The sequence below is a fragment of the Canis aureus genome, chromosome 36, assembly GCF_053574225.1.
Source record: "Canis aureus isolate CA01 chromosome 36, VMU_Caureus_v.1.0, whole genome shotgun sequence".
Taxonomy (NCBI): Eukaryota; Metazoa; Chordata; class Mammalia; order Carnivora; family Canidae; genus Canis; species Canis aureus.
This window is the reverse complement of record NC_135646.1, coordinates 33,013,156-33,085,244: the sequence shown is the minus strand read 5'-3', so window position 1 is coordinate 33,085,244 and position 72,089 is coordinate 33,013,156.

Genomic DNA, 72,089 nt, shown 5'->3' with positions numbered 1-72,089 from the left:
GCGCCATGGCCAATCTCCAACCCTGCACAGACCACACGCTGACACCAAGGTGTCGGACCACAGAGGCTGCAGAGATTCAGCTCTGCCTGGAAAGTATGGTCTAGTTTCCTTTGTACTTTGTGCTTTATTGTCATTTATTTTCTTTGATTCTATTTTACAAATTGCCTTATTTTATTTTTATGTATGTACCTTATATATTTCTTATTTTTAGTTTCATGGTACTTTAATTTTGTTTCTTATTTTGGGATTTAAAATCTTTTAACAACCAGGCCAAAATAATCTGGTGGATTTTTTGGGAGGGCAGTTTTTATTGTTTTTCTTTTTCTTCCTTCTTTCTATTCTTGGAAAAAATAAAGAGATGGAGAAATTCGCCTCCATAAAATAACATGAGGTAGTACTCACAGCCAGGAAGTCCATCAATACAAATATATGATGTCTAACTACAGTTTAAAACAATGATTATAGGGATCCCTGGGTGGCGCAGCGGTTTGGCGCCTGCCTTTGGCCCAGGGCGCGATCCTGGAGACCCGGGATCGAATCCCACATCGGGCTTCTGGTGCATGGAGCCTGTTTCTCCCTCTGCCTATGTCTCTGCCTCTCTCTCTTTCTCTGTGACTATCATAAATAAATAAAAATTAAAAAAAATAAAATAAAACAATGATTATAAAGATAGCATCTGGGCTGGAAAAAGAGCACAGAAGAAAACTTGAGAATCCCTTACTGTAGGAATAAAAGAACTAAAATCTAGTCAGGCCATCGTTAAAAATGCTATAACTGAGATGCAGTCCCAAGTGGAAGCCTTAAAAACAAGGAAGTTTATGGACCACAAACGCAGACTTGGAAACTCAGCCACTTATTAAAACAATAGCATTCATATCATGGGAGACTCAGAAGATGAAGAGAGTGAAAAGGTGGGCCTTGCTCAGCCATTAGAAATGACAAATAACCACCATATCCTTCAACGTGGATGGAACTGGAAGGTATTATGCTGAGTGAAGTAAGTTAATCAGAGAAGAACAAATATTGTATGTTGTCATTCACTTGGGGGATATTGACAATAGTGAAAGGGAATATAAGGGAAGGGAGATGAAATGTGGGGGAATATCAGAAAGGGAGACAGAACATAAAGACTCCTAAATCTGGGAAACGAACTAGGAGTGATGGAAGGAGAGGAGGGCGTGGGTGGGGGTGAATGTGTGATGGGCACTGAAGGGGGCACTTGACGGGATGAGCACTGGGTGTTATTCTGTATGTTGGCAAATTGAACACCAATAAAAAGTAAATTTATTATTAAGAAAGAAAGAAGAAAGAAAGAAAGAAAGAAAGAAAGAAGAAAGAAAGAAAGAAAGAAAGAAAGAAAGAAAGAAAGAAAGAAAGAAAGAAGGAAAGAAGAAAGAAAGAATGGCACCTGGGTGGATCAGTCTGTTAAGCTTCTGCCTTAGGGTCGGATCATGATCCAGGTCCAAGGAAGGCTCCCTGTTCAGCAGGGAACCTGCTTCTCTCTCTCCCTCTGCCCCTCTAGCACATGTTTTTCACTCCTCTCTCTCTCAAATAAATGAATAGCATCTTTGAAAAAGAAACAAACAAACCCAGAGGGAAAAGAAATCTCCCATGTAGAAGATTTTCAAACAATTTGTGCAGACATTCCACCGTCAAGTTCATGAGCATGCTTCCCACTCTTATGTGTGGAATACACATAGTAACTTCCTTCTACAAAATATAATATGAAAAACTTAAAATAATAATGATAATATAATAATAATAATATTAGTAGTAATAATAATAATAAAGAATCACTTTACTACAGAGATATCTGACAAACACTACCTCAGCAAGATGATCAGATCGATACCAAGACTGATAAATCATGTTGATAGTATCTAACCTTTATATGATATAATAAAAATAGCAGTATATCTCTGTATATAATCCACAAAAACAGTTCAATCATGAGATAAACAACAGACATGTCCCAACTGAGGGAAATTTTACAAAGTACTCTACTTCTCAAAGTGTTCCAGTTCAACAACAACAAGGAAAGGCTGAAAGACTGTCACAATCCAGAGGAGCTTAAGAAAACATGAGGACAAATGGAGTGTGATATGAGGAATGGAGACTTAGCAAAAACTAAGGAAATCTGAATAAAGTATGGTCTTTGGTTATTGGAAAAATTTTAATATTGATTCATTAGCTAATACTTGTACCGTACTGATATAAGATATCAATAATTGGAGAAATTGAGTGCAAGTGCATGAGAATTCTCTGTACTATCTTCTCAATTTCCTTATAAAACTTTGTTTTCTTTCTAAGAAATAAGATTTAATTTGAAAATTGACTTAAATGAATCAGGCTCCCGTGTGAAGACATTTTAAAAATCGTTGAATTAACTTTTGCCTTATTCTTAAAGAGTTCCTTCGATGGGAACAAAGTAATAATTTTATATCAGAAGGAAAGAAAAACACTTATGAACATGTATAATGCCTCCTCAACCTGAAGCAGGAAAGGATAATAAATAGCAAAAATCAGATAAAAATACTTCTATTATAATAGACACCATATTGCAAGTGCATTTAAAATTAACAATGTATAACATTTATTTCCTTGACATTTGTCTTCCAAAGAGTTCACAGTGTTTCAGTGTCAGTTGAAACAGGGGAAGAATCTCAGGGAAGGATCCTTCACATAATAATAGGATCATTGGTATTAATATCTCTCAATCATTTCCAAATCAATAAAGATGCATTTCCTGATGAGTGACTGAGCTGTGAAGAAAGAGATGAGAAACCCTTATCCCTCTGAATTACTTGTGTCAGAATATTTTAACCATAGTACTACAGATAGTAAATTATCCTTATTAACAGGAAATATGTCTCAGATTGGAATCTGAGCAATCAGATGGGCAGAGAAAAAATGCTTAACTTGCTCAACTTCTAAAGACAAAGGAGAACTTTTCTATGTACAAAGTCAGTTGTCAAGATAGCCTTAGGGAAAAAGAGTCTGCTGCATGGAATCCTGCTGCACAGCCGGGACGCCCGTGCCCCAAGTCGTCCTGATCCCAAATACCTGGGCCTGTCCCCCAACACATGCTGCCACGCTGAGGTCATTTGCAATTTCTCTCTTAGGAGCTCCAGAGAGAGCGGCATGAGCTAGATAGGACGGGACAGGATGTGTGGAGGCCGAGAACATTACGGCCATTCTACTTTAAGTTCAGTATTAGCACAGGTCCAGCAATCTCAGGCCCCTGTGAAGAAGAGCTGAAATTTGCATTATTTCAGTTACTGGAAAAAAACAAAAGTTTACAGCTAATGTCTTAGAAAGCCCCACAATAGAATAAAAACTGAGCCTAAGCCAAGGGCTGGAAGCCCCAATTAGAATGAGAAGAGAGCACAATGCCCTTGAAGGACCCATGTCAAAATGTAAGCAGAACTTGAGGGATAGCTCCAGCCCTTCTGGAGGTCCCCGAGACAAGCCCTTAAAACTAAGCTAAAACCTTCCTTGGGGTCCAAGTCCCTGCTCCACTGTGTGGGATATACCTGGAACCACGCTCGAGTTTTGAAATCAACCCTCGTGTCTTTGCATCGGTGTCGGCGCCTTAGTGGTTTCTCGGATTCGCAATCTTTGGCAAAACACCCCCATGACCCCTCCCCACTTGGACTGACCTCTGTCCCCTCCCACCCAGGCTGACCCTCAGTCACCTCCCCACTGACAACAGCTGGGCACAGGCCCTCACACAGTTCCATGGGCATGGTGGGCACTCCAGCTGTCCCCAGCCTCCCAGAGGAAGGAAGGAGTGTTTGGCAGGACATGCTCCCATGGTGACCCCAGGGCTCCCTGCCCAGGAGAGCACCTGGTGACAGGTCGGGGTCTGTGTCCCTGACGCCAGCTCCTCCTCCCCGGTTTTCCCACTGGAAATGAAAGAGGAGGCCCTGGTCTCCTCCAGGGACATCACGCAGGTGGACCTGGACGTCAACAGGATGTGCAGCAGTCACATCATATTTTGGGACTACTACGGGGTAGGGTGAGGTTGAGGGGCCAGGTGGGATCAGGACCCAGGGGAGGACGGGGGATTCTGGGTAGGGAAAACGGGGCTTCTGAGGCAGGGGGCAAAACAGCAGCCAACAACACATCGCTCCATAGTAGGGTGTTGGGGATGACCTCTATGCCCATACCTCTGGGACCTCGGGGATGAGGAGGCAACTAGGATGGGGCCTCCAGGGCTTGCCATGGGAGCTGAACCCCAAAGGGGAGAGGGACTGCCCCATGAGAAGCAGGGGATGGGGTGGGGGACATGAGGGGCATGAACCGGACCTGGGGGCCAGGCGGCATGGCCGTGGAGCAGGGATTTGGACCCTGAGACTAAGAAGCGTAGCAGCTTTAAAGGGGCCAGTGGCCCATGGGATACACAGAAAGTTGCACAGCCGTGTCGGTCCACACGCAGGTGGCCGATTGAATTACACCTTACCCTATAGGATCCACTTGACCTGGCCTATTACTTTGGTCAGAATTGTCGTGCAGTTTTGGCAGGCACAAAGCAGGGTTACATTGTTGAGCTGATTTCCGATTAGGGTGTGCTCAGCGGCTTGACAGGGTTGGGGCAGCGCCTTAAGACATAAGCAGGTTATGTGGGGGTCATAGGGGAGGTGGCAGGTGTATCACAAAATTGAATCAGTCCTGCTCTGCTTGTCCTTGGGTAGGGGCTTTTTGTTAAATTTCCTGGGTCCCACACTTGCAGCTCATCCACCTGGGCCACCCTCACCAGGTGGACTCAGTGTGCACACCTTGTGGTTCTGGATCTCACACCAGCCTTTAGAGGGCACCCTCCTCGCCCGAGTGAGTAGGGGCTGGGTGAGCATGGGGCTCGGCATGAATGCCAGCCAGCATAGGGGACCGAGGACCCCAGCCCAATCACCACCCCTACTCCCACACACAGGCTGCCCCATGGCTCCCCGTAATGGGCACCCGGCGCCTCTGAAGATCCCCCCAGTGCGGCTCCGAGGTCCAGCTCCCTGCTGGAGAGGCATCGGGGAGAAGAGAAACAGCTGGCGCTCAGCGGGAACCACTGTCAGACATGGGAATGTGGCCGAGCCAGTCCTTCCAGCTCAGCTGACCTTCCAGCGGAAAGTCACTGCATGAGCCAGCCCCGGGTCAACCAGGAGAGTCCAGCAAGCTGCCCAGCGCCAGCACCAGAAATGATGTTGTGCCAACCATGTCGGTGTTTGAGTGACCCAGCCAGAGGATCCGATAGCTGCACGTGATAGCTGCATGTGATAGACACACACACACACACCCTGAAACCAACAAAAGTCGGAATCCCCCAATGTTATCAAACAGCAGTCGAATGGCTAGATACACGACGCTGTGGTCCCCAATAGGATACATGGAAGACGCTATAAATCACGACTGCAGAGGTGCTGGAGGCACAGAGATGTGCCTGTTGGGTTCCAACAAGGGGAGCAAAGGGGAAGCATACTTCAATGAGGGGGGGGCCCTCTTAAGAAAGGACACCAGGTCCCTGTGAAGGCTACGGATTGTGAAATCTTTCCTCCTCTCTTTCAGCTTCTGGATTTCCTCTTCCTTTGTTCTTCCTAATTCTAGTTTACCTCCACCCTGCATCCAAACCAATGACCAAAGAGGCTTCTTTATGATATCCGGTCCTAAAAGGAGGCTGAGCTCTGACTACCAGGTTCAGAAATGATCATTTTCTAGGTGTATGCTGATCCCCCGAACTCGTGCCTTCATGACTCTTCTCTCCCTGCAGAACGAGGGGAACCACAGGTCTTACAACGAAAGATGCCCTCTTCCACTCGGGCAGGACTGTCCCTTGTGGAGGACGTCATCTGGGCCATGTAGTGCAAGTGGGGTGATCAAGAATAGGTCGCAGGTGAGACATAAGCAAGCACTTACCTTTGATCATGCTTTATTTTTTCATCCATTTATTATTTGTTAACTATTTTTTTAAATTTATTTATATATGATAGTCACAGAGAGAGAGAGCGAGAGAGAGAAGCAGAGACACAGGCATAGGGAGAAGCAGGCTCCACGCACTGGGAGCCTGATGTGGGATTCGATCCCGGGTCTCCAGGATCGCGCCGTGGGCCAAAGGCAGGTGCTAAACCACTGCACCACCCAGGGATCCCCTAACTATTTTAATTTTATGTCCTGTCTATACCCAACACGGTGTTCAAACTCATAACCCTGAGTTCAAGATACCCCAACCAGGACAGCCAGGCACCCCAGTCCCATGTTTTAAAACTCTTTGCTTCATTGCCTATCTCTGCATCGAACTGGAACATTGAGTCCATGACGGGGAGCTTTAGTAACCTCCGAATCCTAGAACGTTCTCACTATATCCCAATCCTAGATTGACATTTACCATTGAATAGCACTTTAAATAGTCAGTAAAATTACTACAGAAAAGGAAATTATCAAATTTTCACGTATGTGGTCCCTGTTCCCTGGGCTCCCAGGGAAGCTATGGTTTCTTTAACATTGATCAAGGTCCAAATGACTCCACCACACCTCAAAGCGTGGGCTGTTTCTGCCCTGACACATGCAACATCCGTGCTTCAATTAACATGTATCAATCAATCAAATGGAGCCTAACTGGCTCGGTGTGCTTCGTAAGACCATAGGACTCTTGTTCTTGGGGTAGCATATTCAAGCCCAATGTTGGCTGTAGAGATTACAGAAAAATAAAATCTTAAAAAAAATCAATCAGTTTATCTTGGCGAGACATAGCCCCTGATCCCACAAGGGCAGGGAGCCAGCTGATGGTTCTACGCACAATATTATGCAGCAGAACACAAAATGTGAACTTTCAGAAGTCTCCTACAATGGGGGACACACCAGCCGTAAGGTGTTCAGGTGGAGAAGTCAGGGGCAGTCCCTGGAGCGACGGGGTGGGCTCAGGATCCCATGGGTCCCAAGGACGGTGACACCAACTGTTCCCAGGCACAGGAGCGGGAATGCGGCTGAGAGTAGCAGGACTTGGGCCAGCTGTCTGCCCTGTGTGGCCATAAGCTGCAAACCCCTGTGCAGTCATGGGGCCACATTCCTGGGACAGACCAGCAAAGGCCAGGAGTGGGAAGACACCCTCCCGGGCACGAAGAGCACAGGTCTTCACCAGGGCAGCCCCTAAAATTTGGAGTTTTAAACTTCAGTACCTTGTCTGTCTGGAGGCTGACAAAATTGAGGCGGTTCCACTTTAAGTTCACTGTTAGCACAAGTACTGCCATCCCAGGCCCCTGTGAATAAGAGCTAAAATTTGCATTATGTCAGTTACAGGAAAAAAAGAAAAAAACAGCTTACAGCTTAAAGTCGAATAAAGCCCCATATTAGAATGAGAACAGAACTCAATGCCCTTGAAGGCCCCATATCAAAATGTAAACAGAACCTGAGGAATTGCTCCAGCCCTTCTGGAGGTCCCTGAGACCAGCCCTTAAAACTAAGCTAAAACCCACTTCGGGGTCCAAGTGCATGCTCCGCTGTGTCGGGTGTACTTGGGCGCAAGCTCGAGTTTGGAAATCAACCATTGTGTGTTTGCATCGGTGTAGGCTCCTCAGTGGTTTCTCAGATTTGCTATCTTGGGCACAAAACCTCCATGAACCCTCCCCACCTGGGCTGACCCCACATCTCCTCCATCCCAGGCTGACCCTCAGTCACCTCCCCAACCATAACAGCTTGGGACAGGCCCTCACACAGGTCCCATGGGCTCAGTGGGCACTCCCGCCATCCTCAGCCTCCCAGGGAAAGGCAGGAGGTTTCAGCAGACCCACTCCCATTGTGGCCTCAGGGCTCCCTGCCCAGCATGGCAGCTCGTGACAGGTTGGGATCTGTGTCCCTGACGTGGGCTCCTGCTCCCCGGTTTTCCTACAGGAAATGAAGGAGGAGGCCCTGGTCTCCTCCAGGGACATCACGCAGGGAGACCTGGACATCAACAGGACGTTCGGCAGCCACACTATGTTTTGGGCCTGCTAGGGGGTCGGGTGAGGCTGCTGGGCCAGGGTGCTTAGGGGCCCCAGGGGATGCTTGGGGGCTTCAGGGTAGGGAAAACGGGGCTTCTGAAGCCGGGGGGAGCAACAGCAGCCAACAACACACTGCTCCATGATAGGGTGATGGGGATGACCCACATGCCCCCAACCCCGGGGCCTCAGAGATGAGGAGGCCAATTGGATGGGGCCTCCAGTGGTTGCCATGGGAGCTGAACCCCAAAGGGGAGAGGGATGGCGCTCTGAGAAGCAGGGGATGGGGTGGGGGAAGTGGGGGGCAGGAACCAGACCTGGGGGTCAGGAGGCATGGCCACGGCTGGAGCAGGCACACATCAATCCCATGAGGGTCGGACGGGACAGAATGACACCAACTCTTGGTGCTTTATATATTTCTAAATTCTATGCATTTCATTTGAGACAATTTGCAATTTGAAAACACACATAGTATGATGACCCCCAGATAATGACCCCGGTCCAGCCAGGGCCCTGCACTGACCACACGGTGCCACAGGGGCAGGTGTCACAGCAAACCCCAGACTGGGGTCGCCTTTAACGGTAGACATCTCCTTGTGCATCTTAGAGGAAGGGGATGCCCTGTGTCCGCAGGCCCCCCACACCATCCTGCTCATTCCCTAACCCCACATCATCCCCCTACATCATAATCCCCAATGGCATTCCACATAACACCATCCCCCTCACAGCCACACAGCCCCACACAATCGTAACCCACACTACACCCCAACACCATCCCCCCTAACCATCCCCCACACTCCACCACCATCATACCCGTAGTCCCACACCATCTACCCCACACCATTGGTCCCCAGCAAACCCATTGCAGCTGCTCCCTGTGGGACATGCTAAGCCTCCCTGGGGTTCTCTGGATACCCTGTTCCCATCAGAAGACCGGGTGTTCAATAGAGCACACATGGGTTGCAGGGAGGAGGGAAGGCACGGAGTCTCCAACAGAGTGGGTGTAGGTGAGTGGTGCAAAGAACCCACTGTATCCTGCCTCCGCCCACTCTCCCTCCTGGAGGGTGACACAACCTGCACAGGACAACAGCCCCTAACCCAGTGGGACCTGGGCTGCCCTGGCACCAGGATCTGTGAGGGCTGAGTTGATTGGGGCCCACCAATGGCAACACAAGGACGAATGGATTCCAGCCCCCCCATGGCCCTGGGCAGCCCTGGATTCTGGCCCCACGCTGAGCGAGCCCTCTCACAGCTTGATGTGTCCTCCTGGGCCCTGGGCGTGACCCACAGATCCAGGTCGCAGACCTAGGGCAGCCCTGAGGATCCCGGTTCACCCCAGGGTGGGGAGAGCAGGGGTAGGCCGGTGGGCCCCACTCGCACCCACACCAGGAGGCAGGTTTCTCCAGATACTGGGGCCCCAGGGGGCCCGAGGCCGTGGTCCAGCTGTCCTGAGGGAACCCAGCGCAGGAGCCCATGAGCTGCAGGTCCAGTTCAGCTCTGCTGTCCGCAGAACCGTCTCTCAGGCTGAAACCTCAGGACACACGCCCCCATCCGGAGTCCACACATGCTCCAGGTGGGGGACTCCAGCACTCGACACCCAACCCATGTGATTCTTTTCCTCCCGTAAAGGACAGAAAGGTCTCCCTCCCCAGGTGAAGGCACGCACCCACGCCTCTGAGCCCGTTTACTGTAGAAAGTCAATAAAGTGTTGTGGAGTGAAAATGCACAGCCAGCCCTTTTCTTTGTCTCCCAGAACTCTGTGCACGGGGCATGGAGAGACCCACAGAGAGGAGGAGGGGGCATCACCCGGGCCCCAAATAGCCCCTGCAGGGGCACCACAAGGCACTCATTGCTGATGTCCCCATGTGCCTTCCAGGGGCGGACAGACGCCAGGATCAGGACCCCACAGACTATACTGGGACTCATCCTGTGCCCCGTGGGCCAGAATGGGCTAGGACAGAGTGACAGCCAGGGAAAATCAGGTCACCAGGGTCTGTGCAAAGTGACCTGTGAGGTCTGTGCTCCCTCTGTCCAGGAGGCCGGGGCTGGCCTGGTTCCGGGACATGTACTACCCTCCCCGCATCCCCATGCCAGTGTGCCTGGGCCACAGAGGGCCTGTGGGGCGCACAGTGTGGCCCTGGAAGGGATGTCAGGACAGTAGGCCCTTGTGTTGTGCCCAAGACTACGAATCTGAGAAACCACTTAGGAGCCAACACCTATGCAAACTCCCTAGGGTTTCTCTACAAGCTGGAGCTTGGGTCCAAGTGCACCTGACACAGCGGAGCAGGGACTTGGACCCCGAGACTAAGAGGCATAGCAGCTTTATAGTGTCGGTGGACTGTGTGATATGCAGAAATTTGCACAGTCATGTTGGTCCACATGCAGGTGGCTGATTGAATTACACCTTACCCTATAGGATCCGCTTGACCTGGCCTATTACTTTGGTCAGAATCGGCGCGCAGTTTTGGGGGACACAAAGCAGGGTTACATTTTTATGAGCCGATTTCCGATTAGGGTGTGCCCAGCAGCTTGACTTGGGTGGGGCAGCACCTTAAGGTATAAGCTGGTCATTTGGGGGTCATAGGGGTGGTGACGGGTATAGCACAAAATGGAATCAGTCCTGCTCTGCTTGTCCAAGGGTAGGGGATTTTTGTTAAATTTCCTGGGTCCCAAATTGCAGCTCACGCACCTGGGCAATGCTCACCAGGTGTACTCAGCGTGCACACCTTGTGGTGCTGGATCTATCACACCAGCCTGTGGAGGACACCCTCCTCGCCTTAGTGAGTAGGGGCTGGGTGAGCATGGGGCTCGGCCTGAAAGCCAGGCAGCACAGGGTCTGAGGAACCCCAGCCCCATCCCCACCCCGACTTCCACAAACAGGCAGCCTCAGGGCTCCCCGCCATGGGCACCGGGCTACTCAGGAGCTCCCGCCAGGGCAGCCCCGAGGTCTGACTCCCTGCTGGAGAGGCATCGGGGAGAAGAGAAGCAGCTGGCGCTCGGCAATACCCACTGCCGGACATGAGAATGTGGCTGAGACAGACCTTCCACCTCAGCTGACCCTCCAGCTGAAATTCACTACAGGAGCGAGCCCCGGGTCAGCCAGGAGAGCCCAGCTAGCCACTCAGCATCAGCACCAGAGATGATGTTGTACCAACCATTTCGGCGTTTGGGTTACCCAGCCAGAGGATCTGATAGCTGCACGTGATAGCTTCATTTGATAGACACACACACACCCCACAACCAACAAAAGTCAGAATCCCACCATTGTTGTCAAACAGCAGAAGAATGGTTACATACACGACGCCATGGTCCCCAATAGGATACCTGGAAGACGCTATAAACCATGACAGCAGAGGTGCTGGGGGCACGGAGATGTGCCTGCTGTGTTCCAAAAAGGAGCGCAGAGGGGCAGGAAGCATCCTACGGAGGGGGGGGCCCTCCTAGGAAAGGACACCAGGTCCCTGTGAAGGCTACGGATGGTAAAATCTTTCCATCCCTCTTTCAGCTTCTGCTTTTCCTCCTAAATGCCATTTTCCTCAGTCATAATAGGAAAAATTTATTTTATGTCTTTAAATTTCTTTTTATTGTAGTCCAATTTGTATGAATTCTTTCTTCAGCAAGGGTGTTATTCAGGATAGAGAGAAAGATTGTCCCAGAGAGGCAAAGTATAAAGGAGTTCATGACCGCTAAACCAGTCCAGTAAGGAATTTTAAGAGGTACTATTCTAGTGGGGGGAAAAAGAGACCAAAAGCAACAAAGACTAGAAAGGACCAGAGAACGTCAGCAGAAACACCAATTCTACTGGTAACACAAAGGCACAAAGTTCATATCTTTGAATAAGCACTCTGAATGCTGATACTAAATGCTCCAATCAAAAGATATAGGGTATCAGAGTGGCTTAAAAAACAGGATCCAGGATGCCTAGGTGGCTCAGGTGTTGAGCCTCTGCCTTTGACTCAGGGTGTGATCCTAGAGTCTGGGATCGAGTCCCATATTGGGCTCCTGGTGGGGAGCCTGCTTCTCTCTTGGCCTAATTTTCTGCCTCTCTCTCTCTCTCTCTCTCTCATGCTCTCAAAAATAAAATTTTTATTAAAATAACAAGGTCCATCGGTATGCTGCCTAGTAGATGCTCACCTTAGAACTATAGACAACAGCAGATTGAAAGTCAGGGGATGGAAAATCATCTATCACGCTAATGGATATGAAAAGAAAGCTGGAGGACCAATACTTATATAAGACAAACTAGATTTGAAACCAAACCCTGGGGGTCACATGGTGGCTCAGTGGTTGAGCATCTGCCTTCAGCTCAAGGTGTGTTTTTGCGATCCGAGGATCGAGTCCCACATAGGCATCCCATTGGGGAGCCTCTCTCCCTCTGCCTATGTTTCTGCCTCTGCTTCTCTGTGTATATCTCATGAATAAATAAATAAAATATTTAATCTCAAAAAAGAAAGAATAAATACTGTAAGAAGTGATGAAGAAGGGCATTATTTCATAGTTAAAAAGACTCTCCATCAGGATCAAACAACTAAATATTTATGCTGCCAACATAGGAGTACCTAAATATGGAACGCAATTACCAATAAACGTACAGGAACTCACTGATAATAATACAATGACAGGGGATTTTAAAACCTACCCACTGATGGCAATGGACTGATCATCTATACAGAAAATCAACAGGGGAACAATAGCCTTGACACACTGGACCACAGGGACTCAACAGATATTTTCTGAACATTTCTTCCGAAAGCAAAATACACATTACTTTCAAGTGCACATGGGACATTCTCCAGAACAGATCATATCATGGCCCACAAATCAGCCCTCAAGAGGTACAACAGGTACAAGAAGGTTGATATCACACCCTGTACATTTTCGACTACAACGCTATAAAACTTGAAGTCGACAGTAAGAAAAAATTTGGACAGACCAAAAATACGTGGAGATTATGAATATCCTTCGAGAGAATGAATGGAGCAACCAGGAAATTAAAGAGGAAATTTAAAACAAATGAAAATGAAAACATGTTTCTCCAAACCTCTGGGATGTAGCAAAGGCAGTCCAAAGAGGGAAGTAGATAGCAATACAGGCCTATCTCAGGAAACAAGAAGTCTCTAATACACAACCTAACCTTACACCTAAAGGAGCTGGAAAAGGAATAGAAAACAAAGCCTAAAGCCTACGGAAGAAGAGAAAAAATAAAGATGAGAGCAGAAATAAACAATACAGAAACAGTAGAATGGAATAACGAAATTAAGAGCTGGTTCTTCAAAATAATTAATAAAATGGATCAAGCCCTAGCCAGCCAAATGAACGAGAAATGAGAAAAGACCTAAATAAATAAAATCACAAAAGAGAGAAGAGAGATCACAATCAACACCAGAAAAATAAGACAATCATAAGGGAATACTATGAAAGATTATATGTTAACAAACTGGGAGACCTGGAAGAAATGGACAAATCCCTAGAAATGTGCAAACAAGCAAAACTGAAATAGGAAGAAATAGAAAATGTGAATAGACCCATAACTAGCAGAGGAATTGAATCAGCAAGGCACCTGGGTGCCTCAGTGGTCGAGCATGTGCTTTGGCTCAGGTCATGATCCCGGGGTCCTGGGGAATCAAGTCACACATCAGGCTCCCTGCATGGAGCCTCATTTTCCCTGTGCCTATACCTATTCATCTCTGTGTCTCTCATGAATACATAAATGAAATCTTTAAAAACGAAAATTATAAAAAGATGAGAAAGGACCCAAATAAAATCACAAATGAGAAAAGAGAAATAACAACATTAGAGAAATACAAACAATTATGAGATTATGATGAAAAATTACATGCCAGCAACCTAGAACCTGGAAGAAATAGATCAATCCCAAGAAATATATAATATAGCAAAAAGGAAAAATGAAGAAATAAGAAATTTGAACAGACAGTTAACCAGCAAAGAAATTGAATCAGCAATCAGGGTTCTCCCAACAGGAGACGCTTAGATCAATAGAACAGAATGGAAAGCCAAAACAAGATACAAACATGTATTTATAAAAAAAAAAAAAAAAAAAAAAAAAAAAAAAAAAAAAAGGGGACCCCTGGGTGGCGCAGCGGTTTGGCGCCTGTCTTTGGCCCAGGGCGCGATCCTGGAGACCCGGGATCGAATCCCACATCGGGCTCCCGGTGCATGGAGCCTGCTTCTCCCTCTGCCTGTGTCTCTGCCTCTCTCTCTCTCTCTGTGACTATCATAAATAAATAAAAATTAAAAAAAAAAAAAAAAAAAAAAAAAAAAAAAAAAAAAAACATGTATTTATGATCCATAATGGACAACAAGGCAGGAAGGAATATCCAATGGCACAAAGACAGTCTCTTCAAGAAACCCTAACCCTGACCCCAGGAGAAGAACAAATGATGTTGGGAAAACCAGGCAGCCAGTTGCAGAAGAATGAAACTGGACCACTTAATTACACCATATATATAAAAAATGAATTCAAAATGGATGAAAGACCTAAATGTGAGATCTGAAACCATACAAAGAAGAAAAGATAGGCAGCAAAGTCTTTGACATTGGCCATTGGATCTTCTTTGTAGATATGCCTCTGAGGTGAGGGAAACAAAAGCAAACATCCTATTGGGACTTCATCAAATCGAAAAGCTTCCGCAAAGTGAAGGAAACAACCAAAGCTAAAAGACAACATACAGGAGCAGGGGCAAGATGGCGGAAGAGTAGGGTCCCCAAGTCACCTGTCCTCACCAAATTACCTAGATAACCTTCACATCATCCTGAAAATCTAGGAATTCGGCCTGAGATTTAAACAGGGAAGAGAAATAAAGAAACAAAAGGCATCCAAGTGGGAGGGGCCCCACGAGGAGCTGGGCAAAGGCCAGGGCGAGTGCCCCCCTGTCAGGAGACCTCTGTCCCAGAGAAGCAGGATCTGAACCAATCTTCCTTGGTGGAATGGCGCTTGCAGCGATTCAGAGCAGGACCCCAGGAGTGCGGGGATACCCACGGGCTCCCTGGGACACGAACAGACACCTGCACTCCCAGGAGAGTGCACCAAGCTCCCTAAGGGCTGCAGGGCACATGCACTGACTTGGGAGCAGCTCAGAGGGGCTCGGGCAGCGTTCTGCATGTAGGGGGTTGCATGCCCCGGGAGCAGCTTGGCAGCGGTGCCTCTGGCAGAGTAAGGGGCTCAGTGCAGTGGGGGCTGCGTGGCTCTGGGAGCAACTCAGAGGTGCTCAGGTGGCAGCTCCCTGAGGGGGCTGCGCGACCCGGAGCAGCTCAGAGGGGCTGGGCGGCAGCTCTGGGATTAGGCGGCTGTGCAGCCAGGAGCGCGAATGCAACAGCACAGGCCCCAGAGCACAGGGCGCCAGGACACATCCCAGGATTTGGCCTCCCCCGGGACAGGCAGAGGCCCGGAGGGCCCAGGACAACAAGGACGCTCCTGCCCAGAGCTGAGCAGATCAGCGGCCCCACCCCAGAGCCTCCAGGCCCTGCAGATGGACGGGTCCCGAGTTATTGCGGGGGCTGAATACAGGTTTCCAGAGGTGGCCGCTGCCACTGGGGTTGTTCCTCCTTGGGCCTCACAGGGTAAACAATCCCCACAGAGCCCTGCACCAGGCAGGTGACAGAGCAGCTCCCCCAAGTGCTAACACCTGAAAACAGCACAACAGGACCCTCCCCTAGAAGACCAGCTAGACGGACAAGTTCCAGGGGGAAGTCAAGGGACTTAAAGTATACAGAATCAGAAGATACTCCCCCATGTTTTTTTATTCCTGATTGCTTCCCCCACCCTTTTTCCCCCGTTTCTTTCTTTTTTTTCTGTTTTTATTCCCTTTTTTCTTCTTTCTTCCTTTATTCTTTTTTCTTTTTCTCTTTTCTTTCCTTCTTTCTCTCCACTCTTTTTCTACTTTTCCCAATACAATTTGTTTGTGGCCACTCTGCACTGAGGAAAATGACTAGAAGGAAAACCTCACCTCAAAATAAAGAATCAGAAACAGTCCTCTCTCCCACAGAGTTTCAAAATCTGATTTACAATTCAATGTCAGAAAGCCAATTCAGAAGCACTATTATACAGCTACTGGTGGCTCTAGAAGAAAACAAAAAGGACTCACGAGACTTCATGACTGCAGAATTTAGATCCAATCAGGCCGAAGTGAAAAATCAATTGAATGAGATTAAATCCAAACTAGAAGTCCTAACAACGAGGGTTAACAAGGTGGAAGAACGAGGGAGTGATGTAGAAGAGAAGTTGATGGCAAAGAGAGAAACTGAGGTAAAAAGAGACAGACAACTAAAAGACCAGGAAGAGAGATTAAGGGAAATAAACGACAGCCTGAGGAAGAAAAACCTATGTGTAATTGGGGGTCCCGGGGGCACCAAAATGGACAGAGGGCCAGAATAAGTATTTGAACAAATCATACCTGAAAACTTTCCTAATCTGGGAAGGGAAACAGGCATTCAGATCCAGGAAATAGAGAGATACCCCCCTAAAATCAATAAAAACCGTCCAACACCTGGACATTTAATAGTGAAGCTTGCAAATTCCAAAGATAAAGAGAAGATCCTTAAAGCAGCAAGAGACAAGAAATCCCTGACCTTTATGGGGAGGAGCATTAGGGTAACAGCAGACGTCTCCACAGAGACCTGGCAGGCCAGAAACGGCTGGCAGGATATATTCATGGTCCTCAATGAGAAGACCATGCAACCAAGAATACTTTATCCAGCAAAGCTCTCATTCAAAATGGAAGGAGAGATAAAGAGCTTCCAAGACAGGCAGCAACTGAAAGAATATGTGAACTCCAAACCAGCTCTGCAAGAAATTTTAAGGGGGACTCTTAAAATTCCCCTTTAAGAAGAAGTTCAGTGGAACAATCGACAAAAACAAGGACTGAATAGATATCATGATCACACTAAACTCATATCTGTCCATAGAAACTCTGAACATGAATGGGCTTAATGACCGCATCAAAGGCGCAGGGTTTCAGACTGGATAAAAAAGCAGGACCAATCTATTTGCTGTCTACAAGAGACTCATTTTAGACAGAAGGACACCTACAATCTGAAAATTAAATGGTGGAGAACCATTTACCATTCAAATGGTCCTCAAAAGAAAGCAGGGGTAGCCATCCTTATATCAGATAAACTAAAATTTACCCCGAAGACTATAGTGAGAGATGAAGAGGGACACTAAATCATACTTAAGGGATCTATCCAACAAGAGGACTTAACTATCCTCAATATATATGCCCCGAATGTGGGAGCTGCCAAATATTTAAACCAATTAATAACAAAGTAAAGAAATACTTAGATAATAATACATTTATACTTGGTGACTTCAATCTAGCTCTTTCTACCCTTGATAGGTCTTCTAAGCACAACATCTCCAAAGAAACAAGAGCTTTAAATGATACACTGGACCAGATGGATTTCACAGAAATCTACAGAACTTTACATCCAAACTCAGCTGAATGCACATTCTTCTCAAGTGCATATGGAACTTTCTCCAGAATAAACCACATACTGGGTCACAAATAGGGTCTGAACCGATACCAAAAGATTGGGATCGTCCCCTGCATATTCTCAGACCATAATGCCTTAAATTAGAACTAAATCACAACAAGAAGTTTGGAAGGACCTCAAACACATGGAGGTTAAGGACCATCCTGTTAAAAACGAAAGGGTCAACCAGGAAATTAAGGAAGAATTAAAAAGATTCATGGAAACTAATGAGAATGAACATACAACCGTTCAAAATCTTTAGGATGCAGCAAAAGCAGTCCTAACGGGGAAAAACACCACCATACAAGCATCTATTAAAAAACGGGAAACTACACAAATACAAAAGCTAACCTTACACATAAAGAGGCTAGAGAAAAAAAAGCAGATAGATCATACACCAAACAGAAGAATAGAGTTAATTAAAATTCAAGCAGAATTCAAGGAAATCGAGACCAGAAGAACTCTGGAACAGATCAACGGAATGAGGAGTTGGTTCTTTGAACGAATTAATAAGATAGATAAACCATTAGCCAAACTTATTAAAAGGAAGAGAGAAAATATTCAAATTAATGAAATCATGAATGAGAAAGGCGAGGTCACTACCAACACCAAGGAAATACAAACGATTTTAAAAACATATTATGAACAGCCATACACCAATAAATTAGGCAATCTAGAAGAAATGGGCGCATTCCTGGAAAGCCAGAAAGTACCAAAACTGGAACAGGAAGAAATAGAAAACCTAAACAGGCCAATAACCAGGGAGGAAATTGAAGCAGTCATCCAAAACCTCCCAAGACACAAAAGTCCGGGGCCAGATGGCTTCCCAGGAGAATTGTATCAAACGTTTAAAGAAGAAACCACATCTATCCTACTAAAACTGTTTGGAAAGATAGAAACAGAGACAGTACCTCCAAATTCGTTCGAGGAGGCCGGCATCACCTTAACTCCAAAACCAGACAAAGACTACACCAAAAAGGAGAATTACAGACCAATAGCCCTGATGAACATGGATGCAAAAATTCTCAACAAGATACTAGCCAATAGGATCCAAAAGTACTTTAAGAAATTTATTCAGCATGACCAAGTAGGATTTATCTTCGGAACACAAGGCTGGTTCAACACTTGTCAAACAATCAATGTGATTCAACATATCAGCAAGAGACAAACCAAGAACCATATGATCCTCTCATTAGATGCAGAGAAAGCATTTGACAAAATAGGGCATCCATTCCTGATCAAAACACTTCAGAGCATAGGGAGAGACAGAATATTTCTCGTAATCTTAAAAGCAATCTAGGAAAAGCCCACAGCAAATATCATTCTCAGCGGGACAGCACTGGGAGCCTTTCCCCTAATATCAGGAACAAGACAGGGATGTCCACTCTCACCACTGCTATTCAACATACTCTGGAAGTCCTAGCCTTAGCAGTCAGACAGCAAAAAGACATTAAAGGCATTCAAATTGGCAAATAAGTAGTCAAACACTCCCTCTTCTCTGATGACAAGATACTCTACCTAGAAAACTCAAAAGCCTCCACCCTAACATTGCTAGAACTCATACAGCAATTTGGTAGCATTGCAAGATAAAAACTCAATGCCCAGAAATCAATGGCATTTCTATACACTGACAATGAGACTGAGGAAAGAGAAATTAAGGAGTCAATTTCATTTACAATTGCACCCAAATCATAAGATACCTAGGAATAAACCTAACCAAGTAGGTAAATGATCTATACCCTAAAAACAATAGAACACTTCTGAAAGAAATTGAGGAAGACACAAAGAGATGGAAAAATATTCCATGCTCATGGATTGGCAGAATTAACATTGTGAAAATGTCAATTGTACCCAGGCAATGTACATGTTTAATGCAAACCCTATCTAAATACCATGGACTTTATTCAGAGAGTTAGAACAAATTATTTTAAGATTTGTTTTGAATCAGAAAAGACTCCGAATAGCCAGGGGAATTTTAAAAAGACAACCGTATCTGGGCGCATCACAATGCCAGATTTCAGGGTGTACTAAGAAGCTGTGGTCATGAAGACAGTGTGGTACTGCCACAAAATCAGACACATAGATCAATGGAAGAGAATAGAGAACCCAGAAGTGGACCCTGAACTTTATGGTCAACTAATATTCGATAAATGAGGAAAGACTATCCATTGGAAGAAAGACAGTCTCTTCAATAGATGGTGCTGGGAAAATGGTCATCCACATGGAGAAGAATGAAACTAGACCACTCTCTTTCACCATACACAAAGATAAACTCAAAATGGATGAAAGATCTAAATGTGAGACAAGAGTCCATCAAAATCCTAGAGGAGTACACAGGTAACACCCATTTTGAACTCAGCCACAGTAACTTCTTGCAAGATTCATCCACGAAGGCAAAAGAAACAAGAGCAAAAATGAATTATTGTCACTTCATCAAGATAAGAAGCTTTTGCACAGCAAAGGATACAGTCAACGAAACTGAAAGACAACCTACAGAATGGGAGAAGATATTTGAAAAAGACGCATCAGATAAAGGGCTAGTTTCCAAGATCTATAAAGAACTTCCTAAACTCAACACCAAAGAAACAAACAATCCAATCATGAAATGGGCAAAAGACATGAAGAGAAATCTCACAGAGGAAGACATTGACATGGCCAACATGCACATGAAAAAATGCTCTGCATCACTTGCCATCAGGGAAATACAAATCAAAACCACAAAGAAAACCACCTCACACCAGTGAGAATGGGGAAAATTAACAAGGCAGGAAACCACAAATGTTGGAGAGGATGCGGAGGAAAGGGAACCCTCTTACACTGTTGGTGGGAATGTGAACTGGTGCAGCCACTCTGGAAAACTGTGAGGAGGTTCCTCAAAGAGTTAAAAATAGGGATCCCTGGGTGGTGCAGCAGTTTGGTGCCTGCCTTTGGCCCAGGGCGTGATCCTGGAGACCCGGGATCGAATCCCACATCGGACTCCTGGTGCATGGAGCCTGCTTTTCCCTCTGCCTGTGTCTCTGCCTCTCTCTCTCTCTCTGTGTGACTATCATAAATAAAAATTTAAAAAAAGAGTTAAAAATAGATCTGCACTAAGACCCAGCAATTGCACTGTTGGGGATTTTCCTCAAAGATTCAGATGCAATGAAATGCTGGGACACCTGCACCCCGATGTTTATAGCACCAATGTCCACAATAGCCAAAATGTGGAAGGAGGCTTAGAGTCCATTGAAAGATGAATGGATAAGGAATAAGTGGTTTATGTATACAATGAAATATTACTCAGCCTATAGGAAAGACAAATACCCACCATTTTTTTCAACGTGGATGGAACTGGAGGGTATTTTGCTGAGTGAACTCAATCGGAGAAGGAAACACAGTGTATGTTCTCATTCATTGGGGAATATAAATAATAGTGAAAGGAATATAAGGGAATGGAGAAGAATTGTGTGGGAAATATCAGAAATGGAGACAGAACATAGTCTCCTAACTCTGGGAAACGAACTAGGGGTGGTAGAAGGGGAGGAGGAAGGGGGATGGGGGTGAATGTTTGACGGGCACTGAGGGGGGCACTTGACGGGATGAGCATTGGGTGTTATTATGTATGTTGGTAAATTGACCACAAGTAAAAAGTTAATTTATTAAGAAAAATATTCATGGAAACTAATACGAATGACGATACTACCGTACAAAATCTTAGGAATGCAGCAAAAGCATTCTAAGGGGGAAATACATCACAGTACAAGCATCCATTCAAAACCCTGAATGAACTCAAATAGAAAAGCTAACATTACTCATAAAGGAGCGAGAGAAAAAGCAGCAGATAGATCCTACACCCAACAGAAGAGAATTAATTAAAATTCGAGCAGACCTCAAGGAAATCGATACCAGAAGAAATGTGGAACAGATAAACAAAACCAGGAGTTTGTTCTTTGAAATAATTAACAAGATACATAAACCACTAGCCAGCCTATTAAGAAAAAGAGAGAATAAAGTCTCAAATTAATAAAATCATGAATGAGAAAGGAGAGATCACTACCAATACCAAGGAAATACAAATGATTTTAAAACATATTATGAATAGCCATATGCCAATAAGTTAGGCAATCTAGAAGAATTGGACGCATTCCTGGAAACCCAGAACCTACCAAAACTTGAACAGGAAGAAATAGAAAACCTGAAGAGGCCAATAACCAGGGAGGTAATTGAAGTAGTCATCCAAAACCTCCCAAGAAACAAAAGTCAAAAGCCAGATGGCTTGCTTCCCAGGGGAATTCTATCAAACATTTAAGAAAGAAACCATACCTATCCTACTAAAGCTGTTTGGAAAGATAGTAAGAGATGGAGTACTTCCAAATTCATTCTATGAGGCCGGCATCACCTTAACTCCAAAACCAGACAAAGACTACACCAAAAAGGAGAATTATAGACCAATAGCCCTGATGAACATGGATGCAGAAATTCTCAACAAGATACTAGCCAATAGAATCCAACAATACATTAAGAAAATTATTCAGCATGACCAAGTAGGATTTATCCTCGGGACACAAGGCTGGTTCAACACTTGTAAAACAATTAATGTGATTCATCATATCCGCAAGAGAAAAACCAAGAACCATATGATCTTCTCATTAGATGCAGAGAAAGCATTTGACAAATAAAGCATCCATTCCTGATCAAAACACTTCAGAGCGTAGGGAGAGACAGAATATTTCTCGTAATCTTAAAAGCCATCAATGAAAAGCCCACAGCAAATATCATTCTCAATGGGGAAGCACTGAGAGCCTTTCACCTAAGATAAGGAACAAGACAGGGATGTCCACTCTCACCAGTGCTATTCAACATAGTACTGGAAGTCCTCGCCCCAGCAATCAGACAACAAATAGACATTAAAGGCATTCAAATTGGCAAAGAAGCAGTCAAACTCTCCCTCTTTGCCGATGACATGATATTCTACCTAGAAAAACCAAAAGCCTCCACCCCAAGATTGCTAAAACTCATACAGCAATTTGGTACCCTGGCAGGATACAAAATCAATGCCCAGAAATCAATGGCATTTCTATACACTAACAATGAGACTGAAGAAAGAGAAATTAAGGAGTCAATCCCATTTACGATTGCACCCAAAAGCATAAGATACCTAGGAATAAACTTAACCAAAGAGGTGAAGCATCTATACCCTAAACATTATAGAACACTTCTGAAAGATATTAAGGAAGACACAAAGAGATGGAAAAATATTCCATGCTCATGGATTGGTAGAATTAATATTATGAAAATGTCAATGTTATGAAGGACAATGTACACGTTTAATGCAATCCCTATCAAAATACCATGGAGTTTCTTCAGAGAGTTAGAACAAATTATTTTTGTAGATTTGTGTGAAATCAGGAAAGATCCCGAAAAGCCAGGGGAATTTTAAAAAAGACAACGATATCTGGGGGCATCACAATGCCAGATTTCAGGTTGTACTACAAAGCTGTGGTCATCAAGACAGTGTGGTACTGGCACAAAAACAGACACATCGATCAATGGAACAGTATAGAGACCCAGAACTTTATGGTCAACTAATATTTGATAAAGGGGGAAAGACTATCCATTGGAAGAAAGACAGTCTCTTCAATAGATGGTGGTGGGAAAATTGGACATCCACATGCAGAAGAATAAAACTACACCTGTCTCTTTCACCATACACAAAGATAAACTCAAAATGGATGAAAGATCTAAATGTGAGACAAGAGTCCATCAAAATCCTAGAGGAGAACACAGGCAACACGCTTTTTGAACTTGGCCACAGTAAATTCTTGCAAGATTCATCCACGAAGGTTAAAGAAACAAAAGCAAAACTGAACTATTGTGGCTTCATCAAGATAAGAAGCTTTTGCACAGCAAAGAATACAGTCAACAAAACTAAAAGACAACCTTCAGAATGGGAGAAGATATTTGCAAAAGATGAATCAGATAAAGGGCTAGTTTCCAAGATCTATAAGAACTTCTTAAACTCAACACCAAAGAAACAAACAATCCAATCATGAAATGGGCAAAACACATGAACAGAAATCTCAAAGACGAAGACATAGATATGGCCAACATGCACATGATAAAATGCTCTGCATCACGTGTCTCAGGGATATACAAATCAAAATTACAATGAGATACCACCTCACACCGGTGAGGATGGGGAAAATTAACAAGGCAGGAAACCACAAATGTTGGAGAGGATGTGGAGAAAATGGAACCCTCTTACACTGTTGGTGGGAATGTGAACTGGTGCAGCCACTCTGGAAAACTGTGTGGAGGATCCTCAAAGAGTTAAAAGTAGACCTCCCCTACAACCCAGCAATTTCACTGTTGGGGATTTACCCCAAATATTCAGATGCAATGAAACGCCGGGACACCTGCACCCCGATGTTTTTAGCAGGAATGTCCACAATAGGGAAACTGTGGATGGAGCCATGGTGTCCATTCAAAGATGAATGGATAAAGAAGATGTGGTTTATGTATACAATGGAATATTACTCAGCCATTAGAAACGACAAGTACCCATCATTAGCTTCAACGTGGATGGAACTGGAGGGTATTATCCTGAGTGAAGTATGTCAATCAGAGAAGGACAAATGTATGTTCTCATTCAATTGGTTAATATAAATAAGTGAAAGGGAATATAAGGGAATAGAGAATAAATGTGTGAGAAATATCAGAAAGGGAGACAGAATATAAAGACTCCTAACTCTGAAAAGGAACTAGGGAGCTGGAAGGGGAGCAGGGCAGGGGGTGCGAGTGAATGGGTGACAGGCACTGAGGGGGGAACTTGCCGGGATGAGCACTGGGTGTTATTCTGTTGGTAAATTGAACACCAATAAAAATGAATTTATATTAAAAAAGTTCAAATAACTAAATATTTATGCTGCCAACATGGGAGTACCTAAATATAGAAACCATTTAAGAACAAATGTACAGGAACTCAATGATAATAATACGATGACAGGAGATTTTAACACCCACCCACTTATGGCAATGGACCGATCGTCTATGCAGAAAATCAACAGGGGAATAATAGCTTTGACACACTGGACCACAGGGACTCAACAGATATAGTCTGAACATTTCAACCTAAAGCAGAATACACATTCCTTTCAAGTGCACATTGGACATTCTCCAGAACAGATCATATCATGGGCCAAAAATCAGCCCTCAACAGGTACAACAGGTAGAAGAAGGTTGATATCACACCCTGTACATTTTCGGACCATGACGCTATGAAACTCGAAGTCGACAATAAGAAAAAAAATTGGACAGACGAAAAATATGTGGAGATTATGAACATCCTACTAGAGAATGAATGGAGCAATCAGGAAATTAAAGAGGAAATTTAAAACAAATGAAAATGAAAACATGTTTCTCCAAACCTCTGGGATGTAGAAAGGCAATCCTAAGAGGGAAGTACATAGCAATACAGGCCTACGTCAGGAAACAAGAAGTCTCCAATACACAACCAAACCCTACACCTAAAGGAGCTGGAAAAGGATAGCAAACAAAGCCTAAAGCCTAAGAAGGAGGGAAAAAATAAAGATGAGACCAGAAATAAACAATACAGAAACAACAAAACAGTAGAATGGAGTAACAAAACTAAGAGCAGGTTTAAAATAATTAATAAAATGGATCAAGCCCTAGCCAGCCTTATCAACCTGAAAAGAGAAAAGACCTAAATAAATAAAATCACAAATGAGAGAAGAGAGATCACAATCAACACCAGAAAAATAAGACAATGATAAGGGAATACTATGAAAGATTATACGCTAACAAACTGGGAGACCTGGAAGAAATGGACAAATCCCTAGAAATGTGCAAACGAGCAAAACTGAAATAGGAAGAAATAGAAAATGTGAACAGACCCATAACAAGCAAAGAAATTGAATCAGCAAGGCACCTGGGTTCCTCAGGGGTGGAGCATCTGCTTTGGCTCAGGTCATGATCCCGGGGTCATGGGGGATAACGTCCCACATCAGGCTCCCCATATGGAGCCTCATTTTCCCTCTGCCTATACCTCTGCCTCTGTGTCTCTCATGAATACATAAATAAAGGTGAAACCACTGTGCAAAACAGTCTGGAGGGTCCTTGAGAAGTTAAAAATAGGGGATCCCTGGGTGGCGCAGTGGTTTGGCGCCTGCCTTTGGCCCAGGGCATAATCCTGGAGACCCGGGATCGAATCCCACGTCGGGCTCCCAGTGCATGTAGCCTGCTTCTCCCTCTGCCTGTGTCTCTGCCTCTCTCTCTGTGACTATCATAAAAAAATTAAAAGTTAAAAATAGAGCTACCCTACGATTCCAAAATTGCACAGTTAGGTATTTACCCCAAGGATACAAAAGTAATTTAGTAGATTCGAAGGGGAACACGCAGCCCAGTGTTGGTAGCAGCATTATAAACAACAGCGAAACTGTGTATACAGCCCAGATGTCCATAGACAGATGAATGGGCAGAGACAATGTGGTAAATATACACACGGCGACATCACTTGGTCATCAGAAGGGATGAAATGAAGCCATTTACAATGATGTGGGAGAAGTGGAATGGACTTATGCTAAATGAACTCAGTCAGTCAGAGAAAGATACCAAATACCATACAATTGCATTCACATGTGAATTTAAAGAAACCAGACAAAATGGCAAAGGGGCGAAGGCGGGGATGAGAGATGCAAACCAAGAAACACACTCTTAACCACAGAGAATAAACTAATAAATACCAGAGGAAAGTGTGGGGGATGGGGAATCAGGGGATGGGGACAATGGAGGTCAACTCTGACCAGTGCCAGGTGTTGTATTCAAGGGTTGAATCACTATGTGGTAAATCTGAAACTATATCATACTGAGTTTACAAAGAGGAATTCAAGTAAAACTTTAAAATAATAATTGGTAGTATACAGGAAGCATGTGCACAGAAGAGATAAAATCAGAAAGGCAACTGATAATCCAAACAGAGAGTCCTTAGAGCCACAAATCCCCTCCTTAGCTCAGCTCAGGAGAAGCCTACCATACCTATTCTGACCCCAGCAGAAGCCTGGATACTGATTCTCTGGGGAGGCCACTGACTTGGTGGAGTCAGGCTATCTTTGAAACCAAAACCTAAATAGAGTGCATAAAACTAAACTGCCCAAGATGCTAGGAGTCCCAGTGCAGGCACATGACAAGACACAAACTCTAACCATACAAAGACATAACTAACCCTACACTTAAGCCTAATGTTAACCTAACCCTAAAACAAGAACTATCACTAATCAAAAACCAAACACAAACCCCAAGACCGAAACACATTCACTGAACCTTCCTGCCAACCCTCACCCTAACTCTTAAATCTATTCTAAACCCTTAACCCTGACCCTTACCTTAAATCTAACCCTAACGCTAACCTCTAACAATAACCTTAACTTAATATACTCCAATCCTATTCCTAACCCTAACCTCTACCCTAACCCTAACCCTCTAATACTAATCCTATCTCATACCCCAAACTGTACCCTAACCCGTACACTAAAACTAATCCCTAACCCACTGCCTAACTCTCTCTTACCCTTTTCCAAAACCGTACCCTGACCCTGACATGACCCTAACCCTAAACCTAACCAAACACTAAACCTAACCCTCGCCCTAACCCTAAATCTAGCCCTAACTTTAACTCTATCCCCTAACCCTAACTCTAACCCACATCCTAACCCCTAACCCTAACTGCAAACCTAGCCCAACCCTAACTCTAACCATAATCCAAACCCCAACTCATAACCTCCTGCCCTAAATCCTAAAGTATAACCCTAACCCTAACTCTAACTCCTGTCCCTAACCCAAACCCCCATCCTAACTCCTAACCATTGACCCTTACACTTATCCCTCACACTAACCTCTAATCCGTAACCATAAGCATAATCACTAACCCCTAACATCTAATCTAAGCCTAACCACCAACTGCCTCCTCTCCCCTGACCCTACGATTCATTCTACCCATTCACTTACTCTATGTTTCTGAGGAGTCCCTTCTGACATGGACGTGGTCCCCAAAGGCGCCTCCAGAGTCCTCCAGGGATTCCTGAGGAATCTGGGGTCCTGTGAGTGCGGACATGGCCCCACATGTTCCAGAGTCATAGTCAGCGGGTCCTGAGGACACCGGGTCTCCTGTCACCGTGGAGTATGCCTCACATCCTCTGGAAGCCTCACAGCAGGTTCTCAGGAGGCTGGTGGCTCCTGTCAGCCTGGACATGGCCCCACGTCCCCTGAAAACTCACCGCGGGTCTTGAGGAGGCGGTGGGTTCCTGTCAGCCTAGACACAGCCCCATGTGTCCCGAAGCCAAAGTGCAGGTCCTGAGGAGGACGGGGGTCCTCTCAGTCTTGACATGGCCCCACATTTTCCTCAGCCTCACCATAAGATCGGAGGAGGCTGGGGGCTCCTGTCAGCATGGAAGTGGCCGCAAATCATCCCAATCCTTCACAGTGCATCCTGAGGAGGCCAGAGAATCCTGTCAGTGTGGATTCGGCATCCACATCTTTCTTAGGCCTCATCACAGGCTCTGACAAGGCTAGGGTCCTCTGTCCGCATGGACGCATCCCCATATTTCTGAAAGTCTACACTGGGGGTCATGAGGAAGTCAGCGTCCTGTTGTGTTCATGTGGCCCCAAGTCCTCCCGAAGCATCACCGAGGGTTCTGAGGCCGGGGCTCCTGTAACCATGAATGCAGCCCCCAGCTTTCAGAAGCCTCAACTTATGTCCTGAGGGGCCCGGGAGCTCCTGCCAGAGTGGACGCAGCGCCACATCTTCCTGAAGCCTCCTCTCAGGTCCTGAGACGGCTCACGGGCTCCTGTCAGCGTGGATGGGGGCCCATATCTTCCTGAAACCTCCCTGAAGGTCCTGAGGCTGCTCATGGGCTCCTGTCAGCGTGGATGCGGGCGCACAATTTCCTGAAGCCTCGACGCAGGTGCTGAGGTGGCTCAGGGCTCTGGTCAGCGTGGATGAGGGCCCACATCTTCCTGAAGCCTCCCCGCAGGTCCTGAGGCGGCCCAGGGGCTCATGTCAGGGTGGATGCGGGCCCACATTTTCCAAAAGCCTCACCACGCGTCCTGAGGAGACCGAGGCTCCGGTCAGCATGAATGCGGCCCAATTTCGCCCTGAAGACTCCCCACGGGTCCTGAGGAGGCTGCAGCTCATCAGCATAGACACGTCCCCACGTCATCCTCAGGCCTCCCCAGCACAGGCTGGCTCTTGTTAGTGCAGGCAGAGGAGGCCTACTGCGCATGCGTGCCCTTTGGGTAGGTCCTGGTCTTGGGCGCTCCCTGTGGGATGCTCAGGCGCTGCAGGAGGCTGTGCAGGAGGCAGCGGGTGCTCCATGGGCCCCACCTGCCTCCTTTCAGGCTCCAGCTGGGGCTGTTAGCTTCAGAAACATCTCACTGAATAGGAGCCCAACACCCGGGTTCCCCAGAAATACTTAAGGACAAGGTATTGGAGTCCAGAGGACGCGAAATGAAAAGTGGACCAGACTTTTACCACTTCCTGCAAATCTCACTCACCCCTCTTCCACTGTGGGCGGGACCGCAGGTTGGTGCAGCCGCCCTGGAAACAGTGTGCAGGTCTCTCAGGAATTTACAAATAGAGCTGACCTGCGACCAGCAGGTGAACGGCCTGGAGCTCAATCCGAGGATACAGATGCAGTGAGACTCGGGACACCTGCACCCCAATGTCCACAGCAGCCGGGTCCACAGTAGCCACACTGTGGGAGGACCTCAGTGCCCTGAGGCAGATGATGGATAAAGAGGATGGGAGATAGATGATGGTCATAGAGAGAGAAATGGTACTCAGCTATCAAAGAGAAGGAAATCTTTCCATTTGCAATGATGTGGATAGAACTAAAGGGATCATGTTAAGTGAAGTCAGTCAGTCAGGAAAGAATGACCGTGTGGTGTCATTCATAGATGGAATTATAGAAGCAAAGCAGATGAACTACTGTGAAGGGAAAGAAAAAAAATAAGATGAAAACAGATGCAGGGAATACAGTCTCTTGATAGGAACAGAACTGAGGGTCTCTGGAAGGGGGGAGGGATAACAGGGGACCGGCATGAAGGAGGGCACGCGATGTCACGGGCACTGCTGTTATCTCCAACTGGTGAATCCTGAATTCTTCCTCTGAAAGTATAATACACTATACGTTTATTAATTGGGTTTAAATTAAATTAAGTTAAAAAATCAGTTGTATCAGAGCACATTTCCTTCTGGAATCTCTGGTTTGCTCATTCAGCTTATGCCGGGACCACCCTCCGTGGGTCTGGTTTGTCTAAGTAGGCTCCACGCCTCGTCCATGTCCCAGCCCAGGGCTATAACTCAAGACCCCTGAGATCAGGACCAGAGGTGAGGTCAGGAGTCGGATGCTTAACCAATGGAGCAGGCGGGGGCCCGAGAACCACGCTGCTTTATCCTGTGTCTCTGTGATATCATTTGAAATAGAAAGTGCTGGGTCCGACTATGTCATACTTCTCCAATACTGATTTGCTGTTCAGGGCATTTGTTGGGGGGGGGATGTAGGTTATGGGTGGTTTTTTTCTATTTCTAAGATCTGCCACCATGATTTTGATAGGAATGACATTGAAACTGAGGGTAGCTTCAGGAACTGCGGACATTTTCACAAGATGAAGGTCCCACCCCACAAGACCAGGACGGCCTCCCAGAGCCTGGTTTGGCTCAGAGCACAAGTCTTGTGCTCCTTTGGTTCAGTCTCATTATTTATTCTCTTTGATGCTCCTGAGAAGGCCTTCATGTCCTTCCTTTCCTTCCTGAGTGCTCATTGTCGGGACACAGCAAGGCTACTCTGCTCTGTAGGGTCAGTTTGTGTCCCGTGACTTCACTGAACTCACTCCTTAGTTCTAACAGGTTTTGGTGGAGGCTCTCGGGTTTCCTGTTTCTAGTACCGCGTCTTCAGCATATAGGGAGAGTGTGACGCCCCGTTACAGGTGTGGAACCATTGCTGTTTACAGCTTAATGTCCTAGAAAGCCCCACAATTGAATCAAAACTGAGCCCAAGCCAAGGGCAGGAAGCCCCTATTAGAATGAGAACAGAGCTCAATGCCCTTGAAGGCCCCATATCAAAATGCAAACCGAACTTGAGGAATTGCTCCAGCCCTTCTGGAGGTCCCCGAGACCAGCCCTTAAAACTAAGCTAAAACCCTCCTCGGGGACCAAGTCTCTCCTCTGCTGTGTTGGGTATACTTCGACACAAGATCAAGCTTGTAAATAATCTCACATGTGTTTGCATCGGAATCGGCTTCTGGGTGGTTTCTCGGAGTCGCAATCTTGGGCACAACAGTCTGAGATAAAAAAGCAAAACCAAAAGGAGCTCGGATGTGGGCAGAGTGAAAGCAGGGTTCCGAGAGAAGCGGCGGAGACCCGGGGGCTTGGGTGCCCTTCTGTGGAGGGCATGCAGACTGGGGGGTGGAATGCTCAGCCCCAGAGCCAGGGGACACAGCGTCTCCACCCGCATCCCGCCCATCAGCGCCAAGTCTCAGGGAGCAGCACAGCACTGCCCGCTGGAGGCCAGAAGGGCTGACACCCAACCCGCCTCTGACACAGCAGTCAGATGTGCACCTGACATCACTGCCATGGCCAATCCTCAGACCCCGCACAGACCACTCCCTGCCACGAAGGTGTCAGACCACAGAGGCTGTAGAGATTCAGCTCTGCCTGGAAAGTAGGGTCTAGCTTCCTTTGTACTTTGTGCTTTATTTTCATTTAGTTTCTTTGATTCTATTTTATAAATTGCCTTATTTTAATATTTATGTATGTACCTTATATATTTCTTATTTTTAGTTTCATGGTACTTTAATTTTGTGTCTTATTTTGGGATTTAGAATCTTTTAACAACCAGACCAAAATAATCTGGTGATTCTTTTGGGGGGAGGGCAGTTGTTATTGTTTATCTTGGTTTTTCTTTTTCTTCCTTCTTCCTACTTTCTATTTCTGGAAAAAATAATGAGATGGAGAAATTCACCTCCATAAAAAAACATGAGGTAGTACTCACAGCCAGGAAGTCCATCAATACAAATATATGATGTCTAACTACTGTTTAAAACAATGATTATAAAGATAGCATCTGGGCTGGAAAAAGAGCACAACAGAAAACTAGAGAATCCCTTACTGTAGAAATAAAAGAACTAAAATCAAGTCAGGCCAACGTTAAAAATGCTATAACTGAGATGCAGTCCCAAGTGGAAGCCTTAAAAACAAGAAAGGTTATGTGTAGACATTCCACACTCAAGTTCATGAGCATAGCTTCCCAGTCTTATGTGTGGAATACACATAGTAACTTCGTTCTACAAAATATATTATGAAACACTTAATAATGATAATATAATAATAATAATATTAATAACAATAAAGAATGACTTTACTATGGAGAAACCTAACACTACCTCAGCAAGATGATCAGATCTATACCAAGAATGATAAATCATGTTGATAGTATCTATCCTTTATATGATATAATAAAAATGGCAGTATATCTCTGTATAGAATCCACAAAAACAGTTCAATCATGAGATAAACAGACATGTCTCAACTGAGGCAAATTTTACAAAATACTCTACTTCTCAAAGTGTTCCAGTTCAGCAACAGCAAGGAAAGGCTGAAAGACTGTCACAATCCAGAGGAGCTTAAGAAAACATGAGGACAAATGGAATGTGATATAAGGGATGGCAAAAACTTAGCAAAAACTAAGGAAATCTGAATAAAGTATGGTCTTTGGTTATTGCGAATATTTTGATTTATTAGCTAATATTTATACCGTACTGATATAAGATATCAATAGGGATCCCTGGGTGGCGCAGCGGTTTGGCGCCTGCCTTTGGCCCAGGGCGCGATCCTGGAGACCCAGGATCGAATCCCACATCAGGCTCCCGGTGCATGGAGCCTGCTTCTCCCTCTGCCTGTGTCTCTGCCCCTCTCTCTCTCTCTCTCTCTCTCTCTCTGTGATGATCATAAATAAATAAAAAATTTTAAAAAAATACTCTAAGTTATCAATAATTGGAGAAATTGAGTGCAAGTGCATGAGAATTCTCTGTACTATCTTCTCAATTTCCCTATGAAGCTTTGTTTTCTTTCTAAGAAATAAGATTTAATTTGAAAATTGACTTAAATGAATCAGGCTCCAGTGTGAAGACATTTTAAGAATCATTGAATTAACTTTTGCCTTATTCTTAAAGATTTCCTTCGATGGGAACATAGTAAGAATTTTATATCAGAAGGAAAGAAAAACACTTATGAACACGTATAATGCCTCTTCAACCTGAAAAGCAGGAAAGGATAATGAATAGCAAAAATCGATAAAAATACTTCTAGTATAATAGACACCATATTGCAAGTTCATTTAAAATTAGCAATGTATAACATTTATTTCCTTGACATTTGTCTTCCAAAGAGTTCACAGTGTTTCAGTGTCAGTTGAAACATGGGAAGAATCTCAGGGAAGATTCCTTCACTTAATAATAGGACGATTGGTACTAATGTCTCTCAATTATTTCCAAATCCATACAGATTCATTTCCTGATGAATGACTGAGCTGTGAAGAAATAGATGAGAAAGCCTCATCCCTCTGAATTACTTGTGTCAGAATATTTTAAACATAGTACTATGGATAGTAAATTATCCTTATTAACAGGAAATACGTCTGAGATTAGAATCTGAGAAATCAGATGGGCAGAGAAAAAATGCTTTAAATTGCTCCTCAAGTTTTAAAGACAAAGGAGAACTTTTCTATGTACAAAGTCAGTTGTCAAGATATCCTTAGGGAATAAGATTCTGCAGCATCTAATCCTGCTGCACTGCCGGGACGCCCGTGCCCCAGGTCTTCCGGATCCCAAATCCCTGGGCCTGTCGCCGAACACAGGCTGCCAGGCTGAGGTCATTTGCAATGTCTCTCTTAGGAGCTCCAGGGAGGGGGGCATGAGCTAGATAGGACAGGACGGGATGCGTGGAGGCCGAGAACATTATGACCATTCTACTTTAAGATCAGTATTAGCACACGTCCAGCAATCCCAGGCCCCTGTGAAGAAGAGCTGAAATGTGCATTACTTCAGTTACTGGAATAAAACAAAAGTTGACAGCTTAATGTCTTGAAAGCCCCACAATAGAATAAAAACTGAGCCTAAGCAAAGGGCTAGAAGCCCCAATTGGAATGAGAGCTCAATGCTCTTGAAGGACCCATATCAAAATGTAAACAGAACTTGAGGAATTGCTCCATCCCTTCTGGAGGTCCCTGAGACCAGCCCTTAAAACTAAGCTAAAACCCTCCTCGGGGTCCAAGTCCCTGGTCCACTGTGTGGGGTATACCTGGACCCTTGCTTGAGTTTGTAAAACAACCCATGTGTGTTTGCATAAGTGTCGGCTCCTTAGTGGTTTCTCGGATTCGCAATCTTGGACACAACACCCGAATGACCCCTCCCCACCTGGACTGACCTCCTGTCCCCTCCCACCCAGGCTGACCCTCAGTCACCTCCCCACCCACCACAGCTGGGCACATGTCCTCACACAGTTCCATGGGCATGGTGGGCACTCCCGCCGTCCCCGGCCTCCCAGGCAATGGAAGGAGGTTTCGGCAGGACACACTCCTATGGTGGCCCCAGGGCTCCCTGCCCAGGAGAACACCTGGTGACAGGTCGGGGTCTGTGTCCCTGATGCCAGCTCCTCCTCCCAGGTTTTCCCGCAGGAAATGAAAGAGGAGGACCTGGTCTCCTCCAGGGACATCACGCAGGTGGACCTGGACGTCAACAGGATGTGCAGCAGTCACATCATATTTTGGGACTACTACGGGGTAGGGTGAGGTTGAGGGGCTAGGGGGGATCAGGACCCAGTGGAGGACCCGGGGATTCTGGGTAGGGAAAACGGGTATTCTGAGTCAGGGGGCAGAACAGCAGCCAACAACACACCATGGTAGGGTGTTGGGGATGACCTCTGTGCCCCCACCCCTGGGGCTTCGGACATGAGGAAGCCACTAGGATGGGGTCTCCAGGGCTTGCCATGGGAGCTGAACCCCAAAGGGGAGAGGGACGGTCCTCTGAGTAGCAGGGGAAGAGGTGGGGGATGTGGGAGGCAGGAACTAGACCTGGGGGCCAGGCGGCATGGCCACGGCTGGACCAGGACACACATTGATTCCATGAGGGTCGGACGGGTCAGAGTGAAACCCACTCTTGGTGATTTATATATTTCTAAGTTTTATGCATTTAATTTGAGACATTTTGCAATTTGAAAACACACATAGTATGATGAACCCCAGATAATGCCCCCGGTCCAGCCAGGGTCCTGCAATGACCACACCCCGCCCCAGGGACAGGTGTCTCAGCAAACCCCAGACTGCAGTTGCCTTTAAGTGAAGACGTCTCCTTGTGCATCTTAGAGGAAGGGGATGCCCTGTGTCCGCAGGCCCGCCATGATATCCCCCTCATTCCCAACTCCCACTCCATCCCCCTACATCATCATTCCCCATGGCATCCCACCTACACCATCCCACTCAAACCCACACAGCCCCACACAATCCCCACCTACACTATACCCCAACATCATGCCCCCATACCATCCACCCCCACACCATGAGCCCCCATCAAGGACCCGGTGCAGGTGCCCCTTGTGGGACATGCTCAGCCTCCCCGGGGATCTCTCGATACCCTGCTCCCATCAAAAGCCTGGGGGTCCCATAGAGTACCTAGGGGTTGCAGGGAGGAGCGAAGACAAGGAGCCCCCAACAGGGTGTGTGCAGGTGAGTGGTGCAGAGGATGCACTGTCCCTCCTGGAGGGCGGCACACCCTTCACAGGACACCAGCCCATAACCCAGGGGGATCTGGGCTGGCCTGGCCCCAGGCTCTGTGAACGTGAGGGTGATTTCAGACCCCACCCCAGGCCCAACAAAAAGACTAATGGGATCCAGCTCCCCATGGCCCTGAACAGCCCTGGATTCTGGCCCTACACTGAGCGAGCCTTCTCACAGCTGGATGTGGCCTCCTGGGCCCTGGGGGTGCCCCACAGATCCAGATCGCGGACCTAGGGCAGCCCTGGGGATCCCGGGACACCCAAGGTTGGGGAGAGCAGAGGTAGGCCGGTGGACCCTACCCACACCCACACCAGGAGGCAGGCTCCTCCAGGTGCTGGGGACACAGGAGCCCCATGACCAGGGTCCACCTGCCCTGTGGGACCCAGCGCAGGAACCCATGAGCTGCAGGTCAAGGTCAGCTCTGCTATCCTCAGAACAGTCTCTCATGCTGAAACCTCAGGACACACGCCCCCACCCGGAGTCCACACATGCTCCCTGGTGGGGGACTCCAGCACTTGCCCCGCACCCATGTGATTCTTGCCCTCCCCTAAAGGACAGAATGGTCTCCCTTCCCAGGGGAAGGCATGCACCCTCGACTCTGAGCCCGTTTGCTGTAGAATGTCAATAAAGTGTTGTGGTGTGAAAATGCACAGCCAGCCCGTTTCTGTGTCTCCCAGAACTCTGTGCCCGGGGCGTGGAGAGACCCCCAGAGAGGAGGAGGGGGCACCACCCAGGCCCCAACAGCCCCTGCATGGGCACTGCAAGGCACAGCTGACATCCCCACGTGCCTTCCAGGGGCGGCCAGATGCCAGGGTCAGGACCCCACACACTATACTGGGACTCAGCCTGTGCCCCATGGGCCAGGAGGGCCTGGGACAGAGTGACAGCCAGGGAGCCTCAGGTCACCAGGTCTGTGAAAAGCGACCTGGGATGTCTGTGCTCCCTCTGTCCAGGGGGCCGAGGCTGGCCCGGTTCCGGGACATGTACTCCCCTCCCTGCATCCCCGTGCCAGTGTGCCTGGGGCACTGAAGGCCTGTGGGGCGCTCAGAGTGGCCGTGGAAGGGACGTCAGGACAGCAGGCTCTTGTGTTGTGCCCAAGACTGCGAATCTGAGTAACCACCGATGAGCTGACACCAATGCAAACTCCCGAGGGTTTCTCTACAAGCTGCAGCTTGGGTCCAAGTGCACCCGACACAGCGCAGCAGGGACTTGAACCCCGAGACTAAGAGGCATAGCAGCTTTACAGGGGCAGTGTACCGTGGGATATGCAGAAATTTGCACAGTCATGTCGGTCCTCACGCAAGTGGCTGATTGAATTACATCTTACCCTATAGTATCCACTTGAGCTGGCCTATTACTTTGGTGAGAATCGGCTCACAGTTCTGGGGGGCACAAAGCAGGGTTACATTGTTATGAGCCAATTTCCGATTAGGGTGTGCCCAGCTGTTTGACTCGGGTGGGGCAGCACCTTAAACCATAAGCAGGTCATGTGGGGGTCATAGGGGAGGTGGCGGGTGTAGCACAAAATGAAATCAGTCCTGCGCTGCTTGTCCAGGGGTAGGGGATTTTTATTAAATTTCCTGGGTCCCAACTTGCAGCTCATCCACCTGGGCAATGCTCACCAGGTGGACTCAGCGTGCACACCTTGTGGTGCTGGATGTCTCACACGAGCTTGTGGATGGCACCCTCCTTGCCCTAGTGAGTAAGGGCTGAGTGAGCAGGGGCTCGTTCTGAAAGCCAGGCAGCACAGGGGACCAAAGAACCCCAGCCCAGTCCCCACCCCGACCTCCACACACAGGCAGCCCCAGGGCTCCCCACCATGGGTACCCGACTCCTCAGGAGCTCCCCCCAGGGTTGCCCTGAGGTCTGACTCCCTGCTGGAGAGGCATCGGCGAGAAGAGAATCAGCCGGTGCTCGGCGAGACCCACTGTCAGACATGGGGTTGGCTGAGCCAGTCCTTCCACCTCAGCTGAACCTCCAGCTGAAATTCACTACAGGAGCGAGCCCCGGGTCAGCAAGGAGAGCCCAGCTAGCCACCCAGCGCCAGCACCAGAAATGATGTTGTACCAACCATTTTGGTGTTTGGGTTACCCAGCCAGAGGATCCGATAGCTACACGTGATAGATTCATGTGATAGACAAACACACACCCCACAACGAACAAAAGTCAGAATCACCCCAATGCTGTCAAACAGCAGCTGGATGGTTACATACATGACGCTGTGGTCCCTAATAGGATACATGGAAGACGCTATAAACCACGACTGCAGAGGTGCTGGAGGCACGGAGATGTGCCTGCTGGGTTCCAAAAAGGAGCACAGAGGGGCAGGAAACATCCTACGGAGGGGGGGTCCCTTAGGAAAGGACACCAGGTCCCTGTGAATGCTATGGATGGTGAAATCTGTCCCCCTCCCTTTCAGCTTCTGCTTTTCCTCCTAAATGCCATTTTCCTCAGTCATATGAGCAAAAATTTAGTTTATGTTTTTAACTTTCTTTTTAGTGGAGTCCAATTTGTATGAATTCTTTTTTCAGGAAGTGTGTCATTCAGAGGAGAAGGAGAGAGAAAGATTTTGCCTGACAGGCAACGTATAAAGGAGTTCATGACCGCTAAACCAGTCCAGTAAGCAATTTTAAGAGGGACTCTTCTAGTGGGGGAAAAAAAGATACCAAAAGCAACAAAGACTAGAAAGGACCAGAGAACGTCACCAGAAACACCAACTCTACCACTAACAACAAGGCACAAGTTCATATCTTTGAATAAGCACTCTGAATGCTGATACTAAATGCTCCAATCAAAAGATATAGGGTGTCAGAGTGGCTTAAAAAACAGGATCCGGGATGCCTGGGTGGCTCAGGTGTTGAGTTCTGCCTTTGACTCAGGGTGTGATCCTGGAGTCTGGGATCGAGTCCCATATTGTGCTCCTGGTGGGGAGCATGCTTCTCTCTCTGCCTAATTTTCTGCCTCGCTCTCTCTCTCTCTCTCTCATGCTCTCAAAAATAAAATTATTATTAAAAAAACAGGATCCATCAGTATGCTGCCTACTAGAGGCTCACCTTAGACCTATAGACACCAGCAGTTTGAAAGTCAGGGGATGGAAAATCATCTATCACGCTAAAGGTTATGAAAAGAAAGCTGGAGTACCAATACTTATATTAGACAAACTAGATTTGAAACCAAACCCTGGGGGACACCTGGTGGCTCAGTGGTTGAGCATCTGCCTTTGGCTCAGGGTTTGATCCTGGGATCCCAGGATCGAGTCCCACATTGGCATCCTTTGGGGAGCCTGTCTCTCCCTCTGCCTATGTTTCTGCCTCTGCTCCTCTGTGTATCTCTTATGAATAAATAAATAAAATATTTAAATCTCAAAAAGAAAGAACAAATAGTGTAAGAAGAGATGAAGGAAGGCATTATTTCAAATAAAAAGACTCTCTATCAGGATCAAACAAATAAATATTTATGCTGCCAACATGGCAGTACCTAAATATGGAACCCAATTACCAATAAACGTACAGGAACTCACTGATAGTCATACAATGACAGGGGATTTTGTGTCCCCTATATGGAACACAAAAGTCCTCTCATAAAATCACCCCTCAACAGGTACAAGAAGGTTGATATCACATCATGTACCTTTTTGGACCACGACTCTATGAAACTCGAAGTCGACAGTAAGAAAAAATTTGGACAATCCAAAAATACGTGGAGATTATGAACATCCTACTAGAGAATGAATGGAGCAACCAGGAAATTAAAGAGGAAATTTAAAACAAATGAAAATGAAAACATGTTTCTCCAAACCACTGGGATAGGGATCCCTGGGTGGCGCAGCGGTTTGGCGCCTGCCTTTGGCCCAGGGCGCAATCCTGGAGACCCGGGATCGAATCCCACGTCGGGCTCCCGGTGCCTGGAGCCTGCTTCTCCCTCTGCCTGTGTCTCTGCCTCTCTCTCTCTCTCTCTGTGACTATCATAAATAAATAAATTAAATTAAAAAAAATAATAAATAATAAAAAAAAAACAAACCACTGGGATGTAGAAAGGGCAGTCCAAAGAGGGAAGTACATAGCAATACAGGCCTACCTCAAGAAACAAGAAGTCTCTAATACACAACCTAACCCTACACCTAAAGGAGCTGGAAAAGGAATAGCAAACAAAGCCTAAAGCCTACAGAAGAGGGAAAAATAAAGATGAGAGCAGAAATAAACAATACAGAAATTAAAAAAAGAGTAGAATGGAATAACGAAACAAAGAGATGGTTCTTCAAAATAATTAATAAATGGAATCAAGCCTTATCCAGCCTTACGAATGAGAAAAGAGAAAAGACCTAAATAAATAAAATCACAAATGAGAGAAGAGTGATCACAATCAACACCAGAAAAATAAGACAATTACAAGGGAATACAATGACAGAATATATGTTAACAAACTGGGAGACCTGGAATAAATGGACAAATCCCTAGAAACGTGCAAAAGAGCAAAACTGAAATAGGAAAAAATAGAAAATGTGAACAGACCCATAACTAGCAGAGGAATTGAATCAGCAAGGCACCTGGGTGCCTCAGTGGTTGAGCATCTGCTTTGGGACAGGTCATGAACCCGGGGTCCTGGGGAAAGAAGTCTCACATCAGGCTACCCGCATGGAGCCTCATTTTCCCTCTGCCTATACCTCTGCCTCTCTGTGTCTCTCATGAATACATAAATAAAATATTTAAAAAAGAGAAAAGATAAAAAATGAGAAAGGACTGAAATAAAATCACAAATGAGAAAAGAGATATAACAACCAACACTAGAGAAATACAAACGATAATAAGAGAATATGATGAAAAATTATATGCCAGCAACCTAGAACCTGGAAGAAATAGATCAATCCCTAGGAATATATAACATAGCGAAAATGAAAAATGAATAAATAAGAAACTTGAAAAGACCGATAATCAGCAAAGAAATTGAATCAGCAATCAGGGATCTCCCAAAAAGAGATGCTTAGATCAATAGAACAGAATGGAAAGCCAAAACAAGATACAAACATGTATCTATTATCCATTAATGAACAACAAGGCAGGAAGGAATATCCAATGGCACAAAGACAGTCTCTTCAAAAAACCCTAAATCTGACCCCAGGATAAGAACAAATGGTGTTGGGAAAACCAGGCAGCCACATGCAGAAGAATGAAACTGCACCACTTTCTTACACCATATATATAAAAAATAAATTCAAAATGGATGAAAGACCTAAATGTGAGACCTGAAACCATACAAAGAAGAAAAGATAGGCAGCAACGTCTATGACATAGGCCATTGGATCTTCTTTCTGGATATGCCTCTGAGGTGAGGGAAACAAAAGCAAAAATACTATTGGGACTTCATCAAATTGAAAAGCTTCTGCAAAGTGAAGGAAACAACCAAACCTAAAAGGCAACATACAGGAAGAAGGGCAAGATGGCGGAAGAGAAGGGTCCCCAAGTCACCTGTCCTGACCAAATTACCTAGATAACCTTCAAATCATCCTGAAAATCTAGGAATTCGACCTGAGATTTAAACATATATCAGCTGGAATGCTACAGAGAGAAAAGTTCGCGCTTCTATCAAGGTAGGAAGACCAAAAAAGGAATAAAGAAACAAAAGGCATCCAAGGGGGAGAGGCCCCCGAGGAGCTGGGCTAAGGCCAGGGCGAGTGCCCCCCGGTCAGGAGAGCTCTGTCCCAGAGATGCAGGAGCTGCACCAATCTTCCAAGGTGGAATGGCGCCCGCAGGGATTCAGAGCAGGACCCCAGTAGGGTGGGGATACCCTCGGGGTCCATGGGAAACTAACAGACACCTGCACTCCCAAGAGAGTGAACCGAGCTCCCTAAGGGCTCCAGGGCACATGCATTGACCCAGGAGCAGCTCTGAGGGGCTCAGGTGGCGGCTCTGTGTGGAGGGGGCTGCGGGTCCCTGGGAGCAGCTAGGTGGCGGAACCTAGGGCAGAGGAAGATACTCCATGTGGAGGGGGCTACGCAGCTCCTACAGCAGCTCAGAGGGGCTAGGGCGGCGGCTCTGTGGAGAGGTGGCTGCATGGCTGGGAGCGAGAATCCAACAGCACAGGTCCCGGAGCACAGGGCGCCAGGACACAGCCCAGGATTCGGCCTCCCGCAGGACAGGCAGAGGCCCGGAGGGCCCAGGACAGCAAAGACGCTCCTGCCAAGAGCTCAGCAGATCAGCCGCCTCACCCTGGAGCCTCTAGGCCCTGCAGATGGACTGTTCTGGAGTTACTGTGGGGGCTGAATACCGGTTTTCAGACCTGGCCACTGCCACTGGGGTTGTTTCTCCTTGGGCTTCATGGGGTAAACTATCCCCATTGAGCGCTTCCCCTGGCAGGGGGAGAGGAGCTCCCCCAACGGCTAACTCCTGACAATCAGCACAACAGGCCCCTCCCCCAGAAGACCAGCTAGACGGACAAGTTTCAGGGGAAGTCATGGACTTAAAGTATACAGAATCAGAAGATACTCCCCCATGTTTTATTTATTTCTGATTGCTTCCCCCACCCTTTTCTCCCCCTTTCTTTCTTTTTCTTTCTCTTTTATTCTCTTTTTTGCTTTTTTTAGTCCTTTTTCCTTTTTTCTTTTTCTCTTCTCTTTCCTTTTTTCGATCCTCTCTTTTTCTCTTATTCCCAATACACTTGTTTCTGGCCACTCTGCACTGAGCAAAATGACTACAAAGAAAAGCTCACCCCAAAAGAAAGAAACAGTCCTCTCTCCAACAGAGTTACAAATCAGGATTACAATTCAATGTCAGAAAACAAATTCAGAAGCACTATTATAAAGCTACTGGTGGCTCTAGAAAAAAGCATAAAGGACTCAAGAGACTTCATGACTGCAGAATTTAGATACAATCAGGCCAAAATTTAAAAGTCAATTGAATGAGATGCAATCCAAACTAGAAGTCCTAAAGATGAGGGTTAACGAGGTGGAAGAACGAGTGAGTGACATACAAGACAAGTTGATGGCAAAGAGGGAAACTGAGGAAAAAAGAGTCAGACAATTAAAAGACCAGGAAGACAGATTAAAGGAAATAAACGACAGTCTGAGGAAGAAAAACCTATGTGTAAATGCGGTTCCCGACGGCGCCAAAAAGGATAGAGGGCCAGAATATGTATTTGAATAAATCCTAGCTGAAAACTTTCCTAATCTGGGAAGGGAAACAGGCATTCAGATCCAGGAAATAGAGAGATCCCCCCCCCAAATCAATAAAAACCGTCCAACACCTCGACATTTAATAGTGAAGCTTGCAAATTCCAAAGATTAAGAGAAGATCCTTAAAGCAGCAAGAGACAAGAAAACCCTGACCTTTACGGGGAAGAGCATTAGGGTAACAGCAGACGTCTCCACAGCAACCTGGCAGGCCAGAAAGAGCTGGCTGGATATATTCAGGGTCCTCCATGAGAATAACATGCAACCAAGAATACTTTATCCAGCCAGGCTCTCATTCAAAATGGAAGGAGAGATAAAGAGCTTCCAAGACAGGCAGGAACTGAAAGAATCTGTGAACTCCAAACCAGCTCTGCAAGAAATTTTAAGGGGGACTCTTAAAATTCCCCTTTAAGAAGAAGTTCAGTGGAACAATCCACAAAAACAAGGATTGAATAGGTATCATGATGAAACTAAACTCATATCTGTTGATGGTAACTCTGAACGTGAACGGGCTTAATAACCCCCTCAAAGGCGCAGGGTTTCAGACTGGATAAAAAAGCAGGACCCAACTATTTCCTGGATACAAGAGACTCATATGAGACAGAAGGACACCTACAATCTGAAAATAATGGGTTGGAGAACCATTTACCATTCAAGTGGTCCTCAAAAGAAAGCAGGGGTAGCCATCCTTATATCAGATAAACTAAAATTTACCCCGAGGACTATAGTGAGAGATGAAGACGGACACTAAATCATACTTAAAGGATCTATCCAACAAGAGGACTTAACAATCCTCAATATATACTCCCCGAATATCAGAGCTACCAAATATTTAAACCAATTAATACCGAAAGTGAAGAAATACTGGTGACATCAATCTAGGTCTTTCTACCCTCGATAGGTCTTCTAAGCACAGCATCTCCAAAGAAACGAGAGCTTTAATTGATACACTGGAGCAGATAGATTTCACAGATATCTACAGAACTTTATATCTAAACTGAACTGAACTGAATAAACATTCTTCTCAAGTGCACATGGAACTTTCTCCAGAATAGACCACATATTGGGTCACAAATTGGGTCTGAACTGATACCAAAAGATTCAGATCGTCCCCTGCATATTCTCAGACCATAATGCCTTGAAAGTAGTACTAAATCACAACAAGAAGTTTGGAAGGACTTCAAACACATGGAGGTTAAGGACCATCCTGCTAAAAGATGAAAGGGTCAACCAGGAAATTGAGGAAGAATTAAAAAGATTCATGGAAACTAATTGGAATGAAGATACAAATGTTCAAAATCTTTTGCATGCAGCAAAAGCAGTCCTAAGGGGGAAATACATCACAATACAAGCATCCATTCAAAAACTGGAAAGAACGCAAATACAAAACTAACCTTACTCATAAAGGAGCTAGAGAAAAAAACAGTAGCTAGATCCTACGCTCAAGAGAATAAGAGATTTAATTAAAATTTGAGCAGACCTCAAGGAAATTGAGACCACATGAAATGTGGAACAGAGAAACAAAACCAGGAGTTGGTTCTTTGGAAGAATTAATAACATACATAAACCATTAGCCTGTCTTATTAAAAAGAAGAGAGAGAAAACTCCAATTAATAAAATCCTGAGTGAAAAAATATAAAATCATGAATGAGAAAGGAGAGATCATTACCAACACCAAGGATACAAACGATTTTAAAAACATATTATGAACAGGTATATGGAAATAAATTAGGCAATCTAGAAGAAATGGAGGCATTCCTGGATAACCACAAACTACCAAAACTGGAACAAGAAGAAATAGAAAACCTAAACAGGCCAATACCCAGGGAGGAAATTGAAGCAGTCATCAAAAAACTCCCAAGTCACAAAATATCAGGGCCAGAAGGCTTCCCAGGGGAAATCTATCAAACGTTTAAAGAAGAAAACATACCTATCCTACTAAAACTGTTTGGAAAGATAGAAAGAGATGGAGTACTTCCAAATTCGTTCTATGAAGCCAGCATCACCTTAATTCCAAAACCAGACAAAGACCCCACCAAAAAGGAGAATACAGAACAATATCCCTGATGAACATGGATGCAAAAGTTCTCAACAAGATAAAGCCAATAGGATCCAACAATACATTAAGAATATTATTCATCATGACCAAGTAGGATTTATCCCCGGGACACAAGGCTGGTTCAACACTCGTAAAACAAACAATGTGATTCATCATATCAGCAAGATATAAAAACCAAGAACCATATGATCCTCTCATTAGATGCAGAGAAAGCATTTGACAAAATAGAACATCCATTCCTGATCAAAACACTTCAGAGGGTAGGGATAGAGGGAACAATCCTCGACATCTTAAAAGCCATCTAGGAAAAGCCCACAGCAAATATCATTCTCAATGGGGCAGCACTGGGAGCCTTTCCCCTAAGATCAGGAACAAGACAGGGATGTCCACTCTCACCACTGCTATTCAACGTATTATTGGAAGTCCTAGCCTCAGCAATCAGACAACAAAAAGACATTAAAGGCATTCAAATTGGCAAAGAAGAAGTCAAACTCTCCCTCTTCGCCAATGACATGATACTCTACCTAGAAAACCCAAAACCCTCCCCATGAAGATTGCTAGAACTCATACAGTAATTTGGTAGCGTGGCAGGATACAAAATCAATGCCCAGAAATCAATGGCATTTCTATACACTAACAATGAGACTGAAGAAAGAGAAATTAAGGAGTCAATCTCATTTACAATTGCACCCAAAAGCATAAGATACCTAGGAATAACCCTAACCAAGGAGATAAATTATCTATACCTCAAAACTATAGAAAACTTCTGAAAGAAATTGAGGAAGACACAAAGAGACGGAAAAATATTACATGCTCATGGATTGGCAGAATTAATATTATGAAAATGTCAATGTTACCTAGGCAATGTACAGGTTTAATGCAATCCCTATCAAAGTACCATGGACTCTCTTCAGAGAGTTAGAACAAATTATTTTAAGATTTGTGTGGAATCAGAAAAGACCCCGAAAAGCGAGGGGAAGTTTATTTTATTTTATTTTTAATATTTATTTATTTATGATAGTCACACAGAGAGAGAGAGAGAGAGGCAAAGACACAGGCAGAGAGAGAAGCAGGCTCCATGCACAGGGAGCCCTATGTGGGACTCAAACCCAGGTCTCCAGGATGGCACCCTGGGCCAAAGGCAGGTGGCAAAACACTGCGCCACCCAGGGATCCCAAGCCAGGGGAATTTTTAAAAAGAAAACCGTATCTGGGGTCATCACATGCCAGATTTCAGGTTTTACTACAAAGCTGTGGTCATCAAGACAGTGTGGTACTGGCACAAAAACACACATAGATGAATGGAACAGAATAGAGATCCCAGAAGTGGACCGTAAACTTTATGGTCAAGAAATATTCAATAAAGGAGGAAAGACTATCCATTGGAAGATAGACAGTCTCTTCAATAGATGGTGCTGGGAAAATTGGACATCCATATTCAGAAGAATGAAACTAGACCACTCTCTTTCACCATAAACAAAGATAAACTCAAAAAGGATGAAAGATCTAAATGTGAGACAACAGTCCATCAAAATCATAGAGGAGAACACAGGCAACACCCGTTTTAAACTTGGCCACAGCAACTTCTTGCAAGGTACATCCATGAAGGCAAAAGAAACAAAAGCAAAAATGAACTATTGTGACTACATCAAGATAAGAAGATTTTGCACAGCAAAGGATACAGTCAACAAAACTAAAAGACAACCTACAGCATGGGAGAAGATATATGCAAAAGACGTTTTAGATAAAGAGCTAGTTTCCAAGATCTATAAAGAACTTCTTAAAATCAACACCAAGAGACAAACAATCCAATCATGAAATGGGCAAAAGACATGAAGAGAAATCTCACAGAGGAGGACGTGGACATGGCCAACATGCACATGAAAACATGGTCTTCATCACTTGCCCTTAGGGATATACAAATCAAAACCACAATGAGATACCACCTCACACCAGTGAGAATGGGGAAAATTAACAAGGCAGGAAACCACAAATGTTGGAGAGGATGCGGAGAAAAGGGAAGACTCTTACACTTCTGGTAGGAATGGGAACTGGTGCAGTCACTCTGGAAAACTGTGTGGAGGTTCCTCAAAGAGTTAAAAATAAACCTGCCTGACGATCAGCAATTGCACTGTTGGGGATTCACCCCAAAGATTCAGATGCAATGAAATGCCGGGACACCTGCACGCCGATGTTTATAGCAGAATGTCCACAATAGCCAACTGTGGCAGGAGCCTCGGTGTCCATCAAAAAATGAATGGATAAAGAAGATGTGACTTATGTATACAATGGAATATTACTGAGACATTAGAAACGACAAATACACAACATTTGCTTCAACGTGAATGGAACTGGAGGGTATTATGCTGAGTGAAGTAAGTCAATCAGAGAAGGACAAACAGTGTATGTTCTCATTCCTTTGGAGAATATAAATAATATGAAAGGGAATATAAGGGAATGGAGAAGAAACGTTTCGGAAATATCAGAAAAGGAGAGAGATCATAAAGACTCCTAACTCTGGGAAAAGAACTAGGGTTGCTGGAAGGGGAGGCGGGAGGGGGGTGGGGGTGAATGGGTGACGGGCACTGAGGGGGACACTTGACAGGATGAGCACTGCGTCTTATTCTGTATGTTGGTCAATTGAACACAAATAAAAGATAAATTTATTTTTTAAAAAAGATCAAACAACTACATATTTATGTTGCCAACATGGGAGTACCGAAATATAGAAACCAATTAACAACAAACGTACAGGAACACAATGATAATAATACAATGACAGGGGATTTTAACACCCACTTATGGCAATGGACCGATCGTCTATGCAGATAATCAACAGGGGAACAATAGCCTTGACACACTGGACCACAGGGACTCCACAGATATAGTCTGAACATTTCTTCCGAAAGCAGAATACACATTCCTTTCAAGTGCACATGGGAAACTCTCCAGAGTAGATCATATCATGGGCCACAAATCAGCACTCAACAGGTACAACAGGTACAAGAAGGTTGATATCACACCCTGTACATTTTCGACCATGACGCTATGAAACTCGAAGTCGACAGTAAGAAAAAATTTGGACAATCCAAAAATTCATGGAGATTATGATCATCCTACTAGAGAAGGTGGAGCAACCAGGAAATTAAAGAGGAAATTTAAAACAAAAATGAAAACATGTTTCTTCAAACCTCTAGGATGTAGCAAAGACAGTCCTTAGAGGGAAGTAGATAGCAATACAGGCCTACCTCAAGAAACAAGAAGACTCCAATACACAACCCAACACTACACCTAAAGGAGCTGGAAAAGGAATAGGGAACAAATCCTAAAGCCTCCTTAAGAAGGAAAAAATAAATATGAGAGCAGAAATAATCAATACAGAAACAACAAAACAGTAGAATGGAATAATGAAACTAAGAACTGGTCTTCAAAATAATTAAGAAAGTGGATCAAGCCCTAGCCAGCCTTATCAACAAGAAAACAGAAAAGAACTAAATAAATAAAATCACAAAAGAGAGAAGAGTGATCACAATCAACACCAGAAAATAAGACAATTATAAGGGAATACTATGAAAGATTATACGCAAACAAACTGGGAGACCAGGAAGAATTGGAGAGATCCCTAGAAATGTGAAAACGAGCAAAACTGAAACAGGAAGAAATAGAAAATGTGAGTAGACCCATTACAAGCAAAGGAATTCAATCAGAAAGGCACCTGGGTGCCTCAGTGGTTGAGCATCTGCTTTGGCTCACGGCATGATCCCGGGGTCCTGGGGAATCATGTCCCATATCAGGCTCCCTGCATGGAGCCTCATTTTCGCCCTGCCTATACCCCTGCCTCTCTGTGTCTCATATGAATACATAAATAAAATCTTTAAAAATGAAGAAAGATAAAAAGATGAGAAAGGATCCAAATAAAATCACAAATGAGATAAGAGAAATAACAACCAACACTAGAGAAATACAAATGTTTATAAGACAACATTATGAAATATTATATGCCAGCAACCTAGAACCTGGAAGAAATAGATCAATTCCTGGAAATATATAACATAGCAAAAATGAAAAAGGAAGAAATAAGAAACTTGAACAGACAGATAACCAGCAACGAAATTGAATCAGGAATCAAGAATCTCCCAACAGGAGATGCTTAGATCAATAGAATAGAATGGAATGCCGAAACAAGATACAAACCTGTAACTCTATGATCCATTAATCGACAACAAGGCAGCGAGGAACATCCAATGGCACAAAGACAGTCTCTTCAACAAACCCTAACCCTGACCCCAGGATAAGAACAAATGGTGTTGGGAAAATCAGGCAGCCACATGCAGAAGAATGAAACTGGACCACTTTCTTACACAATATATATAAAAAATAAATTCAAAATGCATGAAAGACCTAAATGTGAGGCCTGAAACCATACAAAGAAGAAAAGATAGGCAACAACGTCTTTGACATTGGCCATTGGATCTTCTTTCTAGATATGCCTCTAAGTTGAGGGAAACAAAAGCAAAAATACTATTGGGACTTCGTCAAATTCAAAAGCTTCTGCAAAGTGAAAGAAACAACCAACGCTAAAAGGCAACATACAAAATGAAAGGAGATATTTGTAAACAACACATCCAATAAACAGTATGCAAAATACGTAAAGCAAATATATATTTCAGCATCCTAAACACAACTTATCCAACTGCAGATGGGCAGAAGAAATAGACTTTGTCTCTGACAAGACATCCAGATGGCCACCAGACATAGAAAGACACTCAGCGTCACCCACCATCAGGGAAATGGAAATGAAAACCACATTAAGATGTCACCTGACAGCCATCAGAATGGCTAAAAATAACAACAGAAGAAACAACAGGTGTTGTTGATGCTATAGAGAAGAGGAAGACCCCTTACACTCCTGGTGGGCATGCGAACAGGTGCAGCCACTGTGGAAAACACTGTGGGGGGTTCTCGAGAAGTTAAAATTGGGGATCCCTTGGTGGTACAGGGGTTTGGCACCTGCCTTTGGCCCATGTCGCGATCCTGGAGACCCAGGATCGAATCCCATGTCGGACTCACAGTGCACGGAGCCTGCTTCTCCCTCTGCTTGTGTCTCTGCCTCTCTCTGTGTGACTATCATAAAAAAATTTTTAAAAAGAAGTTAAAAATAGAGATACCCTACGATTCCAAAATTGCAGAGCTACGTATTTACCCCGAGGATACACAAGTCGTTTAGTAGATTCCAAGTGGGACAAGCAGCCCATAGTTTGTAGCAGCATTATCAACAACAGCCAAACTGTGGATACAGCCCAGATGTCCATCGACTGATGAATGGGCAGAGACGATGTGGTAAATATACACACTGCGACATCACTGGGTCATCAGAAGCAATGAAATGAAGCCATTTACAATGACGTGGGAGAAGTGGAAAGGACTTATGCTTAATGAACTCAGTCAGTCAGAGAAAGATACCAAATACCATACAATTGCATTTACATGTAAATTTTAAGAAACCAGAGAAAGGGGCAGAGGGGGGATGAGAGAAGCAAACAAAAAAAACACACTCTTAACGACAGAGAATAAACTAATAAATACCAGAGGAAGGTGATGGGGATGGGGAATCAGGGGATGGGGATAGTGGAGGGCACCTGTGGCCAGTACCAGGCGTTGTATCCAAGGGTTGAATCACTATGTGGTAAACCGGAAACTATATCATAATGTGTTTACAAACAGGAATTCAAGTAAAACTAAAATAATAATAGGTAGTATTGATGAAACATGTATGCACTAGAGATAAAATCAGAAAGGCAACTAAAAAATCCAAATAAAGAGTCTTTAGAGCCACAAATCCCCTCCTTAGCTCAGCTCAGAAGAAGCCTGACGTGCCTATTCTGACCCCAGCAGAAGCCTGGATTTTGATTCTCTGGGGAGGCCACTGACTTGGTGGAGTCAGGCTATCTTTGAACCCAAAACCTAAATAGAGTGCATAAAACTAAACTGCCCAAGATATTAGGAGTCCCAGTGCAGGCACATGCCAAGACCCAAACTCTAACCATACACAGACATAAGCCTAACCTTACACTTAAGCCTAATGTTAACGTAAACCTTAAACAAGACCTATCACTAATCGAAAACCAAACACAAACCCCAAGACCGAAATGTGGACCAGACTTTTACCAAGTCCCGCAAAACTCACTCAACCCTCTTCCACTGTGGGCGGGACCGCGGGCTGGTGCAGCCGCCCTGGAAACAGTGTGGAGGCTCCACAGGAAGTTACAAATAGAGCTGTAGGGTCAGTTTGTGTCCCCTGACTTTACTGAACTCACTCCTTAGTTCTAACAGGTTTTGGTGGAGGCTCTAAGCTTTCCTGTTCCTAGTACCACGTCTTCAGCATATAGGGACAGTGTGAGTTCCCCTTCCAGTTGTGAAACCTTTACTGTTCACATCTTAATGTCCTAGAAAGTCCCACAATAGAATAAAACTGAGTCCAGGTCAAGGGCAGGAAGCCCCTATTAGAATGAGAACAGAGCTCAATACCCTAGAAGGCCCCATATCAAAATGTAAACAGAACTTGAGGAATTGCTCCAGCCCTCCTGGAGGTCCCAAGACCAGCCCTTAAAACTAAGCTAAAACCCACCTCGCGTCCAAGTCCCTGCTCCGCTCCGTCGGGTATACTTGGACACAAGCTCGAGCTTGTAAATAAACCCTCATGTGTTTGCATCGTAGTCGACATCTCGGTGGTTTCCCGGATTCGCAATCTTGGGCACAACAGTCTGAGATCAAAAAAACAAAACCAAAAGAAGCTCAGACGCAGGCAGAGTAAAAGCAGGGTTCTGAGAGAAGCAGCGGAGACTCATGGGCCTAGCGGCTCTTCTGTCGAGGCCCCTGCAGACAGGTGGGGGGGCGGAAAACTCAGCCCCGGAGCCAGAGGACCCAGCGTCTCCACCCGCATCCCGAACATCAGCACGGAGACTCAGGGAGCAGCACAGTGCTGCCCACTGGAGCCCAGAGGCTCTGACGCCCACCCCGCCTCTGACCCCACAGGTGCATCTCCCAGGCAGATGTGCACCTGAGAATCAGTGCCAAGACCCATTCTGAGACCCTGCACAGACCATTCGCTGCCACCAAGTTGTCGGACCACAGAGGCTGCAGAGCTTCAGCTCTGCCTGGAAAGTACGGACTAGATTCCTTTGTACTTTGTGCTTTATTTTCATTTATTTTCTTTGATTCTTTTTTATTAATTGCCTTATTTTAATTTTTCTGTATGTACCGTATATATTTCTTATTTTTACTTTCATGGTACTTTAATTGTTTTTCTTACTTTGGGATTTAGCATCTTTAACAAGCAGGCAAAAATAATCTGGTGGGGGTTTTTTTTTGGGGGGGGGAGGGCAGTTGTTATTGTTTTTCTTGTTTTTTTCTTTTTATTCCTTCTTTCTTTTCTGGAAAAAATAATGAGATGGAGAAATTCACCTCCATAAAATAACATGAGGTTCTACTCACAGCCAGGAAGTTCATCAATACACATATATGATGTCTAACTACAGTTTAAAACAATGATTATAAAGACAGCAGCTGGGCTAGAAAAAGAGCACAGAAGACAACTAGAGAAACCTTTACTGTAGAAATAAAAGAACTAAAATCTAGTCAGGCCAATGTTAAAAATGCTATAACTGAGATACAGTGCCAAGTGGAAGCCTTCAAAACAAGAAAGGTTATGGACCACAAGACAGACGTAGGGAAGTCAGCCACTTATTAAAACAATAATATTCATATCATGGGAGACTCAGAAGATGAAGAGATAGAAAAGGTGGGACTTGCTCAGACATTAGAAATGACAAATACCCACCATTTGCTTCAAAGTGGATGGAACTGGAAGGTATTATGCTGAGTGAAGTAAGTCAATCGGAGAAGGACAAACATTGCATGTTCTCATTCACTTGGGGAATATAAATAAGTGTGAAAGGGAATATAAGGGAACGGAGAAGAAATGTGTGGGAAATATCAGAAAGGGAGACAGAACATAAAGACTCCTAACTCTGGGAAATGAACTAGGGGTGATGGAAGGGGAGGAGGGTGGGGGTGGGTGTGAATGAATGACGGTTACTGACAGGCTGAGCAATGTGTATTGTTCTGTATGTGGGCAAATTGAACACCAATAAAAATAAATTTATTATTAAAAAAAAGAAAAAGAAAGAAAAAGTGGCATCTGGGTGGCTCAGTCACTTAAGCTACTGCCTTAGGCTCAGATCACAATCCAGGTCCCAAGGCAGGCTCCCTGTTCAGCAGGGAACCTGCTTCTCCCTCTCCATCTGCCCCTCTCTCTCTTGGTTTTTCTCTCCTCTCTCTTTCAAATAAATTAATGACACCTTTAAAAAGAAACAAACAAACAAACCCAGAAGGACAAAAATCTCCCATGTAGAAGAATTTCAAAGAAGTTGTGCAGACATTCCACCCTCAAGTTGATTAGCATAGCTTCCCACTCTTATTTCCGGAATACACATAGTAACTTCCTTCTACAAAATATAATATGAAAATCAGTATATAAAATTGATACAATAATAATAATAATAATAATAATAAGAAGAAGAAGAAGAAGAAGAAGAAGAAGAAGAAGAAGAAGAAGAAGAAATCACTTTACTATGGAGAAAGCTGACAAACACGACCTCAGCAAGATGATCAGATCGATACGAAGACTGGTAAATCATTTTGATAATATCTATCCTTTATATGATATAATGAAAATGGCAGTATATCTCTTTATATAATCCATAAAAAGAGTTTAATCATGAGATAAACAACAGACATTTCCCAACTGAGGTAAATTTTACAAAATACTCTACTTCTCAAAGTGTTCCAGTTCAATGATAACAAGGAAAGGCTGAAAGACTGTCACAATCCAGAGGAGCCTAAGAAAACATGAGTACAAATGGAATGTGATATGAGGGATGGTAATTTAGCAAAAACTAAGGAAATCTGAATAAAGTATGGTCTTTGGTTAATGAGAATATTTTAATATTGATTCAAGGCTAATATTTGTACCTTCCTAATATACCACCACCATCATATCCCTACCCCACACCATCCACCCCCACACCATCGGCCCCCAGCAAGGACCCAGTGCAGCTGCCCCCTGTGGGACATGCTCAGCCTCCCTGGGGTTCTCTGGATACCCTGCTCCCATCAGAAGCCCAATTCTCCCATAGAGAACCCAGAGGTTGCAGGGAGGAAGGAAGGCAGCGATCCCCGAAAGGCTGGGGGTAGGTGAGTGGTGCAGAGGACACATTGGGTCCTGCCCTCGCCCACTGTCCGTCCTGGAGGGCAGCACACCCTGCACAGGACACCAGGCCCTAACCCAGAGGGACCTGGGCTGACCTGGCTCTGCGCTCTGTGGGAGCTAGGTTAATTTGAGCCCCTCCCAGGCCCAACACAAAGACTAATGGGATCCAGGTCCCCATGGTCCTGGCCAGCCCTGGATTCTGGCCCCAGGCTGAGCGAGCCCTCTCACAGGTGGATGTGGCCTCCTGGGTCCTGGGCATGCCCCACAGATCCAGGTCACTAACCTAGGGCAAGCTGGGGGATCCTGGGACACCCCAGGGTGGGGAGTGGATGGATAGGCCGGCTGGCCCCACCAGACCCCACACCAGGAGGCAGGCTCTTCCAGGTATTGGGGCCCCAGAGGGCCCAAGGCAGGTGTCCAGCTGCCCTGTGGGTCCCAGTACAGGAGCCCATGAGCTGCAGGTCCAGGTCATCTCTGCTGTCCTCAGAACAGTCACTCAGGCTGAAATCTCAGGACACACGCCCCCACCCGGAGTCCACACATGTTCCCACAATGTGGACTCTAGCACCCGCCCCTCCACACCGTGTGATTCTTGCCCTCCCCTAAAGGACAGAAAGGTCTCCCTCCCCAGGGGAAGGTGCGCATTAGGCTCTGAGCGCCTTTGCTGTAGAAAGTCAATAAAGCGTTGTGCGAAAATGCACAGCCAGCCCGTTTCTGTGTCTCCCAGAACTCTGTGCATGGGGCGTGGAGAGACACCCAGAGAGGAGGAAGGGGCACCATCCAGGCCCCAAACATCCCCTGCAGGGGCGCCATCAGGTACACAAAGCTGACGTCCCCACGTGCCATCCAGGGGCAGCCAGACGCCAGGGTCAGGACCCCACAGACTTTGCTTGGACTCAGGCTGTGTCCCCTGGCCAGGGGGGGCTGGGACAGAGTGACAGCCAGGGAGCTTCAGGTCACCAAGGTCTGTGCACAGCGACCAGGAGGTCTGTGCATCCTCTGTCCTGATGAACGAGGATGGCCAAGTTCCGGGGCACTTATTCCCCTCCCCGCATCCCCGTGCCTGTGTGCCGGTCAGCGTGGCCCTGGAAGGGATGTCAGGACACCAGGCCCTGGTGTTGTGCTCAGGATTGTAAATCAGGGAAACCACCAAGGAGCCCACAGCGATGGAAACTCCCGAGGGTTTCTTTACAAGCTGGAGCTTGGGTGAAATTGCACCCAACACAGCGCAGCAGGGACGTGGATCCCGAGAATAAGAGGCATAGCAGCTTTATAGGGGTCAGTGGCCCATGGGATACGCAGAAAGTTACACAGTCATGCTGGTCCACAGGCAGGCGGCCAATTGAATTACACCTTACCAAATAGTATCCACTTGAGCTGGCCTATTACTTTGGTCAGAATTGTCGCACAGTTTTGGGGGGCACAAAGCAGGGTTACATTGTTATGAGCCGATTTCCGAATAGGGTGTGCCCAGTGGCCTGACTAGGGTGGGGCAGCGCCTTAGGCAAAAAGAAGCTCATGTGAGGGTCATAGGGGAGGAGGCGGGTGTAGCATAAAATGGAATCAGTCCTGCTCTGCTTGTCCAGGGGTAGGGGATTTTTGTTAACTTTCCTGGGTCCCACACTTGCAGCTCACGTACCTGGGCCACCCTCACCAGGTGGACTCAGCCTGCACACCTTGTGGTGCTGATTCTCTCAAACCAGCGTGTGGAGGGCACCCTCCTTGCCCTAGTGAGTAGGGGCTGGGTGAGCATGGGGCTCGCCAGAAGGCCTGGCATCACAGGGGACCAAGAACCCCAGCCCCGACCCCAACTCGACTCCCACACACAGGCAGCAACAGGGCTCCCCGCCATGGGCAACTACCTCCTCAGGATTTCCCCCCAGGTCGACACTGAGGTCTGGCTCCCTGCTGGAGAGGCATCGGGGAGAAGAGAAACAGCAGGCGCTCAGTGGGACCCCCTGCCGGACATGAAAATTTGGCCAACTCGGCCCTTCCAGCTCAGCTGACTCTCCAGCAGAAAGTCAGTGCAGGAGCGAGCCCCCAGTCGGCAAGGAGAGCCCAGCTATCTGCCCAGCGCCAGCACCAGAAATGATGTTGTGCCAACCATTTCAGCATTTGGGTGACCCAGCCAGAGGATCAGATAGCTGCACGTGATATCTGCATGTGATAGTCACACACACAAGCCAAAACCAACAAAAGTCGGAATCCCCCCAATGTTGTCAAACAGCAGCCGGATGCTTACATATACGACGGTGTGGCCCCCAATAGGATACATGGTAGACGCTATAAACCATGACTACAGAGGTACTGGAGGCACGGAGATGTGCCTGCTGGGTTTCAAAAAGGAGCACAGAGTGTCAGGAAGCATCCTACGGAAGGGGTGTCCCTCCTAAGAAAGGACACCAGGTCCCTGTGTAGGCTACAGATGGTGAAATCTGTCCTCCTCTCTTTCAGCTTCTGGTTTTCCTCCTCTTTTGTTCTTCCTAATTCTAGATTAGCCTCCACCCTGCATCCAAGACAATGACCAAAGAGGCTTCGTTATGACATCGCGTCCTAAAAGGAGGCCGAGCTCTGGCTACCGGGTTCAGAAATGGTCATTGCCTAGGTGTATGCTGATCCCCCGAACTTGTGGCTTCATGGCTCTTCTCTCCCTGCAGAACGAGGGGAACCACAGGTCTTATCATGAAAGATGCCCACTTCCCATCGAGCGGGACTATCCCTTGTGGAGGACCTCATCTGGGCCAAGTAGTACAAGCGGGGCGATCAAGAATAGTTCGCAGGTGAGACATAAGCAAACACTTACCTTTGATGTCATGCTTTATTTGTTCATCCATTTATTATTTGTTAAATATTTTCGTTTCATGTCCTCTCTATACCCAACATGGAGTTCAAACTCACAACCCTGAGATCAAGATCCCCCAACCAGGCCAGCCAGGCACCCCACTGCCATGTTTCATAACTCATTGCTTCCTTGCCTATCTCTGCATCGAACTGAAACATTGAGTCCTTGATGGGAAGCTTTAGTTACCTCCGAATCCTAGAACGTTCTCACTGTATCCCATTCCTAGATTGACATTTACCATTGAATAGCACTTTAAATAAATAGTCAGTAAAATAACTACTACCGTAAAGGAAATTATCAACTTTTCACGTGTGTGGGCCCTGCTCCCTGGGCTCCCAGGGAAGCTATGGTTTCTTTCACATTGATCAGGTCCAAATGACTCCACCACACCTCAAAGTGTGGGCTCAGTTTCTGCCCTGACACATACAAGACCCCTGTTTCAATTAACATGTATCAATCAATCAAAGAGAGCCTGACTGGCTTGATGTTGTTCGTAAGAACATGGGACTCTTGTTCTTGGGGTAGCAAGTTCTAGCCCCATGTTGGCTGTAGAGATTACAGAAAAATAAAATCTTAAAAGCAATCAATCAGTTGATCTTGGGGAGACACAGCCCCGGATCCCACAAGGGTAGAGAGCCAACTGACAGTTCTACGCACAATATTATAAGCGGCAGTGCACAAAATCTGAACTTTCAGAAGGCTCCTAGAGTGGGGGACACACCAGCCTTAAGGTGTTCAGGTGGAGAAGTAGTGGGAAGTCCCTGGAGCGACAGGGTGGGCTCAGGATCCCAGGGGTCCCAAGGACAGTGGCGCCAACTGTTCCCAGGCATAGGACCAGGAACCCGGCTGAGAGCAGCGGGACTCGGGCCAACTGTCTGCCCTGTGTGGCCATAAGCTGCAAACCCTGTGCAGTCATGGGGCCCAGTTCCTGGGGCCGGCCAGCAAAGGCCCGGAGTGCGAGGACACCCTCCCTGGCAGGAATTGCACAGGTCTCCACCAGGGCAGCCCCTAAAATTTGGAGTTTTAAAATTCAGTCACTTGTCTTTGTGGAGGCTGAGACAATTGAGGCCGTTCCACTTTATGTTCACAGTTAGCACAAGAACTGCCGTCCCAGAACCCTATGAATAAGAGCTAAAATTTACATTACTTCAGTTACAGGAAAAAAAGAAAAAAACAGCTTACAGCTTAAGGTCCCAGAAAGCCCCATATTAGAATGAGAACAGAGCTCAATGCCCTTGAAGGCCTCATGTCAAAATGTAAACAGAACTTGAGGAATTCCGCCAGCCCTTCTGGAGGTCCCTGAGACCAGCCCTTAAAAGTAAGCTAAAACCCACCTTGGGGTCCAAGTCCCTGCTCAACTGTGTGGGGTATACTTGGACCCAAGCTCGATTTTGTAAATCAACCCTCATGTGTTTGCATCGGTCTCGGCTCCTTAGTTGTTTCTCCAATTCAGAATCTTGGGCACAACACCCGCAAGTCCCCTCCCCACCTGGGCTGATCCCCTGTCCCCTCCAACCCGGGCTGACCCTCAGTCACCTCCTGCCCACAGCAGCTCAGCACAGTCCCTCACAGAGGTCTCACGGCCACGGTGGGCACTCTGGCCGTCCCCGGCCTCCCAGGAGAAGAAAGGAGGTTTCGGTAGGACACACTAGCATGGTGGCCCCAGGGCTCCCTGCCCAGGATGGCAGCTGGTGACAGGCCGTGGTCTGTGCCAGCTCCCCCTCCCCGGTTTTCCCACAGGAAATGAAGGAGGAGCCCTCGTCTCCTCCAGGGACATCACGCAGATAGACCTGGACATCAACAGGACGTTCGGCAGCCAAATCATATTTTGGGACTGTTAGGGAGTGGGGTGAGGCTGCTGAGTCAGGGGGCTTCAGGGCCCCGGGGGAGTCCCAGAGGCTTCTGGGTAGGGAACACAGGGCTTAAGAGGCCGGGGTAAGCAACAGCAGCCAGCAACACAACACTGTATGGTAGGGTGCCGGGGATGACCACCGTGCCCCAACCCCCAGGGCTTTGGGGATGAGGAGGTCACTACGTTGACACCTCTAGGGGTTTCCATGCGAGGTGAAACCCTAAGGGGTGAGGGACGGCCCCTTGAAAAGCAGGGGGCTGTGGTGGGGCCTGTGGAGGGCAGTAACTGGACCTGGGGGCCAGTCGTCATGGCCATGGCTGGAGCAGGACACACATCGATCCGATGAGGGTCGGACAGGTCAGGGTGACACCCACACTTGGTGTTTTATATATATCTAAATTCTATGCATTTAATTTGAGACAATTTGCAATTTGTAAACATACATAGTATGATGACCCCCAGATAATGCCTCCGGTCCAGCCAGCGCCCTGCACTGACCACACGGGGCCCCCGGGGCAGGTGTCACAGCAAACCACAGACTGAGGTCGCCTTTATCATTAGACGTATCCGTGTGCATCTTTCAGAATGTGGATGCCCCGTGTCGGCAGGCCCCCCACGCCATCCCCCCTCATTCCCCACCCCCACACCATCCCCCTTCATCATCATCCCCAATGGCATCACACCTATACCATCCCCCTCACACCCACACAGCCCCACACAATCCCCACCCACACCACACCCCCACCCTCCTCCCTACACCATACCCCACACTCCACCACCATCATACCTCTGTCCCCACAACATCCACCCCCACACCATCTGCCCCCAACAAGGACCCAGTGCAGCTGCCGCCTGTGGGACATACTCAGCCTCACCAGGGTTCTCTGGATACCCTGCTCCCATCAGAAGCCCGGGTTTCCCATAGAGTACCCAGGGGTTGCAGGATCGAGGGAAGGCAGGGAACCCCGACAGGGTGGGTGCAGGTGAGTGGTGCAGAAGACCCACTGTGCACTGCCTCAACCCACTGTCTCTCCTGAAGGGCGGTACACCCTGCATAGGACACCAGCCCCTAAACCAGAGGGACATGGGATGGCCTGGCCCTGGGCTCTGTGGGGGCTGGGGGGATATGAGCCCCCCAGGCCCAAAACAAAGACTAACGGGATCCAGCCCCCCATGGTCCTGGCCAGCCCTGGATTCTGGCCCCAGGCTGAGAGAGTCCTCCCACAGCTGGATGTGGCCTATTGGGCCCTGGGCGTGCCCAACACGTGCCTAGGTCGCTGAACTAGGCAGGCCTGGGGATGCCGGGACACCCCAGGTTGGGGAGAGGAGGGGTAGGCTGGTGGGCCCCACCCACACCAACACCAGGGGAAGGCTCCACCAGGTTCTGGGACCCCAGGGGACCCAAGTCCGGGTCCAGCTGCCCTGTGGGGACCCAGCGCAGGAGCCCATGAGCTGTAAGTCCAGGTCAGCTCTGCTGTCCTAAGAACCGTCTCTCAGGCTGAAACCTCAGGACACGAACCCACCCTGAGTCCAAACATGCACCCAGGTGGGGGAATCCAGCACTAGCCCCTGCCCCACATGTGATTCTTGCCTTCCCATAAAGGACAGAATGGTTTCCCTCCCCAGGGGAAGGCACGCACCCTTGCTCTGAGCCCGTTTGCTGTAGAAAGTCAATAGAGTGCTGTGGTGCAAAAATGCACAGCCAGCCCCTTTCTGTGTCTCCCAAAACTCTGTGCAGAGGGTGAGGAGAGACCCGAGAGAGGAGGAGGGGGTACATCCACGCCCCAAACAGCCCCTGCAGTGGCGCTGCCAGGCACACCCAGCTGACATCCCCACGTGCATTCAAGGGGCGGCCAGACACCAGGGTCAGGCCCCACAGACTTTACTGGGACTCAGCCTGTGCCTCGCAGGCCAGGAGGGGCTGGGACAGAGTGACAGCCAGGGAGCCTCAGGTCACCAGGGTCTGTGGAAAGTGACCTGGGAGGTCTGTGCTCCCTCTGTCCAGGGGGCCGGGGTTGGCTGTGTTCCGGGGCACTTCCACCCTTCCCCGCATCCCTATGCCTGGGGCACAGAGGGCCTGTGGGGCGGTAGCGTGGCCCTGGAAGAGATGTCAGGACAACAGGTCCTTGTGTTGTGCCCAAGATGGCGAATCCGAGAAACAACCAAGGAGCCCACACCGATGCAAACTCCCGAGGGTTTCTTTACAAGCTGGAGCTTGGGTCCAAGGGCACCCAACACAGAGGAGTAGGGACTTGGACCCTGAGACTAAGAGGCGTAGCAGATTTATAGGAGTCAGTGGCCCATGGGAATGCTGAAAGATGTGTAGTCATGTCGGTCCACACGCAGGTGGCCGATTGAATTACACTTTACCCTATAGTATCGACTTGAACTGGCCTATTACTTTGGTCAGAATTGGCGCACAGCTTTGTGGGGCACAAAGCAGGGTTACATTGTTATGAGCCGATTTCGGATTAGGGTGTGCCCAGCGGCTTGAGTCGGGTGGGGCAGCACCTTAAGCCATAAGCAGGTCACGTGGGGTCATAGGGGAGATGGCAGGTGGAGCACAAAATGGAATCAGTCCTGCTCTGCTTGTCCAGGGGTAATGGATTTTTGTTAACTTTCCTGCGTCCCACACTGCAGCTCACAAACGTGGGCCACCCTCACATGCAGTACTCAGCGTGCACACCACGTGGTGCTAGATCTCTCAAACCAGGGTGTGGAGGGTACCCTCCTCGCCCTAGTGACTAGGGGCTGGGTAAGCATGGGGCTCTGCTTGGAGGCCAGGCAGCACAGGGGACCAAGGAAACCCAGCCCCATCCCCACCCAGACTCCCAAACACAGGCAGCCCCAGGACTTCCCGCTATGGGCAGCTGAATCGTCAGGAGCTCCCGCCAGGGTGGCCCCAAGGTCTGGCTCCCTGCTGGAGAGACATCAGGGAGAAGATAAGCAGCCAGCGCATGTCAGGACCCACTGCAGCACATGGGAATATGGCCAAGCCGGACCTTCCATCTCAGCTGACTCTCCAGCTGAAAGTCACTGCACGAGCGAGCCCTGGGTCTGCTAGGAGAGCCTAGATACCCGCCCAATGCCAGGACCAGAAATGATGTTGTGCCAACCATTTCTCCATTTGGGTGACCCAGCCAGAGGATCAGATAGCTGCACGTGATAGCGACATGTGATAGACACACACACACCCCAAAATGAATTCCAAAGTCGGAATCCCCCCCAATGTTGTCTAACAGCAGCCAGATGGTTACATACACGACGCTGTTGTCTCCAGTAGGAAACACGGAAGACGCAAAAAACCATGACTGCAGAGGTGCTAGAGGCACAGAGATGTGCCTGCTGGTTTCCAACAAGGAGCACAGAGGGGCAGGAAGCATCCTACGGAGGGAGGCCCCTCCTTGGAAAGGACATCATGTCCCTGTGAAGGCTACAGAGGGTGAAATCTGTCCTCCTCTCTCTTAGCTTCTGGTTTTCCTCCTAAATGTCATTTTCCTCAATCATAAGACCAAAAATTTATTTTATGTTTTTAAATTTCTTTTTATTGGAGTCCAATTTGTATGAATTCTTGCTTCAGCAAGGGTGTCATTCAGGAGAGAAGGAGAGATAATGAATTCCCAGACAGGCAAAATATAAAGGATTTCACTTAACCAGTGACCACTTAAAAAAAAAAAAAAACAGTGACCACTTAACCAGTCCAGTAAGGAATTTTAAGAGGGACTCTTCTAGTGGGGGAAAATAAAGAGACCAAAAGCAACAAAGACTAGAAAGGACCAGATAACGTCACCAGAAACTCCAACTCCTCTTGTAACACAAAGGCACAAGTTCATATCTTTGAATAATCACTCTGAATGCCGATAGACTAAATGTTCCAATCAAAAGATATAGCATAGCAGAGTGGCTTAAACACAGGATCCGGGAAGCCTGGGTGGCTCAGGGGTTAAGTATCTGCCTTTGACCCAGGCTGTGATCCTGTAGTCTGGGATTGAGTCCCATATTGGGCTCCTGGTGGGGAGTCTGCTTCTCATCCTGCCTAATTTTCTGCCTCTCTCTCTGTCTCTCTCTCTCATAAATAAAATTGTTATTAAAAAAACAACATCCATCCGTATGCTGCCTACAAGATGCTCACCTTAGACCTATAGACACCAGCAGATTGATAGTCAGGAGAGTGAAAAAAATCTAAAACGCTAATGGATATCAAAAGAAAGCTGGAGGACACATACTTATATCAGACAAACGAGATTTGAAACCAAACCCTGGGGGACACATGCTCAGTGATTGAGCATCTGCCTTCGACTCAGGGTGTGATCCTGGGATCCCAGGATCGAGTCCCACATCAGCCTCCCTGTGGGGAGCCTGCCTCTCCCTTTGCCTATGTTTCCGCCTCTGCTTCTCTGTGTATCTCTCATGAATAAATAAATAAAATATTTAAATCTCAAAAAGAAAGAACAAATACTGTAAGAAGAGATGAAGAAGAACATTATTTCATAATTAAAAAGACCATCAAGATCAAACAACTAAATATTTATGCTGCCAACATGGGAGTACCTAAATATAGAAACCAATTAGCAACAAACGTACAGGAACTCACTGATAATAATATCCTGACAGAGGATTTCAACACCCACTTATGGCAATGGACGAATCGTCTATGCAGAAAATCAACAAGGGAACAATAGCCTTGACACACTGGACCACAGGGACTCAACAGATAGAGTTAGAATATTAGATCCGAAAGCAGAATACACATTCCGTTCAATTGCATATGGGACATTCTCCAGAAGAGATCATATCAGGGCCCACAAATTAGCCCTCAACAGGTACAACCGGTACAAGAAGGTTGATATCACACCATGTGCATTTTCGGACCAAGGCGCTATGAAACTGGAAGTCGACAGTAAGAAAAAAATTGGACAGACCAAAAGAACTTGGAGTTTATGATCATCCTACTAGAGAATGAATGGAGCAACCAGAAAATTAAAGAGGAAATTTAAAATAAATGAAAATGAAAACATGTTTCTCCAAACCTCTGGGATGTACCAAAGGCTGTCCTAAGAGGGAAGTACATAGCAATACAGGCCTACCTCAAGAAAAAAGAAGTCTCCAATACAAAACCTAACCCTACACCTGAAGGAGCTGAAAAAGGAATAGCAAACAAAGCCTAAAGGCTACAGAATAAGGGAAAAATTTAAGATGACAGCAGAAATAAACAATACAGAAACAACAAAACAGTAGAATGGAATAACAGAACTAAGAGCTGGTTCTTCAAAATAAATAATAAAATGGATCAAGCCCTAGCCAGCCTTATCAACGAGAAAAGAGAAAAGAACTAAATGAATAAAATCACAAATGAGAGAAGAGAGATCAAATCAACACCAGAAAAATAAGACAATTATAAGGGAATACTATGAAAGATTATACGCTAACAAACTGTAAGACCTGGAAGAAATGGACCAATCCCTAGAAATGTGCAAACGAGTAAAACTGAAATATGAAGAAATAGAAAATATAAACAGACCCATAACTAGCAAAGGAATTGAATCAGCAAGGCACCTGGGTGCCTCAGTGGTTGAGCATCTGATTTGGCTCAGGTCATAATCCCGGGGTCCTGGGGGATCAAGTCTCACATCAGGCTCCCCGTATGGAGCCTCATTTCCCTCTGCCTATACCTCTGCCTCTCGGTGTCTTGCATGAATACATAAATAAAATCTTTAAAAAAGAGAACAGATACAAAGATGTGAAAGGACACAAGTAAAATCACAAATGAAAAAAGAGAAATAACAACCAACACTAGAGAAATACAAATGTTTATAAGAGAACATTATGAAAAATTATATGCCAGCAACCAAGAACCTGGAAGAAATAGATCAATTCCTGGAAATATATAACATAGCAAAAATGAAAAAGGAAGAAATAAGAAACTTGAACACACAGATAACCAGCAACGAAATGAATCAGCAATGAAGAATCTCCCAACAGGAGACGCTTAGATCAATAGAATTGAATGGAAAGCCGAAACAAGATACAAACCTGTAACTCTATGATCCATTAATCGACAACAAGGCAGGAAGGAATATCTAATGGCACAAAGACAAATCTCTTCAACAAACCCTAACACTGACCCCAGGATAAGAACAAATGGTGTTGGGAAAACCAGGCAGCCACATGCAGAAGAATGAAACTGGAGGAAATATCAGAAAGGGAGACAGAACATAAAGACTGCTAACTCTGGGAAACGAACTAGGGGTGGTAGAAGGGGAGGAGGGCGGGGGGTGGGAGTGAATGGGTGACGGGCACTGGGTGTTATTCTGTATGTTAGTAAATTGAACACCAATAATAAAAAATAAATTTAAAAATAAAAAAATAAAAAATAAAAAAATAAACATAGGACCCCCAAATCATCTAAACAAAACATCTCAATCACTAAAGTAGCTATCAGTTTTTCCATTCTGGATGTGATGGAAAGTAAAGTATAAACCTCATTTTGCCTCTTTTCCCAAGATTATTTTGGCCATTCTAGGTCCTTTTCATTTCCACATAAATTGTTTAATCAGGGGATCCCTGGGTGGCGCAGCGGTTTGGCGCCTGCCTTTGGCCCAGGGCGCGATCCTGGAGATCCGGGATCGAATCCCACGTCAGGCTCCCGGTGCATGGAGCCTGCTTCTCCCTCTGCCTGTGTCTCTGCCTCTCTCTCTCTCACTGTGTGCCTATCATGAATAAATAAAAATTTAAAAAAAAAAAAAAGAAACTGGACCACTTTCTTACACAATATATATAAAAAATAAATTCAAAATGGATGAAAGACCTAAATGTGAGACCTGAAACCAATCAAAGAAGAAGAGATAGGCAGCAAAGTCTTTGACATTGGACAATGAATTTTCTTTCTAGATATGCCACTGAGGTGAGGGAACAAAAGCAAAAATGCTATTGGGACTTCATCAAAATGAAAAGCTTCCGCAAATGAAGGAAACAACCAAAGCTAAAAGGCAACATACAAAATGAAAGGAGATATTGGTAAACAACACATCCAATAAAGAGTTAGTATACAAAACACATAAAGGAAATACATCTCAAGATCCTAAAAACAAATTATGCAACTGGAGATGGGCAGAAAAATGAATGGACTTTGTCTCTGACAAGACAGCCAGATGGCACCAGACACATGGAAAGACACAAAGCATCACCCATCATCAGGGAAATGCAAACCAAAACCACAATGATATGTCACCTGAGAGCCGTCATAATGGCTAAAATTAACAACACAAGAAACAACAGGTGTTGGTGAGGCTTTAGAGAAAGGGTAGCCCCCTTACACTCCTGGTGGGCATGCGAACAGATGTAGTCACTGTGGAAAACAGTGTGGAGGGTCCTCGAGAAGTTAAAAAAAAAAGGGGATCCCTGGGTGGTGCAGTGGTTTGGTGCCTGTCTTTGGCCCAGGGCGCGATCCTGGAGACCTGGGATCGAATCCCACTTTGGGCTCCCGGTGCATGGAGCCTGCTTCTCCCTCTGCCTGTGTCTCTGCCTCTCTCTCTGTGACTATCATAAAAAAAAATAAAAAAAAAGAAGTTAAAAATAGAGCTACCCTATGATTCCAAAATTACAGAGCTAGATATTTACCCCGAGGATACAGAAGTACTTTAGTAGATTCGAGGAGGGACACACAGCCCAGTGTTTGTAGCAGCATTATCAACAACAGCCAAACTGTGGATACAGCTCAGATGTCCATCGACAGATGAATGGGCAGAAAGATGTGGTAAATATACACACTGCGACATCACTGGGTCATCAGAAGGGATGAAATGCAGCCATTTACAATGACATGGAAGGAGTGGAAAGGATTTATGCTAAATGAACTCAGTCAGTCAGAGAAAGACAGATACCAAATACCATACAGTTGCATTCACATGTGAATTTTTTGAGAGTAGCAAACCAAGATACACACTCTTAACCACAGAGAATAAACTAATAAATACCAGGGGAAGGTGGGGGGGATGGTGAGTCAGGGGATAGGGACAGTGGAGGGCACCTGTGACAAGTACCAGGTGTTGTATCCAAGGGTCTAACCTATGTGACAAACCTGAAACTATATCATACTGTGTTCACAAGCAGGAATTCAATAAAACTTTAAAATAATAATTGGTAGTATAGAGGAAACATGTGCGCACAAGAGATAAAATCAGAAAGGCAACTGTAAATCCAAATAAAGAGTCTTTAGAGCCACAAATGCCCTCCTTAGCTCTGCTCGGGAGAAGCCTGCCATGTCTATTCGGACCCCAGCAGAAGCCTGGATTTTGATTCTCTGGGGAGGCCACTGACTTGGTGGAGTCAGGCTATCTTTGAAACCAAAACCTAAATAGAGTGCATAAAACTAAACTGCCCAAGATATTAGGAGTCCCAGTGCAGGCACATGCCAAGACAGAAACTCTAACCATATACAGACATAACCGTAACTCTACACTTAAGCCTAATGTTAACCTAACCCTTAAACAAGACCCATCACTAATCGAAAACCAAACACAAACCCCAAGACCAAAACACATTCACTGAACCTTCCTGCCAACACTCACCCTAAATCCTTAACCTATTCTAAACCCTTAACCCTGACCCCTACCTTAAATCTGACCCTAACCTCTAACCCTAACCTTAACTTAATGTACTCAAATCCTATTCCTAACCTTAGCCTGTACCCTAACCCTAACCCTCTAATACTAATCCTATCTCATACCCCAAACTGTACTCTAACCTGTACCCTAAAACTAACTCCTAAACCACTCCCTATACCTATCTCTTACCCTTTTCCAAAACCATACCCTGACCCTGACCTGACCCTAACCCTAACTAAACACTAATCATAACCCTAGCCCTAACCCCTATCCTAAACCTAACCCTCGCCCTAACCCTACACCTAGCCCTAAAATTTACCCTAACCACTAACCCTTACCCCTAACCCTAACTCACACCCTAACACCTCACCCTAACTGCAAACCTAAGCCCAACCCTAACTGCAACCATAACCCTAACCCCACCTCCAAACCTCCAGCCCTATCCCTAAACCCTAAACCCTAACCCTAACTCTAAATACTGTCACTAACCCTAACCTCGTTCCCTAATCCCTAACCCCCATCCTAACTCCTAACCACTGACCCTTACCCTTATCCCTCACCCTAACGTCTATTCCGTAACCATAAGCTTAATCACAAATACCTAATATCTAACCTAAGCCTAACCACCAACTGACTCCCCTCCCCTGATCCTATCATTCATTCTACCCATTCACATACCCTGTGGTTCTGAGTAGTCCCTTCTGATGTGGACGAGGCCCCCAAAAGCGCCTCCAAAGTCCTCCAGGGGGTCCTGAGGAAGCAGGGCTCCTGTGAGTGTGGACATGGCCCCACTTGTTCCTGAGTGAGAGTCAGCGGGTCCTGAGGACGGCGGGTCTCCTGTCACTGTGCACTATGCCTCACATCCTCTGGAAGACTCACAGAAGGTCCTCAGGTGGTCGGGGGCTCCTGTCAGCCTGGACATGGCCCCACGTCCCCTGAAAACTCACCGCGGATCCCAAGGAGGCTGTGGGCTCCTGTCAGCATAGACGCAGCCCCATATTTCCTGAAGCTTTAGTGCAGGTCCTGAGGAGGACGGGGGTCCTGTCAGTGTTGAGGTGACCCACATTTTCCTCAAGCCTCACCATAAGACCTGAGGAGGCTGGGGGTCCTGTCAGCATACATGTGGCCCCAAATCTTCCCAAACCTTCACAGTGGGTCCTGAGGAGGCTGGAGAATCCTGTCAGTGTAGATGAGGCACCCACATTTCTCTTAGGCCTCATCAAAGGCCCTGACAAGGCGGGGGTCTTCTGTCTGCAGGACGCATCCCATATTTCCCTAAGTCAACACCGGGGGTCCTAAGGAAATCAGTATCCTGTTGTGTCGATGTCACCCAACGTCCTCCCAAAGCGTCACCGAGGGTTCTGAGGAGGCAGGGGCTCCTGTCACCGTGAATGCGGCCCCCAGCTTCCAGAAGCCTCAACTTATGTCCTGAGGTGGCCCAGATGCTCCTGTCAGTTTGGATGCGGGCCCACATCTTCCTGAAGACCACCCCTGGGTCCTGAGGCGGCCCAGGGGCTCCTTTCAGTGTGGATGTGAGCCCACAATTTCCTGAAGCTGCGGCTCATCAGCATGGACGTGACCCCACGTCCTCCTCAGGCCTCCCCAGCACAGGCTGGCTCCTGTCAGTGCAGGCAGAGGAGGCGTACTGCACATTCATGCCCCCTGGGTGGGGCCTGGGCTCCGGCGCCCCCTGTGGGATGCTCAGGCGCTGCAGGAGGCAGCAGGCACTCCAGGGGCCACACCTGCCTCCTTCCAGGCTCCAGCTGTGGCCTGTTAGTTTCAGAAACGTCTCACTTAAATAGAGCCCAACACCCGGCTTCCCCAGAAATACTTAAGGACACAGAATTGGAGCACACAGAATGCGAAATGAAATGTGGACCAGACTTTTACCACGTCCTGCAAAACTCACTCAACCCTCTTCCACTGTCGGCGGGACTGCGGGCTGGTTGGTGCAGTCGCCCTGGAAACAGTGTGGAGGCTCCTCAGGTGTTACAAATAGAGCCTCCCTGCGACCAGCAGGTGAATGGCCTGAGCTCACTCCGAAGATACAGATGCAGTGAGAATCAGGACACCTGCATGTCCCGATGTCCACAGCATCCGGGTCCATAGTAGCCACACTGTGGGAGGAGCCTCGGTGCCCTCTGGCAGATGATGGATAAAAAGGATGGGAGATAGATGATGGTCATAGAGAGAGGAATGGTACTCAACTATCAAAGAGAAGGAAATCTTGCCATTTGCAATGACGTGGATAGAAGTAGAGGGATCAGGTTAAGTGAAATAAGTCAGACGGGAAAGAGAATGACCGTGTGGTGTCACTCATAAGTGGAATTAAAGAACCAAAGCAGATAACAACTGTGAAGGGAAGGAAAAACAAATAAGATGAAAACAGATGCAGGAAATATAGACTCTTAATGATAGGAAACAAACTGATGGTCATTGGAAGCAGGGTGGGGGGTTTAACAGGGGACCGGCATGAAGGAGGGCACGTGATGTCACGAGCACCGTGGTTATCTCCAACTGGTGAATCCCTGAATTCTTCCTCTGAAAGTATAATACTCTATACGTTAATTAATTGGGTTTAAATTAAGTTAAAAAAATCAGTTCTTTCAGAGCACATTTCCTTCTGGACTCTCTATTTTGCTCATTCAGCTTATGCCGGGACCACCCCCCGTGGGTCTGGTTTGTCTACCTAGGCTCCACGCCTCATCCTTGGCCCAGCATAGGGCTAGAACTCACAACCCCTGAGATCAGGACCGGAGGTGAGGTCAGGAGTCGGATGCTTAACCGACGGAGCCAGCCAGGAGCCTGAGAACCACACTGCTTTATCTCTGTGACATCTTTTGAAATAGGAAAGTGCTGCGTCCCACTCTGTCATGCCTCTCCAATACTGATTTGCTGTCCGGGGTCATTTGTTGTGGGGGTTGGATGTTATGGGTTTTTTTTTCCTATTTCTAACATCTGCCACCATGATTTTGATAGAAATGACATTGAACCTGAGGGTGGCTTCAGGAACAGCGGACATTTTCACAAGCTGAGGCTCCCACCCCACAAGCCCAGGACGGCCTCCCAGAGTCTGGTTTGGCTCAGTGCACAAGTCTTGTGCTCCTTTGGTTCAGTCTCATTATTTATTTTCCTTGATGCTCCTGAGAAGGGCGTCACATCCTTCATTTCCTTCCTGAGTGCTCATAGTCAGGACACAGCAAGGCTACTCTGCTCTGTTGGGTCAGTTTGTGTCCCGTGACTTTTGAACTCACTCCTTAATTCTAACAGGATTTGGTGGAGGCTCTCGGGTTTCTCGTTTCTAGTACCTCTTCTTCAGCATATAGGGACAGTGTGACGTCCCCCTTCCAGGTGTGGAACCTTTGCTGTTTACAGCTTAATGTCCTAGAAAGCCCCACAATTGAATCAAAACTGAGCCCAGGCCAAGGGCAGGAAGCCCATATTAGAATGAGAACAGGGCTCAATTCCCTTGAAGGCCCCATATCAAAATGTAAACAGAACTTGAGGAATTGCTTCTGCCCTTCTGGATGTCCCCGAGACCAGTCCTTAAAACTAAGCTAAAACCCACCACAGGGTCCAAGTCCCTGCTCTGCTGTGTCGGGTATACTTGGATACAAGATCGAGCTTGTAAATAATCCCTGGTGTGTTTGCATCGGAATCGGCTTCTTGGTGGTTTCTCATATTCGCAATCTTGGGCACAACAGTCTGAGATAAAAAACAAAACCAAAGAAACTCGGACACAGGCAGAGTGAAAGCAGGGTTCTGAGAGAAGCGGCAGAGACCCAGGGGCTTGGCGGCTCCTTTGGTTCCTGCAGCCTGCAGACTGGGGGGCGGAATCCTCAGCCCCAGAGCCAGAGGACCCAGTGTCCCCACCCGCATTCCCCCATCAGCGCCAAGTCTCAGGGAGCAGCACAGCGCCGCCCGCTGGAGCCCAGAGATGCTGACGCCCACCCCGTCTCTGATCCCCGCAGGTGCTTATCCCAGGCAGATGTGCATCTGACAATCTGCACCACATCCCATCCCCAGACCCCACACAGACCACTCGCTTCCACCAAGTTGTCAGACCACAGAGGCTGCAGAGCTTCAGCTCTGCCTGGAAATTATGGTCTAGCTTCCTTTGTACTTTGTGCTTTATTTTCATTTATTTTCTTTGATTCTTTTATATTAATTGCCTTACTTTAATTTTTATGTATGTACCTTATAAATTTGTTATTTTTACTTTCATAGTATTTTAATTGTTTCTTTTTTTAATTTTTTCAATTCATTTATGATAATCACAAACAGAGAGAAAGAGAGAGAGAGAGAGAGAGAGAGAGGTAGAGACACAGGCAGAGGGAGAAGCAGGCTCCAGGCACTGGGAGCCTGATATGGGATTTGATCCAGAGTCTACAGGATCGTGCCCTAGGCCAAAGGCAGGCACTAAACTGCTGTGCCACCAGGGATCACTTTAATTGTTTCTATTTTGGGAGTTAGTATCTTTTAACAAGCAGGCCAAAATAATCTGTTGGTTTTTTTGTTTTTGGGGGGGAGGAGGGCAGTTGTTATTGTTTTTCTTGAATTTCATTTTCTTCCTTCTTTCTTTTTTGGAAAAAATAATGAGATGGAGAAATTCACCTCCATAAAATAACATGAGGTTCTAATCACAGCCAGGAAGTTCATCAATACACATATATGATGTCTAACTACAGTTTAAAACAATGATTATAAAGATAGCAGCTGGGCTGGATAAAGAGCACAGAAGAAAACTAGAGAAACATTTACTGTAGAAATAAAAGAATGAAAATCTAGTAAGTCCAATGTTAAAAATGCTATAACTGAGATGCAGTCCCAAGTGGAAACCTTAAAAACAAGAAAGGTTATGGACCACAGAGACAGACGTAGGGAAGTCAGCCACTTATTAAAACAATAACATTCATACCATAGGAGACTCAGAAGATGAAGAGAGAGAAAAGGTGGGAATTGCTTAGACATTAGAAACGACAAATTCCCACCATGTACTTCAAGGTGGATGGAACTG